This window comes from Zootoca vivipara, chromosome 1 (genome assembly GCF_963506605.1).
Source record: "Zootoca vivipara chromosome 1, rZooViv1.1, whole genome shotgun sequence".
Taxonomy (NCBI): Eukaryota; Metazoa; Chordata; class Lepidosauria; order Squamata; family Lacertidae; genus Zootoca; species Zootoca vivipara.
Window position 1 is genome coordinate 32,627,873 of NC_083276.1, and position 72,089 is coordinate 32,699,961.

Genomic DNA, 72,089 nt, shown 5'->3' on the forward strand with positions numbered 1-72,089 from the left:
ATGTGAGACAACTTCCAGTGTTCAACTCATGACTTTGGCGTGTAAGGTAAAGGTAAAGGGACCCCTGACCATTAGGTCCAGTCGTGACCGACTCTGGGGTTGCGCGCTCATCTCGCATTATTGGCCGAGGGAGCCGGCGTATAGCTTCCAGGTCATGTGGCCAGCATGACAAAGCCACTTCTGGCGAACCAGAGCAACACACGGAAACGCCGTTTACCTTCCCGCTGTAGCGGTTCCTATTTATCTACTTGCATTTTGACGTGCTTTCGAACAGCTAGGTTGGCAGGAGCTGGGACCGAGCAACGGGAGCTCACCCCGTCACAGGGATTCGAACCACTGACCTTCTGATCAGCAAGCCCTAGGCTCAGTGGTTTAACCCACAGCACCACCTGGGTCCCTGACTTTGGCGTGTAATATTTGTTAAATGACTGTATTTGATGCTTTGTCAGTCAACAGCATTTGACATGTGACTTCTAATATTTTATTGGTTAAATAATAGTCCAGTGCTTCTCCAGATTCATCCACTCTTCCACACAAAGAAAAAGTCAATATGTTGGTGTCTGTTAGAGCTCCTCTCTCAGGCTGCTTCTGGCTCTGCCCCCCTCCAATACGAGCATCCAATTAAGGTGAATGTTGGAAGAGTCAAGACAGACAAAAGAAAGTGCTTCAGACTTAGTTAAACTACAGCATTTGCTCCTGCAATATGTAGCACTGGCCACCAATGGATGGCTTTTAAAATCAGATTAGACAAATTCATGGCGGAAAAAGGCCTAGGCATGACAGTTATATTAAACTTTCAGTGACAGAGGGATTAGATCTCTGAATGCCATTTTCTAGCGGTCATGGGTGATGGCAGTGTTGCTGCACTCAAGTCCCCAGGCTTCCCATAAGCAGCTGGTTGATCACTATGAGAACAAAATGCTGGACTAGACAGGCTTTTGGTCTGATCTGGCAGGAATCCTAAGTTCTTCTATAGATAAGAGACTCAATGTTTAGGCCATATCACGTCAGTTGTGGATTTGCTGCACTGGTTACCTGTTTGCCTCTGGGCCTAATTCAAATTGCTAGGGATGACTTTAAAGTCCCAAATGGTTTGGGACTATGTTACCTTAAGGGCCAGCTGCATTCATACAAGCCTGCCAGAGTATTGTTCATATGCCCACCTGGAAGCGAGGCTGGCAGGCGAGAGAGACGGGGCCTCTACAATACAATCAGCCTCTTCCTTGTCATTTAGGCAAGACTTTAAAGCATTTCTCTTTTGGATTACTTTCAAATAAAGGAGTATGTTTGGCTTCATTTTGTTCATAGTGGCCTGCTTCAGTCTTTATGTCGGTTGGGTGAAATGGTTGGTTTGATTTAATCAATTTGTGCTTATTATTATTGTACAGCAAATTATTGTAACTGTAGAATGTTGTTCAATTAAGGAATTGGTAAACAACAATAAACACAACTATTAGCTGTGTTGTAGAAGCGTTGGAAAAAACTTCTTGCCCAGCACGCTTCAGGACAGATTTTGGGGCAGGGGTTTTGTTTAGGGGGTTTTGTGTCTTTATTTTTATATATTATGATTTGTGTGAAAATGCTTCAGTTTTCTTTTGTACTTTTTGATGTCTTTTATTTATTATTGTTTATGAGAAATTTTGTTATGTTTGTAATTATGCAAGTATTTTCATGCTGTACGCCGCCTTGAACTACGGAAAGGTGGCACACAAATAAAATGACGATGACGAAAATAGCATAAAGATGGATTATATTTAGAGAAATCGCTTTGCAAAAAAAAGTGTATATTAGCAAAACTGCATAGTAAATGTGTGCATATTAGAAGAAATCTGTGCTAAAATTCTGGTGAATTTTTATGAGGACTTTTTTAAAAAAAGCAAACTGATGTGGATATATGGAGAACTGAAGACAGGAAAAAAGTGAAAGTGAAATATTTGCCCAACCCTGATTTGACATCCCGGTGAGAAAGGTAGATAATACATTTATTAAAGCAAACATAATACAAAACATAAAGGCACTGATAACATGATCCTAAGCATGCTTACTCCTAAGTAAGTCCTGTTTAGTTCAATGAGACGTCCCCCCTAGTAAGTATGCTTAGGATTGCAACCTAACTAAACGAATCAATAGTTGTTTTGCGATGCAGTCAGCACATGAGTGTACCAGGTGGCTTGAAGTGACCGATAATCATTGTCTTTTCTCGTAGCATCTGGCTCCGTCTCCCAGGTTGACAGATTCTTTCAGCAGCAAATCAAGCATAATAATAATAAAAAAATGAATAAAATCCCCAAGGGTGAAAATGCTTCAAAAATCTTGAAAATCATACCTACTTTTGTTTGTAATGTGTGAAATTATTACAAGTATGTTCACCAGGAAGACTATTGATGGATGACTCACAATTTAGCTAAATTCAATAAGCTACACACTGTGCGTAACCCAGTGGGCGAGCCATACATTTTATATTTCAAGTATCGAGTGTTTGCCAAAAACAGTATTTTTAAAAAGTGGGGAAGGAGCTCATGAATAGGATAAGACCTACCCACAGGCAGCTCCTACTTCTCCTCTGGCCACTTACATGGGATTTCGTGGGACTGCTGGAGCATTCGAGGAGAAAAGAGTGTTTACCACAGCAACCCTGCCTTCATGAAGTACACCAGTGCTTTCCCAGGGGCTTTGTGCTGCCTTTAAATATACACGCCCAGTACTTAATGGAAACCTTTAAAAGACTTGTGCTCCAAGGCCAAAATGCACAACAAACATTTCCTCCCGACAGGGTCACTCTTTAACTGTTCTTAAAGGTAGTCTCCATGCCATCGCCATGCATTAACAGCACTTTTCTCAAGCAAAATGTTAATGATGTGAAAGGGCCACAAAACTCCAGTAGGAGAGTGTAAGCGGGGGAAGATCATCCTCCAGGATGTGGGCTCTTTTGAGGGAGGTGTGACAAAAGAGGTGACAGAATGAAAAGCAGCCCCAATATTAGAGAGTTTTTCATAACACAATTCAAAATTCTCTCCTGGCCGTATAAAGTTCCTTGGGAGGGGATAATTGAAGGAGGGGGAAGTGGCCGGCACTTGATGCCATCATCTTGAGAACATGCCCAACTCTTTAAGTTGTGGTGGCAGCATAAAAATGATACAGAGAACCAGGAGTGAGGAGTATGGAATAGCATAGCCATGGGGCACAAAGCCACAGCAGAAACCAGTTATTCCAAATAAGTTCTTATCTGCCTTGGAGTAGAAAATTATTGATGATGATGATGATGATGATGTATACCTCGCCTATCTGGCTTGGTTTCCCCAGCCACTCTGGGCGGCTCCCAACAGAATATTAAAAACACGATAAAGCATCAAACATTAAGAACTTCAATAAACAGGGCTGCCTTCAGATGTCTTCTAAAAGTCAAATAGTTGTTTATTTCCTTGACATCTGATGGGAGTACACAATAGATAAAGTTGAATAAATAAAACAGGTAATGGTCACAGCATCAAAGCCCAATTGTGTTTCTCAGATGTATGTGGGACCATGTTCCTCATTTCTTATCCCTCCAGATATTGTGATCCAGTTTCGACGAAATCAAACAAATATTAGAAATCACATTTCCAAAAAAAATACCCAGAGGCGTTCTTACTAAGTATCGTTGGAAAAGAAATACCAAATTCAAAGAAAGAAGTATTCCTATATGCAACAGCTGCGGCAAGGTTATTGTTTGTTAAAGGAGGGAAGGAAACTGAGGTCCCTACAGTAATGGAGTGGCAGGGCAAACTGCAAGAATTAGAAGAAATGGCTTACCTAACAAACAATTTGAGGGGCAAATCAAAACAAAAATTTGCAGAAAACTGGAAAAAGTATAAGTTATATGTCCAAAAGTACAGCAAAGGTGTACTGCCTATGTTAATATTCGACTGAATTTGAAGAATAGCGGAAAAAGGTAAGATATAGAATCGAACATTGGTACATTAAGAGATAAGAACGTATTAGAAAATTGCTACAGAGATTTATACTATTTTATGTATGTTCATATTTAGAACAAAGATATACATCAGGAATTGACAGGAAGTCCGTTAGGTGAATTAAAAATAAGTATAGACGATATTGAATGTGCTCTCCTTCTTTTCCTACTCTCACTGTAGAGGAAAAATTAAAAGAAAAATTGACACAGATATTTGGATTTAGTAAAAATATATTGTTTATATTGAGAATCCCATGGACTGCAAGAAGATCAAACCTATCCATTCTGAAGGAAATCAGCCCTGGGTGCTCACTGGAAGGACAGATCGTGAAGCTGAGGCTCCAATACTTTGGCCACCTCATGAGAAGAGAAGACTCCCTGGAAAAGACCCTGATGTTGGGAAAGATTGAGGGCACTAGGAGAAGGGGACGACAGAGGACGAGATGGTTGGACAGTGTTCTCGAAGCTACGAACATGAGTTTGAACAAACTGCGGGAGGCAGTGCAAGACAGGAGTGGCTGGCGTGCTATGGTCCATGGGGTCACAAAGAGTTGGACACGACTAAACGACTAAACAACAACAACAACATATTGTTTATTGCATTCAATTTATTGTTTATTACATTTAAGTTAATGTTGGTATCAAACCATTTCATTGGGGGGGTATTGAAGGTAGAAAAAAGTGAGAGGGGAAGAGGGGGGTTGGGGAATGGGGGGGACATGGGGTAGTTATAAGTTGATGTATTTCATAAGTTGACTTTGTATTTCAGCTGGAAAGTTTTCTGTATTTATACGTATTTGTTGGAACATACTGTAAAATAAATAAAATTTTAAATTTTAAAAAAAATGTGATCCACTTTCTAGAGCTTGCCTAAGGAGTGGCACTGTTGCTGCTTCCAACCCTGCTTGTCCCCTTTTCACCTCTGGGAAAGACAATTGGGCTATATATGAGCCTTGGTAGTTTTGACTCTTCGTAGTTTTGAGCCTAGCCGTAGCATTGAACAAGCCTTTGAGCTTCCCAGGAGCTCTGGCCAATGTGTGCCCATCAAATGAATCAGTTGAGCCTACCTCTTTTTTCTCCTTTTTCTTTTTTGCAGGAATATAATCCAGTTTTAAGCATACATGTCAGTATTTGGTACTACAGTACTAAAACTAAAGCCAACCTATATCTACACATTGGCCAATTAGTCTTCTGTCGTGATGGGGAGGAAATGGATTCAGTTTGCATTTAAAGGTGAATCGATCAATTCGCAGTTTGTGAAGCACAGCCATCTTTCAAAAATCTGCACTTATCTGAATTTTGCAATACAGTCCTCCAACCAATCAGTGTTTCCCAAAAAGTCATATATCAGGGGAATGAACTTGTGCATAAAAGTGAAGAAATGGGTGAAAATAACATTTAAAACACACATAAATTATATAAGGAAAAATTGCTTGCAAAAAAAACCTGCATTAAAAATAATAATCTGATTGTTAGGAGCCATTCACACCAAAATGATGGTGAATATTCCATGAGGATTTGTTGTGGAAAAATCTGGAGAGCTGAATTTAAGATTGGAAAAATGAGAACCAAAAATTGACAGATGTTCCCATCCCTAATTTTGTTTGTCTGAATTTGTCAGCCTTTAAGGTGCCACAGGACTCTTACTTGTTTTTGCTCCATTGCTTACAAGCAAAAATAATAGCTGTGGAAAAAACAGCAGCCATTCTCCCCGAGTTAATTTAAGCATGTTCCCTAGCAGCCAATTTGAGTGAAACAGCACCAATTCGACTCAAGTAGTTAGACTTGCACATCACTATTTTAATATGCAGACAACACAGTTGGGGAAAACAGTAGATGTGTTTGTGCAATAATCTTCTGAAGATTAAGGAATAGGAAGATTTATTTGGCCATTCACCTTAATCATACAACGGCTTGTCCTAATGTTAATGTTATTTCCAAAGAACTGCATTGCCTTGTTACCTGGGCATCATGTTAGAAATAGTGTTTATCATCACAGCTCAATATTTGTCAAGGGGGTGGTTGATTTAATAATATCCAGCACAAGAGTACTCCAAGGTACCCATTAGTTTGATTGAATGCTGTATTTGTGTAAGCAAGCCAAGCATTCAGCACTTTGGCAAAAGTCACTTGGAAAGAGAGAGATTCAATGCATGAATGTTTCACTAGTTAGTGAATTTCCATTGGAACTTTAATGGAGATGCTTGTAAATATACTCCCACAACCCCACAATGTGTGCCATTTCCCAAAACAGGGATGGGTGTAAAGCTGCTGTTTAACCGGGAAAGGCGGCGGGGGGGGGGGGAATCGATTAGCCAGATTATTTAACATACTAAAACAATTATGGCATAATTATAAGGAACATAATTATATACTCTTGATGCCTTTAATTGTGTCATCCTCACTAACTAACATTAAAAACTCAATCAAAACAAATTAAGCATTAAAATTTAAATCAGAAGTTAATGGAAAAAACGGTTTTTCAAAATGAAATAATTATAACTCTGAATTCCACCTGTTAACAGGAAACCTACTTAACTTGGTTTCTTTTTCCTTTGTTTTCCTGCAGTCTCATACAGGTAAAGGATCTCCCAGTGAGAATGTTAAGAAAGTTTTTAAAAAAAAAAAAAAATCAAAGCCACACACTCTTTCCTGTCCCATGCACTTTTTATACTTCTATGAACTTGCGGAGACATTTCTTTCAATCTCCTTTTCTAATCCAAAGGTATAGATATGGCAAGGAGGTCCTTCCTATGTGTCTCCGATCAGAAAAACCATGTGAAATTTGACAATTAGCACTGCTAGCTTTTCAGCCCCATCTGTGAAGGTTCTCCTCCTCTCCTATTGTTATCAGGAGCAATTCATAGAATCATAGAATCGTAGAGTTGGAAGAGACTACAAGGGCCATCCAGTCCAACCCCCTGCCAAGCAGGAAACACCATCAAAGCATTCTTGACATATGCCTGTCAAGCCTCTGCTTAAAGACCTCCAAAAAAGGAGACTCCACCACACTCCTTGGTAGCAAATTCCACTGCCGAACAGCTCTTACTGTCAGGAAGTTCTTCCTAATGTTTAGGTGGAATCTTCTTTCTTGTAGTTTGAATCCATTGCTCCGTGTCCGCTTCTCTGGAGCAGCAGAAAACAACCTTTCTCCCTCCTCTATATGACATCCTTTTATATATTTGAACATGGCTTTCATCTCACCCCTTAACCTTCTCTTCTCCAGGATAAACATACCCAGCTCCCTAAGCCGTTCCTCATAAGGCATTGTTTCCAGGCCTTTGACCATTTTGGTTTCCCTCTTCTGGACACGTCACAGCTTGTCAGTATCCTTCTTGAACTGTGGTGCCCAGAACTGGACACAGTACTCCAGGTGAGGTCTGACCAGAGAAGAATACAATGGTACTATTACTTCCCTTGATCTAGATGCTATACTCCTATTGATGCAGCCCAGAATTGCATTGGCTTTTTTAGCCTCTGCACAAAGCTGTGGTCACAGGGCCCTGTCAGAGCCCTCTTGCCTCTGCGGGAGGGGGTAGTTCCTGGCAGGCAGGCATGCCAGCTCTAGGGGGTTGAGGTGTCTTTGGTCCCCTCAATATTTGTTGGAAGGGGCCTGGGCTCCATCGCTGTTGAGGGCACCCGGAGCGGCAGGGGCGGGGTGAGTTGCCCATGGGGGCAGAGGGATGACCCGTGCACAGGGGTGGCACGGCAATCTGCCCATGGAGTCCGCCTGGCAGACAAGCCCCACACCCTCGTTTCGGGCAGTGTGGGGCCCGGAGCCACCGCATCCCTCCCAGGAGAGACCCGTGGCTCAGGCGTACTGCAGGCCAGGCCCCACAGTAATGCTGCCCCCTGCGGTGTGCCATTTTGTCACCCCTTCAGGGATGACACATGGGGCAGACCGCACCTCCCTTCCTACGCCCCTGTGTGGCATGCAGCACACACGACATCACACGTCACGCATGTGTCACACACACTGAACCCTTTGGGGCAACCTCGCACATCTGGCTCCAGGAGTTCCTGGTTTTATGTGATTTTCCCAGGAACCCAACTCCCATGTAAGATGCAAGTTACCTGTACTGTAAAGTTTGGAACCTTAAAATGATTTCTGCCCCCCCCCCAATGTTTAATTTGGTGTATTAAATAGCTTTGATTTTCATTTTGCCTACTCTCGAGTTCTTGAAAGGAAATGGGCTGGGCAGCAATGTACACGAAGAAGCTACGATAATTATTTGGGCAAGATTCTCTGCAGCTGTGCCCATGCCTTGCCCACTTTCAATGAATAAGCTGGAGGTAGCTTTGTTTCTTTGAAATTGCTGCTGCTGCTGCTGTCGCTTTGAGCCAGGCCAAAATAGCATTGTCTTTGGAAGTACAGTATCCAAATGCCTGGTTGTGAAATAAATGCATACCATTATACTTCTCTTTTTACGCTCACGGACGGAAGCGACCTGCCGCCAGTTGTGGAGGCAGGAATCTTGCCTGGCAGCTGAAGGTCAAAATTAAGTCAAAATGGGAGATGGGGGGGGGGAGAGAAAGAGGGAGGGCAGGTACAAATAAATAAATAAACAAACCCATTTCACTGTGAAAGGAGTGATTACCAGGCTGCTGATTACGAGTGGGCAAATGACGCGTAGAGTCACAAAGGTACAGTAGCTGTGGCAATTGTGGGGAATTAACTGGGGTGCTTTGGTGCACTCCTTGGAACGGGAATGACTCGCAGAATGGCTTGCAGCGATGTGAAAATTATTGCCATCCTTTTCGCAGGAGCACTTTACTTGATTTCCTTCCCTCCTCCCCTCCCCACCAAAGGAAGCTGCCGAGCCATCAGGTGAATTCACCATTTATTACCTACCTGCCAAACAGATGTGGCAAGTAGGCAGGCTGTGAAGAAACGGTCAAAAGGACAAAACTGCTCTTTTAGATGATGTGAGGAATACACCTTTCCCTCCTGGCGTTTTGATGTTAAAAAATTGTGTTTCTATTGCCAGCCCTCTTTTACAGAAACATTTTTTTAAAAAAAATAAATGGAGTGGATTTGGAAGGAATGCCGCAATATCTTCTCATTGTATGCTTTTGGAAGAAAATATTTTGATCAAAGAAACATTCCACTTTTCCCTTAGAAAAATAAAAGATTTTAAAGGCCATTTGGAATCCTACAAATAACTCATGCAAAAAGCTTTTAAAATTGTTAAAGCCAGAACCCCAGTCACTCCTTCTAACTCTTGTATTCAAGAAGAAATTCAGTCAGCTGTGGTCTCCAGAAAACAACTTCTTACATAAATTTATTCCCAGTAGATTGACATCTTCAGCAGGTTTACAGCCAATTGTTAGATTAAATGGCAAAAAAAACACAAATCTGGCAAAGTGGGCTACAGCAAACTAAAGCTTGTGGCAAAAAATATTAGCCTTTCAGAGGCCAGAGAGCTCTCCAATGTTTTTCACACAATGGACTAACACAGCAACCTTTTGGGATGCAAACTAAGAACATATGAGTCCTGCAGGATCATACCAAGCACCTCCCTAGCTCAGTGACCTATTTTGGACTGGACAAAAGAAAGTATTTCTTCCCACGGCACATAGTTAAATTATGAAATTTGCTCCCACAAGAGGCAGTTGTTGCCACCAACATAGATGGCTTTAAAATAAGATCAGACAAATTCATGCCCTCCTAGCGATGCAGCAATAAAACTGCTAGCATATCTGCAAAGCCAAACAGGGTCTGGTCTGGTTTCAAATTGGATGGAGGACCACATGTTGAGATTCCTGCATTGCAGGAGGTTGGACTAGATGACCCTTGTGTTCTGTTACAACTTTTCTTATTCTATGGAGGATAAGGCTATCAATAACTATGAGCAATAACGGCTATATAACTTCCACTATATTCGACGTCCTGCTTGCCAGCTTCCCAGGGGCATGTGGTTGGCCAGCATGAGAATAGGAAAATGGACTAGTGTGCCTCCCAAGTGCCCTGGAAAAAGGGGAAATCCCATTTTTTCACGTGAGATCTTGGTAGCCATTTTGGGTGCCGTGATCTCTCATGCTCTCACGCTGCACCCCCAAAAGCATTTTTTCCCAGGGCGAGGTCATGTGACTCACCCAGGAGCGTTTCCTGGAAGACATGCGTCCCAGTTTGAAAATGTTGGCTGTTCTGGACTAGGTGGGCCACTGGCTTGATCCAGCAGAGCTTTTTTTATGGTATTCATACAAAATCATGAAGTTAATAAATCAGATCTTGTATTCCTTGCCCAAATGAAGTGAGTCTGCAATATGGAGGCACTACCAGCAGTCCGGGGGGGGGTGCTCTTGTGCTGAAGTCCTCCTTGTGCATTTCCCACTTGCATATGGTTGGCCACTGTGAGAACAGGATGCTGGACTAGATGGGTTACTGGCCTCATCCAGTAGCTCTTTTTTCATATTAAATTTTCATATTAAATTTAACCATTTAACATCCAAATAACTTATTCATCCCTCCTAGACTCACCCCACCCCCTGGTTTCCAATTTATCCCCTTTATTACCTTACACATCCTTAGTTTTTCATTTGGTCACAAGGCCATTGATAACCCTAATTCACAATACTTCATAGATGCTATATCAATCCTGCTCGTGTTTTAAAGTCTTTACAGTGGACCTTAAAATATCCTATAAATTTAATCCAGTCTTGTGTAACTTTATTCATCTTGGTCCCAGATTTTCACAGTCATCTTTGCCATTTCGGCATCGTCTATCTTAGTTATCCATTCCTCCCTTCATTGGTACTTTCTCTTCTTCCCATTTCTGGGCAAGTAGCATCCTGGCGGCTGTAGTTGCATACATAAATAGTCTTTTAATATTTCTTGCTATGTCTTCACCTGTTATTCCTAATAAAAAGGCCTCTGGGTTTTTTTTAAACAAAGGTTATCTTCAACATTTTCTTCAACTCATTATAAATCATTTCCCAGATCCAGCAGCTCTTATGGAGGTGCACGCAAGTCTACTATTCCATGTAATGGCCCCGTGTGTTTGCAGGGGTTGAGGGAGAACGGGGCTCTGCTATTTGCAGTGGGGTCCCCTCCACGAATGGCTCTGTGCCCAGCATACTGGAGCCTGCTAGTTGTCAAACATGACTGGCTATTTTTCATGCTAAATGGGGGGGGGGAATAGTTTCTTTAATATATTTTTCAGTCTGTGAATACATTGTCTGTAAGAAACTGTTTCCGATGTCATCATTTTTACATGCATTTCAACACAATCAACGTGCAATAAAACATATTTTGCTTTGGAAAACTAACATAATAATTCAGTGGATCTGAAAAAAAAGACTTTTAAAATCTCTGAATCTGTTCTCTCAATATTGATTCCTGCCACTTAATGAATAATACATTTTATCATCCTGCATCAAGGCTTTATGGGAACCAGGTACTTCTGTAAGCAGAAAAGCAGATTCGGATCTTATATAAGCACCTTATGTAATGCTGTCAATGGTGACTAGCTACAATGGCTATATGCTGCCTTCACAGTTGGAGGCAGTATCCTTCTCAGTTCCTGGAAACCACTCAGGTCCTGTTTGCAGGCTTCCCATGGACAACCTGTTGTCTGGATGCTCCTTGTCTGATCCAGCAAGGCTTTTCCTTGTGCTCCCCAGCAGAGACCTGGATGCACTCCTCCTCCATCTCTCTCAGGGCCGTCCTAAGCATGTTGGGCGCCCGGGCGCCGTGGTGCAGAGATCTCTCCAGCGCCCCCGCCCTGTTTCTCGGTGCGGCTGGTGGGTGGGCGCAGTGTGTCTGTTGCGCTGCTCTGCCGTGCGGCACGCCCTGCACCACCCTGCCTTCCCTTACAGCTGGCCCTGATCTCTCTAAATCTTTTTGTGCTTGATGTTGTAAAGTAATTTGATTGATGTTATACAAGTCTTGCAATTCTGTGCTAATACTCAAGCCCAGATATTTTGCTTTAGAGCAGAGTCTTATTTGTTAACCAGTTAGCATCCTGAATTTTATCAAGACCTCAATATTTTTAGAGGAAGCACTTCAGTTTTGTAACACTGACTTTGCATCCAGCTACTTTTGCATATTTCTGCAGGAACTTTTCTAATTCCTCCATTCGTCAAATAAAGCTGCCATATCATCAGCACACATACTTTTAGTTCTGTTTGTCCTGGGTGTGTATGTGAAATCTTATTCTGCTATCTGATGCTTTCTGCCAAAAGCTCTAAGGACCGTCTAAACAATACTTCCGGCAAGGCCACGCTTGTCTTGCACCTCTCAGTAAATGAAAAGCTGGGAAACCTGATGTTTGGCATTTAGGCACGAGACTTGTAAGTAATATTGACCCATTCACAGAAGTTATTCCCAAAACAATAACATGGCATACAGTCCTTTAAGAAGGGCCATTTTAAACCTGTCAGACACCTTCTCAGTGTCCAAAAACACACACAGCTGACAGTTTATTTTTTCTGTTGTAATCTGTTATGTCCATCAGTGTTCCTAGATTTACCTTTTAAAAAAACTGGCTTGAACTTTGTGGATATTATTTAATGCACTTTGAATCCATATTAATAGGAATTGTTTTATTTACTCTGTTCATTAGAATTGTCATAAAGATTTTATAGTCAAAATTCAATAAGTGTATGTATGGTGCTACATCTTGGTCTTTTCCTTTAGTATATGTATTTATATTATAATTATATTTCAAATTATTTCCCCAATTCTTGAGGTAGATGGTTTAGAGTACATACTTAATTTGAGCTGCTGTTATTGGGTCTTGGATAATATTTATAAATTGCTTATTGTACTCTATGATAAAAATCATCTGATCCAGGTGGCTCTCCTATCTTTAATTATTTGATGGTCTGCTGCATTTTAGTACAATTTTGGTCCAGCCATAATTTATCTATTTAATTTAAGGTTTTAATTTCAGTTTATGCTACATTATGGGACACGGGTGGCGCTGTGAGTTAAACCACAGAGCTTAGGGCTTGCCGATCAGAAAGTCGGTGGTTCGAATCCCTGTGATGGGGTGAGCTCCCATTGCTCGGTCCCTGCTCCTGCCAACTTAGCAGTTCGAAAGCACCTCAAAGTGCAAGTAGATAAATAGGGACCGCTACAGCGGGAAGGTAAACGGTGTTTCCGTTTGCTGCTCTGGTTCACCAGAAGCGGCTTAGCCATGCTGGCCACATGACCTGGAAGCTGTACACTGGCTCCCTTGGCCAGTAAAGCGAGATGAGCACTGCAACCCCAGAGTCAGTCACAACTGGACCTAATGGTCAGCGGTCCCTTTACCTTTATGCAACATATTCTTTAACGTCCCTCCCCTCCGGATTTTGTGTTTTGTATTCTTTTAATACTCTAATAATTAAATTTACTATTTCCTTACTATCAGTTATCCTTGATCCATCTAGCCAAAGTGGATGGAACAATGTATGTAAATTTTACCTTTGTACAGTATGCTAATTTCTACATCTACTCATGCATCCTTCTCTGTTCTCTACCTGGGCAAGCAAGATACATTATCAGAATTCAAGGACACATTCCAGATGGGCAAAAAAACTCCAGGAAAATGAGAAGCAGAGCTAGCGAGGAGTGTGACAGGGAGAGAGGCGGTGTGCTTAGGGATGAGAGGTGGCCTGAAGAAAGTCACCAGGGCCAGAGAGAAAGTTCTGGAGGGACACATTTCTCCCCTGGGCCTGAGGTTCCCCACCCCTGAGCTACCAAAGGATAAGCCATGAGTGGAGAGGAGTTGTTGCCACTGTTCTCCTCCCCAGACACACATAGACCTGCCCATCCCATTTGCTTTAAGCATTGGGATGGGCACTCCTTGCCGCAGAAGCAATTGAGCTGGAGCTGAGCCCCTTTAATGATGATGATGATAAAAGGTAAAAGGTAAAGGACCCCTGACAGTTAAGTCCAGTTGCAGATGACTCTGGGGTTGCGGCGCTCATCTCGCTTTACTGGCTGAGGGAGCCGGCGTTTGTCTGCAGACAGTTTTTCCAGGTCTTGCAGCCAGCATGACTAAGCCGCTTCTGGCGAAACCAGAACAGTGCATGGAAACACCTTTTACCTTCCCGCCGGAGGAGTACCTATTTATCTACTTGCACTTTTGACGTGCTTTCAAACTGCTAGGTTGACAGGAGCTGGGACCAAGCAACAGGATCCCCGTTGCGGGGATTCGAACCACCGACCTTCTGATTGGCAAGCCCAAGAGGCTCAGTGGTTTAGACCACAGCGCCACTCGCGTCCCTACTTTATGATGATTATATTATTATTATTATGTGGTGGTGATAATAATAATAATAATAATAACAACAATAATAATAATAATAATATTTTTTACCCTGCCCTTCCCCAGCCACTGTGGGCGGCTTCCAGCAAAATATAAAAAATAATAAATGTTGATGAAGTTCTTCTATCATAAAAATAAGCAATAAATCAGAAAGCAAATAGCAGAAAATAATGAGAGGGCCATTTATATAGTTGCAGAAGATACAGAAGGTCAAAGGATGTTTCTTAAGTGCAACAGAGGCCACAAACAGGATACAACTCCAAGCTGCTCAGTCCAAGGTAACATCAGTGTTCAGTAAGCTCGTAACTTGTGCACATTCAACTTTACACACTTGGCAAAATATATAAAATAAAAGGGGGGGCAGATGTCCTGGGGGAAAAGACTTTTGCAATCTCATCTGCCATTGCGCCAAATATGTTTTGACAATGTGATTTTGGTGGAACCCCTGGAATATAACCCCCACATAAGCTGAGAGATACCTGCATTGACATCACAACCAAATAGGTCTTATTTATAGAGAAGAATGAAATATTATGCTGCATTTAGCTGCTGGCTGATCATTCACTTGTTAATGGTTAGGAGACAGTGTCTGGATAGCAGCAGAGATTCTCTGTGTTTTTTGAATGAGATACCCAACGAAGGAGAGCGAGAGCGAGAGAGCACACACAGAAACAGCAGCCTGGAAGTTGGAATGGGCAGAGAAAGAGCTGGCAATTCTGACTTCTTGTTGTTTACTTGTTTAGTTGTGTCCGACATGGGCATAATTTAGCGGGGGGGGGGACATCCTAGGACCTAGACAAATGTCTACTCCATGGTTTATGAGGGCATGCAGTGCTATGCACACTTTTCACAGCTAAACCCCTGAAAACTGAGAGATTGACAAAGGGGCCCAAACGTGAGGAGTATTCATTAAAAGATGCAAGCAGCCAGAATCTGTGCTGTTTTGTTTCAGTCTCCTTTATCCCGTTGAAAACAGGGAAGCCTCCTGTCATGCAGACTCAGAGATTCTCAAGGCCCAATAAAGGTTAGTGGCATTTTCAATCTTTCTGTTTAGGGAAGTTTTTAATGTGTGACATTTTAATGTATTTTAATCTTTGTTGGAAGCCACCCAGAGTGGCTGAGGAAACCCAGCTGGATGGGCAGGGTGCAAATAAATAAATAAATAAATAAATAATGTTTGTTTTCCTTGTTCTAATCACACATCCCAAATCTGCCACAAAACCCAGCAGGACTTAATCCATAACCTTTTACAAGTGTAATAACTAACTTGTAACATCCCATTACTTTTTTCAACCAATTTTTGTAAAAGCTTAGGAAACAGTGTGCATAACAACACAGATGGCTTACAAATATACCCCATATATTGTAGAGATAATTTTCTATGTGAGTAATCTTAAACACTAGAAAATATCCCATACATATCTGCAGATTATATCTACTGACCTAACAATATCTGCTGATTTAGTAAAACACACCTCCGCTTCATGTATCACAGTAAGCAAAACCGAAAAAGCTATGAGAATATTTGGGGTTTGAAGGAGGGGTGGCTAGCTTTACCTTCCCCATGTGAGGGATGGAAAAGTAACTGACAGAGGAGACTCAGTAAGAGCTGAGAAGGAAGGCTACCACAAGTGGGAGCTGTAATCTAATGTAATCTAATGTAATCTAATGCTGGTAAGTCAACTGTGGTGAGCTTCAATGGAATGTCGTTTTGGAATAATGATCCCACCCCCTCCCAATTTGTATACTATCATTTTATTTCTGTGTTAGGCATTATGTGCCTCCTGCTTCATTTTAAGCTGTTTGGTTAGCTTAGCTTATTTGTGTGTTGCTTTATATAATGTTGTGTGGATTTATTTTCTGTATTTATGGACAACAGGATTATTTTCCATTCCTATTTTTTAAAAAATAAAAAATGTTCTATTTACTGTTCATTTTATATGTTGTGAGAAAATTGGGCACAATTTTCTAGGAAAAGTGGCATGCAAATAAAGAGATGAAGAAGAGGAATGTGACCTTATACCAAACAGACTATTTCTCTATCTAGCCCTATATTGTCCAATTAGCAGTGGTCTTTATCACCTGCTATGTGATACTTTTTGCTTAGCTAGAGATGCCAGGAATTGTACCACGGACCTTCTGCTTTCAGAACATGTCCTCAACCTTTCCATTGCCCTGTACTCCATGTTAGATGTAAGAGTATCTAACTCTCAGCATCCCTAGAGCTCAGCCTCCTATTGTCACCAAAAGTTTGTTACTTGGGACCCTTCTGAGCCCACTGCTGCACATACGATATTAGGTGAAACTAAGAACAGCTGTTCATTAGGAAGGTCCAATTTCACACTAATGTACTTTCAGTCTGTGAATGGCTCCCATCTCTTCTCTAATGCCAACAGTCTCTTGCCTAATCATTGTCCCGAAACCTATTTGCTTTTTCTGTGTCTGTTCATGGTTTGAGAGTAGAAGCAGGTAAGCAAACTGAGTTGAGACAATATCTTGTTGCTGCCTGGAATAACATCAAGTATCTATCGTTATCATATGTGGTGATCCTCTTAGAAACTCTGTGAGATGCAGCTCATTCAAAACATAGCAAAAGACGTCTAGGGTGGCTGTCACTAGGACCACATTACAGCAGTGCTGCGAGATCCTGCAACACTGCTCAAGGTCTCCACCCCACCAGAATCTCCCATCATTTCTTTATCCATGTATATCTTCAAGTGATGCATTTAAGCCATGAACAGTAAAAATCAATACAAGTTAAACACAAAATAGGTTAAAATACAGATCACACATCCTAATTACAATATACGCAAATGCTCCACATGTCCCATTGTGTGCCATTTAACCCACTGATTGAACTTCATGATACAACGGTATGTTAGAATACTAGGGCCATAGCCCAGTATTCTTCTACTGCGACTGCCCTCCGGTTAAAGAAGACAGCACACATTCTGTAGTTGCTAAACTACTTTATTATAGAGAGATGCTTTATTATAGAGAAAGCAGAGTGAGAACAAAGAACACCACATGACAGGAGTCGGATTACATCCGGGCTCCTGCATGGGAAAGAACAGCAGTCATATATAAACAATCAGTCACATGCAGCAGTAGTTCCATGTATAGGATTTATGCTAACATGGTATATATCTAGATATTCTCACAGTAGACTCCTTACTTCATACCCATCCTGTGCTGGGATTATTATTTCTAGCTCTCTGTTTCGGGAGAGGCTGTTCTGGAGCTGTACCACCTCCTCTTTCAGAGCAAGGGGACACTGTCCGTGGCTGCTGTAGTGAATTCTCCTCCTCCCTCCCACTATTGGCCCATGAGGCCACTGGGGCAGCCACACCCATATTTAGACACTTTATTTTGGTTAAGAAAGTGAGTGAAATTAACTGAGAAGTTATAGCAAAATTTGGACTCCACCAGGTGACCTGTTTATTCAGTATTCACCCTGATGTCCTTCTGCAAGTGGAAGTTCTTCTGCAGTGCTTTTCTACTGGATATGCCAGTACTGCATATCCTTGAGTATCCCCAGAAAAAAAGGACTCCTTTGAGAGAATGAGACGAAAAAATATATTTACTTATTTGTTTCATTACATGTGTGTGTGTGTGTGTGTGTGTGTGTGTGTGTGTGTGTGTATTCTTTAAAAACAGAAAACAAAGGGGGGAACAAGAAAGGAAAAAAGAAAAGAAAAATAACAATAGCAATAACAGTAAGGTGAATTAAGAAGAGAGGATAGCTTGTTCTTAAACAAGGCCCTCCATGCCAGCTGAGACCCAGGACCAATCGGTTGGAAGCCAGATGGTCCAAGTTACTCCAAACAAACAAACTCCAATCTAACACCTAACTACATATAGGCTACCCCCCACTATTTAACCCAAATCTAACTCTAACCCCCCTCTCCCCCCACCCATCACACTTTATGTTAATGCAACACAATAGGTTTGATAGACATTATAAGGTGAGAGACACAGGACAACCCAGATGGGTTGGCAGCGAATCATCCTATAAATTAGACCAAGCATCCCCAAACTTCGGCCCTCCAGATGTTTTGGACTACAATTCCCATCTTCCCCAACCACTGGTCCTGTTAGCTAGGGATAATGGGAATTGTAGGCCAAAACAATTGGAGGGCCGAAGTTTGGGGATGCCTGAATTAGACAAACAGAATGGCTAGTTTAAAAGCAATTACACTAAATCTGAGGGGGTTGGGAAATTTATTATCATGCCCCGATACAATCACCATGAATGCACACTAAAAAAAGATATGTTGAGGAGGCCCTGGTCTAATCATCATATACCTTGTGCTGGCAGAACAATCAGAAGAGTATGACCGTTGAATTCCTCCCCAGATTTTAACCTGCCTTTCAGAGCTCCTGCCCTCACAAGGAGTTGTATTCAGGGCCGTCTCAACCATGTTGGGCGCCCGGGCGCCGTGGTGCAGAGATCGCTCCGGCGCCCCCGCTTTCTTGTCGCGGCTGGTGGGCGGGCGCAGGGCGCAGCACGGCTTCCACGCGGCTCTGGCGCCCCGCACCACCCAGCCTACCCCTAGAGCCAGCCCTCGTTGTATTCAGTGTACTGTATGTGTATTTTAATGAGCTAAATAGAGTAAAAGATTATGAGTCATGGGCTTGTGTATGAACTTGAGAGTGCTTAGTTCATTTTTTGGCTGCTATTTTGTTAATGTTGTTTATTTTGTTTCGTAGATTATAAGTGGACACAGGATTAAAGCCTAATGCTGGGGAGGAGCACGTTCAAAACAGGATATGAATTAGACCAATAGACTGCCATGTTCAGCCTTACCAGATCCTATACACACTTAACCTGGGAGTAGAATCATAGAAGCGTGGCGTGGGAAGCATAGCTGCCAAGTTTTCCCTTTTCTTGCAAGGAAGCCTATTCAGCATAAGGGAAAATCCCTTAAAAAAAGGGATAACTTGGCAGCTATGGTGGGAAGGGACCACTAGGTTCATCTAGTCCAAGCCCCTGCAATGCAGGAATCCTTTGCCCAACATGAGGCTCAAACCCATGATCCTGAGATTAAGAATCTCATGCTCTACCGATTGAGCCATTGAACTCATTGGAGCTTACTTCTGAGTAGACATGCACATAGGATTGCATGGTCAGAGACATATAATTTAAAAAGAAAATGCACATATCAGAAGTAAACCACCAGAATAATTTTCACTCCCTCTCTTGTCATTGGAAATGTAGTCCATTTCTTCTAATTTCATTTAAGTGTGCATTTTTTCATACATATACCTATATATATATATATAAATGTAAAAATCGTGAAACTGCGTTCTACACTTTTCTCCGTAACCGCTTGACCGATCGTCCTGAAATTTTGACAGGCCACTCCCTGAGCGTTGTTGGGGGCAAAAATCCCTCAAATCACACACCTGGGCAGGTGTAGACCTGGTTTTCCACCAAGTCAAACAGCGCCCTCAAGTGGCGTAGTACCGTCCTCCACCCCTTCCCTTCCTGTGAAATCTAAGCCACACCCACAAACCAAATAACATCATCAACCAAGCAACTGAAACCCCAAGGCGGCCATTATCAGACAGACTAGGCTGCTTTCCAGACTAGGCCAAGTGGAGGTAGGGGGGGCGAATAGAGGGCAGGGATAGGTAATGGGTCAGAAGAGGGTGGGGGGAGACACAGGGATGAAACCTGCCCTCTCCACAATATCTCACCTCGGCTTTGCAGACTAGGCCGCTTTCCAGACTAGGCCAAGTGGAGGTGGGGCCCCGAATAGAGGGCAGGGATACATAATGGGTCAGAACAGGGGGGGGGGAACACAGGGATGAAACCTGCCCTCTCCACAGTATCTCGCCTCGACTCAGGGGGACTCTGAGACTCAGGGGTATCTGAAGGGGGGCTATTACCCTCCATTTCACAGACTAACGCACAGCAACGCGTGCAGGGCCAGCTAGCATATATATATATATATATATATATATATATATATATATATATATGCAAATCCATTGCCCCTAATATAATGTATTTTTGTATGCTACTTTCACTGATAATGTGTTTTTCGCACACACTTTGCCTTAGCATACAGGTGTCTCTCCACTTGTGTGCAATCAGTACGCACACTCCCACTGACGCAAACACTGAAAATGGCGCCCAAAGGGGCTGGGGCAGGATTGGAATGGGGAAATCCCCACTTGCGTGGGTCCCAGTGACATGTACAACAGCCCAAAATGGAACTGCCACATAAGTGGGGATTCCCCCGTATACATTTTTCTACACAGGTGAGCTGCATTGCAAAATTCAGAGCAATGTTATTTTCAAAGGATGGCTATGCTTTGGGTCTCATACTGCTTCAGAAAGTGCAAATTAGATAGGTTCCCCTTTAAAAGCACACCGAATCAAATTTCCTCCTCACCCGCAAGCACATTTGAAATAATTGTACATATATGTCAGTGGTCAACAGTGTTTATCAGGGCTGTAGCTTTTCCCTTAGGTCATTTGCTCCACTTGGAGATTCCTTGAAGACACATGCAGACCTGACAGCCTCAGCTGCTCTCACACCAGAAATGAAGAGTGAGCAATTTCCCATCTGTGTTCTACCCCTGCGGCTTAAAAATTCAAATAGCGGAGAGGAGAAAACGAACCAAAATATGCTTCTTAGGCATTTCAAATTTGCCTTTGACATTTGGAGGTTTCCCTCCAGCTCAGACATAGGCAAACTCAGCCCTCCAGATGTTTTGGGACTACAACTCCCATCATCCCTAGCTAACAGGACCAGTGGTCAGGGATGATGGGACCTGTAGTCTCAAAACATCTGGAGGGCAAAGTTTGCCTATGCCTGCTCCAGCTATTCCCTTGTCATACACCAACCTGTTTTTAGCACTGGTGATCTGCTTTCAGCCGCTTCTGATGGATACTCCAGTAGCCAGAGTTCTTCACTAACTCCATTCCTGTAAGCTCACATGTCTTTTCCCTTTGGTATTTTCTGTTTGCATCACTTTTCCTCCAAAAGATTCACTTCCTGGTATCTCTAGTCCTAGAGAGCTATTGCTACTTTCTATTGAGAATTCATCCTCATCCTCCCCGAGTCTGGTGTCTTCCAGATGTTTTGGACTACAACTTCCATCAGCCCCAGTCAGCATGGCCAAAGGGCAGGGATGATGTGAGTTGTAGTCCAGCAAGTTCTGGAAGGAATCGGGTTGGGATAGTCTGCAGTATAGAGACAGTGCTGAACTAGATGGATTAATGGTCTGAATGTAACCCTATACCTAATGCCTCGGTCCAGTATACCTGAAGGAGCGTCTCCACCTCCATCGCTCTGCCCGGACACTGAGGTCCAGTGCTGAGGGCCTTCTGGCAGTTCCCTTGTTGCGAGAAGCCAAGTTACAGGGAACCAGGCAGAGGGCCTTCTCGGTAGCGGCAGCCGCCCTGTGGAACGCCCTCCCACCAGATGTCAAAAAGAAAACCAACTACCAGACTTTTAGAGGACATCTGAAGGCAGCCCTGTTTAGGGAAGCTTTTGATATTTAAGAAATTAGTGTATTTTAATATTTCTGTTGGAAGCTGCCCAGAGTGGCTGGGGAAACCCAGCCAGATGGACGGGGTATAAATAATAATAATAATAATAATAATAATAATAATAATAATAATAACTACACTACCTACGCAGTCCTGAGCTTGTAGCTAAAGGGAATATTGCATTGGGTTAAGGCAAGGTAGGGGCAGGTGGGTTCACTGATTTTAAAACCCAATCAAAAGTTTCACTTTACTTATGTTGTCACCCTAGCACATCATCCATTTCATTACTGCATCTAATTTGGTTGATATCACAACATTATTACATTGATCGCTGTTTCAACTTAGCCTAATTTAATTGATAGAATTCTGTGTCCTTGCTATTATAAGAGACAATTAGCTCTCATTAGTTTACATTTCACTCATTTTCTGCTGACTGATTGCACTACATACTGATACTTGCTAATATCAATATGCAATGCAATCAGTCAGAGGGAAATGTTGGTACAGTATCTCTACAAACTATCACACTTATCATTCTGATTGTCTGCAAAGTACCAATATTTGCCTACAATTTAATAGTTTCATAATGCAATATTTGGTATTAATAATCATCATCTGAAGGTCACATCCTTAATCACATTTGCACTGAGCAAAAATTAACTAATGAAGATTACAACGTATTAATAAATTGCAGATGGTACCTCTCTATTTTCCAACATAACCTTCAAATAACAGAAATGGGAGCTGCGATTTGACTTAAAGACTTTTTTGCTTCCCTCTTCCTATTTATTCAGTCTTCATTCTGGGTTCTAAGCGCTTTTTTAAAAAAAATCCTTTTGTTAAGGTCCTGCAGCAACCATATGGAGAGCTTTAGCAGAGCAAGAACGTGCAGCTGATGCTTTGTATTAGAGGTGAAGAGGTGACTTGAATTGTGCTACTGTTAATTTGCCCTTTAAGCAGCTACAGCAGGGAGTCTATAATGGCAAGAAGCCATGCAAGGAGATTTGCCTATCAGATTATTATGTCAGAAATGCTAAAGATTGAAAGCAATGGAAGGGCAAATAGCTTTTGGTAACCAATTTAACATAATCCACTGAGCATTCAAGGACACCCATTTGTAAATATGTTGTAAGTTTACTCAGATAAAAATGCATTCATACCTACATTTCTCCCCAGTATTTTTATGCTAGTGGAGACAAGATGCTTTTGGTCCTTCATTGTGTGTGTCTGTCTGTCTGTCTGTCTGTGTCTGTGTTTAATGATGCTGTTAACGCCTCTGTGCCATGCCAGAGACTATTTAAAGAACCGTAATGGCAAAATACACCCCAGTTGTATTGTTTTTAGCAATCCTTTCCACAACAACAAGCATATTCCTCTCAACCCTCACAGCTGGTTTCCTGAAAAACCATAGAAGAGAAACATTTAGTATTGGAAACATGAAATAAATAGATGTCGGCTTGAGATTGAAACACGCAGATTCAAAATAAGCACACACACACACACACACCTCGAAAGTACAAATTAGGTTTGTGGCAGGATGTTTGAATGCCACAGTTGCTAAAGTAATCTATGTCTGAAGCAGGGCTTCCCTCAACTGGGCTAAGCCTTTAGACAGAAAAACTAATTGCCGCAAACACTAATTTCCTCGTCCCTTTTGTCTCCTATAGTAGGCACCTCTGGATGCAGAAGGTACCCAATTAGCAGAATTCATGGGCCTGATTGTGTATTGTGGGGCAAGTGTGTGAATAGTATAAACAGTGCTGATTACTATTCCACTGTAATGGCTGGAATTTTTTTTTTGATTGCTTAATAAGGCCATCTATTCTACATCAGTCTCTGGCAAAGCTGCTGGGGAAATCAGTTAGGTCATTTTTTCTGGTCATACTAGCAGGAGAAGCCTTGTGATGCTAACAGATGACTAAAGACATAATTACAGGCTATTTAATCACATCTGTTTCCCCACTTAACATTGTTTGCTCAAGTTAGATGTAGTTTTTGAAATAAAAAAAAACACATCAAAAGGACAATAATGGCAAACAGACTAAAAAAAATTACTCTTGCATGGTTAGAACTCTAGGGCTCGTTATAATTACAGAAAACAGAGTTTACAGTGATTTTAAAAGGCATTAATTTATATTAGCATGTTTCTATACACATATTGAGGATGGCTGGTTGTTTGTGGAATGGGGAGAGGGGGAATGCACTCGATTTACACACATGCTTGGGAAAAGCCAAGGGATTTTTTTATAGCAACTTTACTAAAATAGGGTTTGTGCCTAAATACATTTCGTTCTGAAGCTTAGAATAAGATATCACGTTACAGTCCGTAGAGCTTGCCTGACAATTGCAAGCATTATTCCTTTAATTCACAGGCAAAATAGCAGAGGCTGGCCATATATAGGTTTGCCAGACTCAACAGAGGACAGGACTTCTGTGCCTTTAATTGCCGTGCTCTCTTTTGAGTCTGGAAACCTTAAAGAGAAACTAGCAGACCCTTTGCTTGGAAATTAAACAAAGGGTCTGCTGGTTTCTCTTTAAGGTTTCCAGACTCAAAAGAGAGCAGGGCAATTAAAGGCACAGAAGTCCTGTCCTCTATTGAGTCTGGCAACCCTAGCCATATATTCTACTGCTGAAATGACCCACCTACTGCAGCAAGGAGCTGTCCTTACTTCCTGTGCTGAAGGAACAGCACTTCCCGTCCAAACTAACTCTCTGGCACGTGAGAACTTTCAACTTGCAGCTCAGGCCCAGCAGAGCACATGTTTGTTGGACTTCGCATGATTTGCATGCAAAGGTCCCTGGTTCAATCCCCAGCATCTCCAGGTAACACTTCTCCTGCCTGAAGCCCTGGATTGCTGCTGCTGCTGCCGCCAGTCACTACAGTATTGACCAAACTGGGCTAGGTTGGTCCATGATCCGACTCGCCTTTGAAGAATGTTTGTACAAGGGTGATCCAGAACTTGTGAGCACCAGCAAAGTCTTGTACCAGTTAGTAAATTATCATGTGGCCTTTTGGACGCATTTAGCATTATATGGGACCAAATTGTCTAGGTCTTTCCTACATGCTTCACAAATGATGCCTCGCAATTAAGTATCATTCAACACCCCAGCCTGTTCCATCGCTCCCTGGGGCAAGCGGCTAACTCTAGTTCTGTGCAGATATTTTCTTTTTGTCTATACCTCCACAGAAATTAGATGAGATAGATAGATGATAGATAGATGATAGATGATAGATAGATAGATGATAGATGATAGATATAGATATAGATATAGATATAGATATAGATATAGATATACCCTGTTTCTCATATTTTAAGGCATCCCCATAAAATAAGCCATAGCAGGATTTTTAAGCATTCGAGGAATATAAGCCATACCCCGAAAATAAGACATAGTGATAGGAGCAGCAGCAATGCCGGCCGCGGCAGGAGGAGGAGGAAAAAAATAAGACATCCCTTGAAAATAAGCCATAGTGTGTTTTTTTGAGGAAAAAATAAATATAAGACGTGTCTTATAATATGAGAAACACGGTAGATATAGATATAGATATAGATATAGATATGAATCGTGTCTCTCTTAATGTGCAAAAATATCTTATTCCCATGGAATGAAATACCCATCACCTTTAATCAAATGCATAAAGGTAAAGGTAAAGGGACCGACTCTGGGGTTGCAGTGCTCATCTCGCGTTATTGGCCGAGGGAGCCGGCGTACATCTTCCAGGTCATGTGGCCAGCATGACAAAGCCGCTTCTGGTGAAGCAGAGCAACACACGGAAACGCCATTTACCTTCCCGCTGTAGCGGTACCTATTTATCTACTTGCACTTTGACGTGCTTTCAAACTGCTAGGTTGGCAGGAAATGCATACAACCTTTCAATTATGCTGAAGGATTTGTATTTCCCTTTTCATTTTTGGAATGAAACATTCAGGACATCTTATATATGTAATTTAAAAAAATCTAAACAATATAATGGTCATTATATTTAACTTTAAGGATTGGTGCCAGAATTTGCTTCTTCACCTCACCCCTTTTTCCTTTAGAGTTGTGTGATTTGAGCTGTAAGCCTGCAAGCAGGGTCTGGTGTCAAGCAATGCTGTGCGCCTTTTTGGATGAAGAGCAGGGTAAAAAAATGCTTCCAATAAATAAATAAACAATTAATTTTACAAATATACTAACAAAATAAAAAGCAAAAGAATACATGCACACACACAAATGACACAATGTAAAGGCGACAATCTATACAAGGTTTTGTCTGAAGTTAGTTTGAATGGCTTTGGAGAGTTCTACTCTCGCAAAACATTTGTTGTGAGTGAGTGCCAATAAGATTAGCAAACAGTTTTCAGGTTGTTTATTTGGGTTTGCTTGTTCTTTTTCCATATCTCAACTGATTCCCCCCCCCCAAAAAAAACCCTACATCTTGAGGGGGTTTAAATGGCCCTGCTCAGGTAAAACCTGCACAGGCATTTTGATGGAAATTAAAATGATCTCAATTAGATTCACAAAATTTCTCATGGGAGTTTCCTCTTTTTAACAGCACTGAGATGAGTGAAACCTATATGAGAAAACCCAATGCAGATTCAAGAACCATCTCTTTCACTGATCCCAATGGACTTTGGGCCAAAGTAGACATTAGACCCAGGAAGCCTGTGCGGTTTCAATGGTCTTGATTTTCGGTGAAAAGCATCTGTGGGGACCCTGTGATTGGAGGAAGGGGAACAGAGAAGGAGGCACTATCTAACTTTTCTTTCTGCCATTTGTTGGCTAAAAACACCCCAAAACTGTTTTTCCCTCTCCAAGGTCCGCATATGTTTACCTCTCCTTTTGCAGAGCCCCCATATATTTCCCTCTGTCAGTTGAAAAGCAACTTGGCGTGATTTCATAGAGAAAGGAGGGGAACCAGTGTTTAGTTTTAAAATGGCCCCGTTTCTTCCTCCAGCGCACAAAGGAGAAGGTGAAGGGAGCATGCAGGCCTCAGACTCATCATGGCTGAGTTATGAATTGGAAAACAATGGTTTCCCATTATGTCTGAACCATGCCATGAAATGGGAGCCATAATGATCCAGTGGGCAAGGTGTTGATCAGGGACCTGGAAGAGTTTTAATTCTTCATTCAGTCTCTATGATATCTGGACAAAGCTAGCAAGTAGTCTTCCATGAGCCTGACTTTGTCTTTACACTTCCTTCTCTTGAGCATGCATTCAGCAGAAGGGATGGAAAAGATGGCACAGGTTTGGGAAATCTGCAACTTGCAGAGATAAAGTTCCCCACATGCCATTTCCCTTAAGGAACTGCAGTGTGGAAAATGGCATATGGCAAACATTTTGTATTTGCAAATTGCAGAGTCTGGCTAAAGTCTGATCACTCCCAATTAAAAATAAATCCATTAACTCACTCTGACCCAGTGGCTCCCACTGCACATCTCTGACATCTCGGCAGGGGGTTGGACTGGATGGCCCTTGTGGTCTCTTCCAACTCTATGATTCTATGACATTTGTTGCACACATCCGCATGGCATGCTCAGAACATTCCACAACATAGCAGAAACAGGAAATAGCATGCATGTGCAAAATTGCATGAGACACCATTAGCGTTTGAATCACATCCATTTTTTCAGGGGTGCAACAAACTTTCTTGCGTTGGGGGCAGGGGAGCAGAAATCAAGGAAACTTCATCCTGTGGAGCCATTAGTTTTCAGTTTCAGCACCATATGCATTCCTCAATGGAGTTTTGTGAACAAACTATAATTTCCAGTGTCAGTCAAACTCCTTAAATACAATAAAAGTGTGAAAACAACATGCAAAGAGAAGGGGGGGTCACTTTATGTTTAAACATGTTATAAAACGTCTATCAGGAACACTTGCGCCTGAGGAAGTATAACATAGTTATAGTTTCTAAATCTATAACCCAGGAACAGGGTCATTGAAGACAAGAAGACTCCTCTGAAGCAAAAGGCTTAAGCAATGCACCTAAGGCAGTTTTACACAATCATTTTTGAACAGAATAACTATATAGGTGGCATCCGTCACCCACACAATCCTAAAAGCAAAGAATGAAATGCTTTCTTTTCTATGTTTTAAAAAATGGAGGGGGGGGGACCCTCCATAGATCCATAAATGGAGCCAAGGAAATATTGAATCCATTAAAGGCATTCTAGTAGAAATTCACAGCACGCCTTCTATTTAGCTGTTGCCAGCTAAATAGCTTTCAAATCATATAGCAGCCAAATTATAGACAAGAAAACTTAAAATATTGACCTTGTTGAAGTTTAGTTTATTTCCCAAGTTTATCTCAAAATGTCTGTGACAGCAAAATAGCACAAGCCTAATATTTTTATTTGGATCTCCCAGTGTGGGACATGATTTGAGATAGATGCTTCAAAAAAAATTGAGGATAATATTGCTAAAATAATTAAGGCCATCAATAAGAAGTTCTTTGAACACATTAGTAGCAGGAGACCATCTAGTGAGATAGTGAGACCCTTAGATGAAAAGCCAGTCAAAGGTGGATTCAAGGAAGATGAGGAGGTTGAGGAGAAGCTGGATGAATTCTTTGCATCTGTCTTCACAGTGAAAGATAAAGGACAGATCTCAGTGCCTGAACTATCTTTTGAAGGAAGGGATTCTGGGAAATTTTAGGCAGATAGTAGTAGTGAGAGATGAAGCAGGCCTATTAGACACAATGAAAACTGAAAAATTGCCAGGTCTGGATGGCATCCACCCGAGGGTTCTCAAAGAATTCAAAGGTGAAATTGCTAATCTAGTAGCAAAGAGATGTAACTTGTCCCTCAGATCAGTCTCTGTAACTTGACTGGAAAGTAGCCAATGTAACACCAATTTTTAAAGAAGGGATCCAGTGGATATTGTGGAAATGAAATGCCAGTTGGCTTAATGTCTGTCTCAGGAAAAATGGTGTAAAGTATTGTTAAAATTAAAATAACCAAGCATATAGAAGAACAAGTCTTACTGAAGCCGAGCCAGCATGGCTTCTGCAAGACAAGTTCTGTATCCCAAACCTGTTAGAGTTCTTTGAGAGGGTCAACAAGCTTAAAGAAGTGATCCAGTTAACATAATGTACAGTTCTGGTTGCCTTACCTCAAAAAGGATATTGTTGAGCTGGAAAAGATTCAGAAAAGGGCAACCAAAATGTAAGGGGAAGGAGCAACGCCCCTAACCAGGAAAGGTTGCAGCTTTCAGTTCAGAGAAAAGACAAGTAAGAGATGACATGATAAAATGATGCATGGCATGGAGAAAGTGGATAGAGAAAAGTTTTTCTCCCTCTCCAGGAACTGATGCACATGAAGCCAATTGTTGGAAGATTCAAGACAAAAGAAATGAAGTCCTTCTTCATGCAGCACATAGTTAAAATGTGGAACATGTTTCCACAGGAGGCAGTGATGGCCACCAACTTGGATGACTTTAAAAGAGAATTAGAAAAATTCATGACTACTAGCCATGATAGGCTATTTTCTACTTCCATTTTCAGAGGCAGTATGCCTCTGAATGCCAGTTGCTGGAAATAGCAGGTGGGCAGAATGCTCTTGTGTTCATGTCCAGCTTTCAGGGTTCCCATAGGCATCTGGTTGTCCACTGTGAGAACAGGATGCTGGGCTAGAAAACAGGAGTAGAAATAGAGGGGTCCATTAGTAAAGCAGGTTAACAAGACTCATACAATGCAGTGGAATGTGAAAACCTGACCTAGTTTATTAATTGGTGGCTTCCTTACCAAAGTAGCTCTAAGCAACTTACAATATAAAAAAGGAATACAGGTGGAAACAGGATTCAAAGCAGGAATGGGTATAGTATACGGACAAAACAAGGATCAGGAATTCGGAAAGCAGAGCACCATGAACTCTGAACTTCACGTTCCTGGCAAAGAAAGAAGGAACAAGGCAAGGCATGAAACAAGACTCAACATGCACAATCAAAGCCCATATCCACACCTTCAGCACCCTTCACGAATTACAGTTCCCAAGATTCATAACAGCCATGACTGTTAACAGCCATGACTGTTAAAACGGTGTAATGGTCCTTTAAATGTATGGTGGTGATGTGTCCAAGGTTCTAATGGATGTGATGCAAACCAGTGAACTGTGCATGTCAACATAACCAACAGGACGGTAAAGCCATTGCAGCAAGACACTCCAGGAATTTACAGTCTTTGGTTTTGCTCACTTTCTGGTTTGTTTTTAATCCCACCCTTCCGCCCTCCTCAGGAAAGAATGGGTGGATTCTGCCTCGCTTTCCCCTCACAGAGACTGCTGCTGCAGGTGAAGAAAAGGGCAGAGACTGAACTTTATCAGAACAAGCTCTGCCTTATACTACCCAGCATGAAAAAGTTGTGGGGATGAGTAGATGAGGGCAGTAAAAGGAGTGTGCAAGAGTTGCAGGGCAGGCAAGGGAGGTAAAGTTGAGGAGCGAGGTGGCAGGAAGTAGAGTAAGGTTCGGGGTGGTAGAAGAAATTGGGGGCAGGTTAAACCTGTTGAGTTGAGTTTATTTACATTTCTTATGTTTCTTAAGAACAGTTTACCTATACAGTGGTACCTCGGTTGTCAAACATAATCCATTCTGGAAGACCGTTCGACTTCTGAAACATTCAAGAACCAAGGCGCAAATGGCGGTCTGCAAAGTCAATGGAGGAAAAAAATTTGGGGGGGGGGGACACACAACGGAAGCCGTTCGACTTCCAAGGCCTGTTTGAAAACGGAAGCAATTACTTCTGGGTTTTCGGCATTCGAAAATCGAAATGTTCAGCTTCTGAGATGCTCAAAAACCGAGGTACCACTGTACCTGCATCTGGGGGCGGGAGAAGGATTGATTATTATTATTTGGCTGCACAAAAATCCAATTTTACCTGATATGTATATTTCTGCAAGGAATCGCCCCTAATTTGGTGTGGTTTTGTATGTTGTTTTCACCACTGTGCACATTTCCTGAGTGTGCACTTTCCCTGAGCACACACATTTTTGGGTGCCGCCATTGTTGCTGGACCACAAACCCAGAGTTCAGTTCAGAGGGATAGCTGCCTTTTGGTTCACACCTTGGCTTAAGGAAGTGTGAACTAGGAAGGTTTGTGTTAAAATGCAAATCAAATAAATTTATCCCGTGTCCCTAGCAGAGAAAGAGTGCTGGATGGGGGAAGGCTGGAGTTCCCATCCCCAAATATCACTGATCTTATTCATGGAATTTCACAAGTGATTGTTCTGGTTCATATAAATGAAGTTGGCATGTTTTCGCAAAAAGAATGTTTTTTAAACAAAAATATTAGTAATTAAAAACCATTTCCCCCAACAGTAGACTTTTACAGCTCTGGTTTGTCTGTTTCCCTTTATGTAGCCGCTAGTCATTCCACTGTTGTTGTTTTTTTATATGCCCTCCACTCTGCTTTCAATCTTCTTCATATTTCTATGAGTTAAAGAGAAAACAGAGCTGATTATTGAGACAGTAACATATATTTGTGTTCTTAAGCGGGCAGCAGTGGAGCCAGAAGATAATAGACACCTCATTTATTCAGGCTTTCAATAAACATATTTAATTCCCAGTGACAGCTGTCTTTGCCACATTAGCATTGCAAATCATCCCCGTTTTGTAATGGCCTTCTATTGAGCATGATTCAATTATGTGTGATCCATAGCAAAGCAGCATAAGGCCTTAGTATCTATAGCTAGATTTCTGTAAGCGGCTGCTCTTTACACTGCTTGCATTTAAGCTAGCTGTTTACAACAGTGCTTTCCTTGAACTACACTGAACTCTGCACTTTCCAGCTAAATAAAAGAAAATTAATATAATCTGTAAAGCAATTATATGTGTAGACATTGCATGCCTGACATTCTTTGCATACGCATTCAAGGAGAAAACACTTGTTAAGCCCATTGCCTGTTTCTAGACTTAAAACATTCACAATATGAAGCCAATGCAGGGCTTTCCAGACAATTAATAAAACCAGATTTTATTCTCATGCTAGAATCAGTAGCCACTAGCGTGACATCACACTCAGAAGTAATGCTTTTCTTCTCAGAGAAAAAGGGGCAATTACTGCATACCTTTGAGTACCCCACCCCACCCCCCAAAAAAACACTGCCCAGAAGTGACAGTGGTCCCTCCCTTTACTCTGTTTGTGTGTGAAAAGAGAAAGGAGGGGAGAGATTTGCTGAAGTGGGACTTTTCATGTTTATAGTTTAAAGAAAACAATTGTTGTGATCAGCTTCAGTCCCTTCCGCCGTAGAAGGAGGGGAGATTGTGGGCAACCACGAGCCTGAGCACGTGCTGGGAGAATGGCTGTCATTCTCCCAGCCCATTGGCTGGCTCCCAGACGCGGTGCTCCCTTGGCGTGTCCAATCAGGACACTCCAAGGGGCGTGGCTCGCTAATTTAAGTGAGCGTGCAGCTGGGATTCATTCTCTTTCCTGACCCCCAGCCGCTTTGTTTTTCCTGCCCACCCTCCCTTTAGGCAGGGCCCTTCTTTTTGACATTGCTATGGACCTCAGTTGGTCGCCGTTGAGGGGCCTGGTAGGAATTTTCCCACTTGGTGAATTGGCTCTGGCCTGGTGGTTTTCGCCTACCTCGTAGCAACTCGTCACAACTTTGGTTTTTGGCAGTAGGCATTGGATTATCTCTGAAAGGTTACAGGTGGGGGGGGGAGGTTGCTGCCATCACCTCCCCCAAAATGCTGAAGGGTACTCCCTTAAGGAGTCCGGGGCGTGGCCAAGTCCGAAGCCATGGTAGGTGAGGGCCAAAAGGCACGCCCCCTAGCGGTGGCCCCAGGGTGAGGCCTAGTTGATGTGCATCGCAGGACTCACGCAACGGTGGTAAACCCTTCACAGACTGCCAGCAGAGCGGGCTGGAGTCGGATATAGATGGTTAGATGCCTAAGCCAATACCTCTCTACATCCGTAATCAATAAAGTTGTGGCCTTTTAACACCCATTAACCCTATGCAATTTGTCCAGTGTCTTTATTTACTCTGGGAGGGATCGGGGTATTGCCACACAATGTCCCTAAGAGTTCACTGCAGTCGTACCTTGGAACCCAAATGTCCTGGAACTCAGACGTTTTGGCTCCCAAACTCCGCAAACACGGAAGTGAGTGTTCCAGTTTGCAAATGCTCTTTTGGAACCCGAACCTCCAAAGGGGTTTCTGCTGCTTCTGATTGGCTGCAGAAGCCGCAATTTAGTTTCCGAATGTTTTGGAAGTCAAACGGACTTCTGGAACGGATCCCTTTCGACTTCCGAGGTACGACTGTATTAAACAGGACTGGCCCAATGCCCATCCAGCAGTGGAGTGTGTCTTCATGGTGCCTGGGGCGGGCGCACCTGGGGGGGGGGCATGGTGTGTAGGGCAACATGAGGAAGACCCAACAGGACAGGCACGTGCTCTTCCAATCAGTGTGATTTGAAGGCCACATTCCTGTTGCGTCCTCTTGACGACACCCTGCCAGCCCCATGCTGCTTTGCGAGGCTGTGGGATCAGACTCGCAAAGCAGCTTGGGGCTGGCAGGGGCGGTGTGAGGAGCCAAATGCGCCCTCAAGAAAACTGTGCCTGGGGCAATGACCCCCCCTTGCCCCACCCACGCCGTGCCTCTGGGCCCACCCATGAGGTGGAGTGTGGCCAGGGCCATCTCTAGGCCTGGGCTGGGTGGTGCGATGCACCAGGGCGCCTGGCCACCAGGGGCGCCGAACGGCTGGTGTCCAGCTGAGCGCGGCGGCCAGGTGCTCCATGCAAGGCGGCAAAAGTGACGGCAGTAGCAGCGAGTTGCAGAACCAGCGAGACTCCTGCCTAGAGTGGCAGCAGGCGCCTGCTGCCACTCTAGGCAGGAGTCTCGCTGATTCTGCAAGAAGAGGAGAGGACCTTGATGAAGAGGCTCCAGCAGCTCCCCGCAGTAGTGAAGGTTGAGTGAGTTGCTTTCTCCTCAGGCAGCGGGTCATCTAGTCCAACCCCCTGCAATGCAGGAATCTTTTGCTCCGCATGGGGCTCGAACCCGCGACCCCGAGATTAAGAGCCTCATGCTCCGCTGACGAAGCTCTGTCACAGTGGGGACCTCCTGTTGCACTCCACCGAGGAGGCGGATGGGAGGGAAGGGTGGGGGGCGCCCGAGGGATCCCTTCACCACGGCGCCAGATAGGCTTAAGACAGCCCTGAGTGTGGCAGCCACTTCGAGCAGCAGAGATGTGCCTTTATGTCCAAGAGATGTGCCTTTATGTCCCCCCTCCCATCGCTTCCATTGGAGAAGTGTCACCAGTTTCCATGAAGAAGCAGCACTGCTGCAGGTGCTTTGCAGGTGCTGCCACGCAACGCAGGTAAGGGGAGGCTTGCAGGGCATCAGCAAGGTTCCTTCAACACGTTCCTTCAGATGCTGGGCTGCAACATTTTTTGCTAGCCGAAGCTCCTAGGCCAGGGGTTGTCCACCTGGTCCCCTCCGCCCACTAGTGGGCGTTTCAGGATTCTAGGTGGGCGGTAGGGGGTTCTACGGCACAAGCATGAATCCTCCTCCCATCAAGCACTGGTGGGCGGTAAGAAAATTTTACCATCAAGAAAGATGCATTAGTGGGTGGTAGGTATAAAAAGGTTGACTACCCCTATTCTAGACAGTCATCAAGGGAGTGTGGTTTGGGAACGTTTTTCCTCCACTTGAGGAAAGGCATGAAGGAAGATGAGTAGGGCAAGTCCTTTTAAAGGTCTGCGCCCCCTGCCCCTTGCCAGGCCATATGTGGCCTAGCGCCTGCAGTGATCTCGTGAGGACGGAATCTCCTCCCACCCTCCGGCCACGACAGCTGCCATGCCACCCCACAACCAGACCTTGTTGACAAGCTCACTGGCCAACAATTTTGTTGATGTCGTAATGATTAAAGCCAGGGAAGTGGAAAGTTATTGGCTGTCACAGGAGAATCCTTCTGCCTGAAGTTTACAACAAAACTGGAATAATCACAACAAAAAGGTGTACTAACTCTCTCTACTGCCCTCTGTACTTGGAGGCTGCGCGGGATCCCAAGCAGTTGCATGTGTCAGGATTCCTGACAGTAAGCATCCTGTGGAAGCCTTTCATAGAATCATAGAATTGTAGCGTTGGAAGGGACCCCGAGGGTCATCTAGTCCAACCCCCTGCAATTCAGGAATCTCAACTAGATTATATATGGCAGGTGGCTGTCTAACCTCTCCAAGGAATGAGAGTTCCACCACCTCCTGAAGGAGTCCATTCCACTGTCGAACAGCTTTTACTGTTTTATGGGGGGGGGGTTGTTCGTAAATCTGTACACTGCCAACATTTTTGTTATTCCTACATACTAGAATGTACATCTTTTAAACTAATTCATTCTCTGACATACTTTGCCCTTTGCAAAAAATAAATAAATCTATTTTACTAAACGTCATAAAATTCACATACATAAAGGGAACTATTTAAAACACTCACAAGAGAGACGTCATTCTCATGTGGAAATGACTATTTATTGCCAATTGAGGTGGGAAAATAAAGAACAGCTTTCTCTGTGTGACAGATACTAATGAAAACTTACTCTGTGTGTCATATAATTTGGCATAATTAGAGAAAATTAAATCATTTAGTGTGGTAATTGTAAAAAAAGGTCAGGACAGGAGTTCAAGAATACTCAAATCACTTCCATATCCTATTTTTATATTTAGCATCTTAGTACTGCGTATTCAGACCAGGGTTCAGTCTGGAAAATAATAGTTCAGTAGTTCTAGTGTAACCCCTGCTGCTGTCGGTAGCAGGTATGGAACAGAAATTCGGTATGCCTGTACTATTTCATAAGGTGCAACAATTTCTCTTCCCCCTTCCATGGGAAGGGCCATAGCTCAGTGGTACAGTAAATCTCAGGTTCAATCCCCAGTACAGTGGTACCTCGGGTTAAGTACTTAATTGAAGCGTTCTTAAACTGAAGCGAACTTTCCCATTGAAAGTAATGGAAAGTGGATTAATCCGTTCCAGACGATGAAAAAACGCCCCCTAAAACAGCAATTTAACACGAATTTTACTGTATAATGAGACCATTGATCCATAAAATGAAGGCAATAATCGATGTACTGTACTATAAAATAAATAAGACAGTATTGTAGATGAAAAAAATTAACATTTACTGTGGTACCTCGGGTTAAGTACTTAATTAGTTCCGGGGTACCATTCGCACCCCGAAAAGTACTTAATCCGAGCAGCTATAGCACGCGTGCGCGAAACGCCGACAGAGCGCTTCTGCACATGCGTGAAGCACACAGATTGCTTCTGCGCATGCGCGTGCGGTGGAACCCGGAAGTAAACACTTCCAGGTCCGCGGAGTACTTAAACTGAAAGTACTCAAACCGAAGCGTACTTAAACCGAGGTATGACTGTAGCTCCAAGTAGGGCTGAGAGAGACTCCTGTCTGATACCTTGGAGAGCTGCTTCACATAAGTGTAGACAGTACTGGGCTACATGGACCAATGGTCTGATTTTGCATTAGACAGCTTCCTATATCCCTATGTTCTTCAAAAGAAAAAGAAAAAAGTATACTGCTCTTCATCCAAAAATCACAGATCGGTGCACAACACAAAAATACAAAATGAGAACGCAAAATACATAATAAAATAAAAACATGCCAATAACCCCCCACCCTCCTACAAACACATGTTAAAAGCCATGGAATGGTAATCAGACAAAAGCCTGGTTGAAGAGAAACATTATTGCCTGGTACCTAAAAAATATGCAATGAAGGCACCAGGTGAGCCTCCCTGGGGAGAGCATTCCACAAGAGGGAGCCACTGCAGAAAATGCCCATTCTTGTGCTGCCACCCTCTGGACCTTTTGTGGAGAGGCCAAATAAGGGCCTCAGAGAATGACTGTAGGGTCCAAGTTGGTTCAGATGGGAAGAGGCGGTACTCTGAGGTCCTGCTGTCCTGGGCTGTTCAATGCTTTATAGGTCAAAACCAGCACTGTGAATTGGACACAGAAACTAACTGGTTACCAGTGCAGTCAGGCCAGGATCAGTGCAATATGCTCCAACTGTCTGGCCCCAGTGAGCAACCTGACTGCCAAATTCTGCACCAGCTGAAGTTTCAGAACCATCTTCAGAGGCAGCCCTAGATCTAACACATTGTGGTAATCTAACCTAGAGGTTATCTGAGCATAGACAACAGAAGTTAGGCTATCCCTGTCCAGATAGCCTACTGTGCTAGAACCATCTGGAACAGTTGAAAATCACTGAACTGCAGTGATTTGGCTTCTGCCTGGACAAGTATGCCTGTGAAGCAGAAATGGATAGTCTACACAGAAATGGATTTCAGGGGAGTAGGGACTTTTCTACAGTGGCACACATTCCTTGGCTCCTTCTACCACTAAGGAAATACTTCTTTTATCATTTTAAAGAAATTTAAACCACTGAGATATTACTTGTATGTGGTTTTGGGGTTTTTATTATATGTTTAATTAGTAACTGGTTATATTACTTTGAGTATAATTTGACAGAAAAGAAACTAAATTTAAATAATATACTGCAGCAAAGATATGCCTGGCCCGAAAGAATAAAGAAGAATCTTTTGTTTTCAAAAGAAAACAAAAACTGCAGCAAAAGAATGTATGGCTTTTAAACACTCAGTTTTCTCTGCTGCTTTCATGATGCTTTTAACTGTTTTCATTTTTCATTGTTCTTTAAAGGGCAGCATATACATTTTAATACATGAACGGAAAGTATACAAATAATAATAATGTCTTGTCCTCAGAAGTTACCATCAAAATACATGATCCTACAAAAGTAAGAAATGTTTATATTTAACGAATACCAAATCTATCAGAAATGCCAAGCAAAGTACAAACAGTCTATTATCTGATCAAGTTCAACAGCAAGCAACAAGGAAATTGAATTTTGCAGTTAGCAATGAAAACACAATTTCAAGCATTTTGAGGGATTCACCTTGACATTTCTTAATGGAATGGTGGACTCTTTATATTTTGCTTTATATTTTTTTTATTCCTTTTCTACTTTTCAAAAGATATTTTGCTGGCAAAGGAGGTGGTGTCAGGACATAATTTCTAAAGAGAGGTGCACTGCGACTATCATTGTTGGAAGAAATGGCATCACTTTATAAGCCCAGGTTCTTGATTCTGAACGTGGGGATGCTGCAGTTGCTCCGTCGTGACAGAAGCACTCTATGTATGCTTGGATGCACTGTCCTCAGGGTTATGTCCAAGGCCAGATCGCTCATGAGACGAAGTGAGGGGGTCGCCTCAGGAAGCAGATCTGGGCCTGAGGAGTCTGCCCCTGCACCATGCCCCCACCACACTCATTGTGGTGGAGGCAATGTGGGGCAGAGTGTACCTGCAATGGAGGATGAAGTGGCAGCGGGACATTTTGCCTTACAGAGGTTGGGCAACACCCATATTCTGTGCCAAGCAGTAGCAAGATTCCTGCTTCTGGGTGGCGAGGAGTGGTGGCAGACAGAGGTGATGAAGCTGTGTCATGTGGCCTGCACATCTTAAACTAGCCTGCTGCCCTCCGTTGTTTTAACTATCCTTAAAATGTGAAATGATTTTCATTCTAATGAAACACGAAGAAGAAGAAAATTACAGATTAATGTACAGTCATACCTCGGCTCCCAAACGCCTTGGGAGTCGAACGTTTTGGCTCCCAAACGATCAAAAACCAGAAGTGAGTGTTCCGGTTTTCGAACGTTCTTTTGGAAGCCGAACGTCCGACAGGGCTTGGAGGTTCCTGCAGCCAATCAGAAGCCGCACTTTGGAAATCAAATGTTTCGGAAGTCGAACAGACTTCCGGAATGGATTCTGTTCAAATTCCAAGGTATGACTGCAGTACAAAATAATGCAAATTAGAGACTGCAAGCGCCACTAATTAAACCGGTCATACTGGTGGCTTGTTTGTTTCTTTTTAAGTTTCTTTTTCTACATTCTGGAAATAATTGTTTCCAAGTATTTCTACAAAACAGGTTCTTGTATCTTAAGAAAAGTGAGTTTTTCACAGAATTATTCTACCGTTATTTTCTTCATATCATAGTGCTAAATTAAAACAAAGCAAATGTTCTGCCTTGAGCTTTTGCAATAAGCATAACCAGCTTTTTCTGAACTCGTCTGTTCTTTAGTCTTCCTTGTTTCTTTTTAAGATAGTGTGTTAATTCTGCCATCAGTGTATATTCCCACATTTTGTTTATCCAGTCTTTTAGAAAAGGTGTTATTTTTAATTTCCATATTTTTTTGCATATAGTGCTGTAGCGGTAAATATCACAAGGGATGCTATTACTTTGTGTGATTAACTGAGACAGCCATTTCTACTGTTTAGAAAATTTAAAAGAGGATCTAACAAGATTGCATACCCTAAAAATCATTTAAGGTATGCAATCTTGTTTCTTGCATTCCAATATTTCAGTGGGGGGTGGGACTGAAAAATGGCTAAGAAATAAATAAAGAATTGTCTGCCTAAGGCTAATGACAATTTTTGGGTCAAAGCTTTACTACTTTCTACTCATTTTTAACTAATTTCAGGACTTCAGATCTAACACAGCTAATAGGTGGAAGATTCTCTATCTGCTGCCTACACATTGATGGTAGAATTGTAAATAATCTCTATCTGGCCTTGGGAATATGTGCTTCAGTTACACCTTTCCTTCACCTCGAGACTCTACCTCATTTGGGTCAAGGTACATAGTAACAGAGCAGGTATAATGGAGAGCAAATAGTAGCTGCTTGACTTTTTGATTCCAAAGTCACCTTACAAAGTGGAAGGTAACAGAGAATAACTCATGAGCTTGCTTGTTGGTCCTAAAGGTTATTAAATAATTATTCTGGTGTTTTATGGATGCAAAACAAGGAACAACTGATGCTGTTTTTGTACAATAACTATTCAGAGCCTCAAAAATATTCTGATTAGAATTTCTCACTTTTTATTCATAGTTTCTCCATTAGTCCCTGGTGCCTAATTATCTTCCCATTTTACAGAAACTGAAACCAGAAGTGAGCCCATATGTGCCCTCTACCCAAAATGGTATGTGAACAGATGTCACCTACATCCTACACAATCCTACATCCTACACAATCACTAAGGGCAAGCAAAATAAGAAAATTCCTTCAGTAGCACCTTAAAGACCAACTAAGTTTATATTTTGGTATGAGCTTTCGTGTGCATGCACACTTCGTCAGATACCTAAGGGCAAGAACACTCGGGTTTAAATCCTTATTCAGCTGTGAAGCTGGACGGCCATGGGTGAGCCACTGTGATGTCATTTCAGCCTAACCTATCCCACAAGGTTGTTGTTTTGAGGGGGGGAATGGCAGAGGAGGGGAGAGCCATTTGTATTTGCTTGTTATTCCTTTTCTTCCTTTATTTTTGTGTTGGGGTTTTCTTTTGGGGATTAGTTTTTTATTTTATTTTATTTTATTTTATTTTGCTCAAGGACCACCTGACCCTTTTACATCTCTGCCCAATCACGGAGGTTTTCAGAGGAGTCACTGTTAGTGGTCCCACATGGTTAGCTCATATCCACCAGGAGTTCAGTGTTGTGTGACCAGTAATGAAGAACTCCGTTTTAATTGAGTTCACACGGGCATTTTCCAGCAGGCATTTAAACAGAATTCTGATTATATAACAGCTGCTTCTTTTCCTTCCATTGTGTAGATGGAATGAACTCCCTAGTCAGATTCCTCTCCCGCCACACTAACTCCTTAAAATTACTTACCGTTAGCAAACTTAAACCACCCGTCTTCCTTCTACTCACTATCATCGTTTGTGAATTTCTCCTACTCCATAAGTTTGATCCCAATGCTGCTGCTTCACTTTGCAATGACTAAGGCCTTCTCTTGGGGCTTTTGCAGTCTTTCAATGTAATAATTTTTGCTATTATTTATGTCAAGTTTTCTTGCAGGCCTATCCACAAAAGGTCAGTCAGAACACACTGCTTTCTGTTCCCACAGAAACCACACATTTAGCTTGGTTCTGCTCTTGCGATAAATGTAAAATTCTGGTTTCACATACTGTACAAAAACAGCTTTGTGGTATATGCCACTTTAGAGCAGATCAAAGATATTGGAAATTGCCAATGGTTTCTCACATGGTTACTAGCTTTTCTTTCCTAAGGCGATCTTTAAAGCATTTGCTACCTCCATGAGGGTGTGAGGACATGGCATAACAAACACAGTTCTTCAACATAAATACTACCGCAAATACAGATAAACAAAATCGAAAGTCTCTGTCCTAAGGAGCTTACAATCCAAAATTCCACTCTTGTTTATTGTTTAGCCCAGGTTAGCCAACATAATGCCCTTCAGATGTTGCAGAACTACCATTTGTTGTGCTGGCTGGGGCTGATGGGAGTTGTAGTCCTATGCTATCTAGTGAGTACCTCATCAGCTGCTCTCAGATTAGACTATACTTTAGGGCAGTGGTTCTCAAAGGGTGCGGTGTGCCACACTGGTGTAGCAGGAGAGGATGCCAAGTGTGGCAGAAAGATCCAAGGACAATCAAAGAAACATTTTAATATTTCAGTACAGTACAATACAGTACAGCATAGTATAGTATCAATATATATATTTTAATTTGCAGAATATGAAAGGATATTCAAGAGCATTGGCTATTCTTCTACGGTTCTCCATGACACATTGTTGTGAACAGGAATTTTAAACTCTGACAGATATGAAAGATCAGAAAAGAGAACAGCTTCTTTGTGTTGATGAGGAGATGAGAGTTTGTTTGATTCAAATTAGACCTATAGATGAGATTCCCCAGCGCAAGCAAGCTCACACCTCTCTTAGGTACTTAAGGCACTTATGTAAGAGGCTCATTAACAATTACATTTTGGGAATGATTCATGTTCTTGTGTAGCTGCGTTCTTTAATACTTTCTGGATGTTGCATATTTATATTGTAAAGCAGTTGTGTTCTATGCTATAAATCAGACATTGCTTAGATTTGTCTCTTTTTGTTTTCCAATGTCTTTCTTATCAATTAAAAAAAATCGGTGTGGTGCATAGCTGCCAAGTTCTCCCTTTTTTTAAGGGAAATTCCCTTGTGCTGAATAGGCTTCCTCGCGAGAAAAGGGAAAACTTGGCAGCTATGGTGTGGTGCGAGCAAAGTGTGGCCCAGAGAAAAAAGTTTGAGAACCACTGCTTTAGAGCCATAGTTATCTTTTTGGATGCATTTTTTATAGTTACAAGGAAGCAACCACGCATATTACACAACAGACGAGCATCTTTTAATAAACAAACATGAAGAGGAGGTGTTTGCAAGCGGGTGGGCTGGACTTGCGTACTCTATTTAACAAGTGGAAAGGGATATATAAAGAAAGGCAGCAGCCAGCTCTGCTGCGTTTGTCCAGTCAGGCTAACATGGCAGAGTTGGCTGCACCTTGGGGTCATTTTTGCTCCCTCTCCTCTTCACTGGAGACAGTCCAGCCAAGCCTTCCAAATGGAACTCCATTAAGCCACATCTCCAACCCCCATACTATTTCTGCCTTGAACGGTTTTATAAGCGCAAGCAATATAAGTCTAAAAGAGAAAAGGGCTTGGGTAGAAAAGGAAGAAGACCGTCTTGGTATTCATATATGCAGAAATGTCCTGACAAAATGTTCTAGTTCCAAACATGGAAATTTGGAAAGTTACTGCTGACATTAGTGACGCCATGGGAATTATTTTAATCTATCAGCAATTTGTGTTTGTGCATTGGGTATTCTTTGGAAAATCTAGTGCTTTTTTGTCAGAAATAACTTATCTTTGCATTCTTCCTTTCTAAAGCTTCCCAGAAGACAAAATAACCTAAAAGAAATTACTATACTAATTTATCTCCCCCACATTCCGGTAATTGTCACATTGTACCGGCCACAATTAGACTGAATGACAGTCTTTTCTCCGTTGATCATAGGAATTTCTTATATACACAAACTGCAGCACAATATCAATCTCCTTCGGCTGGTTTCAACCAACAACTGTGGCTGATTGCAAGTCATTTGAAAACACTGAGCCATGCATGAGCATGACAAAAGTCAATTTAGATGGATTTGCAGGAGCACAAAGACCTACAGATGTAACACAATTCAAAATGCTGCATTTTGGCAGCATATGTTTCAATCCATAGCCCCTGCTATTTCATTAAATGATGGAAGAAGGTCAAAAGTTTAATAAACTTCAATTTTATGTGCATATTGAATATCATTTTATATCTCATCCTAAATTAGTGAAGGTCGTAGTGACAATGATCAAGGTCAGCAGAGCAATTTATAAGGATGATCCTCGGCTCTGCAGGAACAAAATTAATCACTTGACTTTGGATCATATCTTAGGACTATTAGATGACATTGGGGATATAAATATACATTTGTGTTTTGTTTTTTTAAATTCCTACCCCATCCCTTACAGCCCCAATTGAATTCACTTTTATGACACACCATCATCACTTGTGTCATGTTATACATCTCATTTAATTTTTGAAGTAGCATTATTTATAGAGCTTCCGAAAGCACTTCACAGACAGTGTCAGCTATGGGCTAAAAGAAAAGAGAATGGTTTAAGGTCACATTTGAACAGAGCACTGGTAAAAGGGGAAGGGAGTTCTTGATGGAAGAGGCAGTTCAACTAGGACAGACATCATTAGCTGAGGAAAGTGATGGGGAGTCAAGTCGATAAGCAGGTTGAGAATTGGTTTGGATCAGATCAAAGGTCCATGCAGTCCAGCACTTTTGCTCCAAAATAGGGCACTCAGAAGCAGGTGGGAAGGTCACAAGTAAAGCATGACAGAGCCCCTCAAGTAGGGGCTGTAGAGCAGTTGTTCAGCTTTCATTTTTCAGGCAGAAAGTCTCCAGTTAAAAGGACCAGGTACCAGGTGATGGGCAAGACCTCTGCCTGAGACCCTGGCAGCTACTGGTGGTCAGAATAAATAGTAGTGGTCAAGACAGCTTTCTTTCTTGCTACTGTTTTTGCCTGGCATTAAGTAATCTATCATCCAGCCCAGACACAAGATGTGAAGCTACAGGGAACCAGGAAGAGGGCCTTTTAGTAGTGGCGCCCGCCTTGTGGAACGCCCTCCCATCAGATGTCAAACAGGTAAACAACTAATTAAAAAAATCCTTCCAGTAGCACCTTAGAGACCAACTAAGTTTGTCATAGGTATGAGCTTTCGTGTGCATGCACACTTCTGATACCTGTAACAGGTAAACAACTATTTGACTTTTAGAAGGCATCTGAAGGCAGTCCTTTTCATGGAAGTTTTTAATGATTGATGTTTTATTGTGTTTTTAATATTTTGTTGGGAGACACCCAGAGTGAGTAGGGCTACTCAGTCAGATGAGCGGCATATAAATACTGTAATGAAATTATTATTATAATCAGAGATCTACTAGCTCTGAATTGTGAGACTCCACTTTTAGTTTCCATGGCTCATGACCATTCCTGGGCCTCTCCTCTCCTCTTTTGTTTTTTGTTTGTTTATTTGTTTAAGCCAGCCAAGCTCCTGGCCATCCTCACAACTTGTGACAACAAATCCCACATTAATCACACTCAGGTCCCTGTGAGTCACATCCAGATCAGACATTTAAAGCATTCTTCCCCCGAAGAATTCTGGGAACTGTAGTTTATTATGGGTGCTGAGAATGGTCACTCTGTGAGGGGTCTCCACAGCTCCTATGATTACTTGGCTGTTCCTAGGATGACTGTTAAAGTGGTATAGGAGTGTTTTAAATGTTCAGTGTGGATGTGACCACTATTGCAATTCTGAGAGTGGTGGGTGGGGATGGGGGGAAGTGAAGTGCTTTGAACGTGCTTCAGCTTCCTGAGAATCTCTCCCTCTCATAAAAATCATTTGTGTATTTGTTTCTTCATTTCAGAATTTATAAACCTCTCTACATTCGGAGAAGATTTAGGTGGGATACAGAAATAGGGTATACAACAAACAATACATTTCATAAAACATTACTAAAACAATGTAACAAAATGGGACCAGTTTACCTACAATATCTCCTTACACCACATGTGCCCACTTAACAGCTTCAATCGTCGGAATTGGCACTGATACAACATGTGCCATGTAATACCCGTTCTGCATTGGTAAGACCTCAGTTGTTTAGTGTGGCAGCATCCGCACTTTGGAACTCCCTGCCTCCTGAGACCAAGCAAGCACCTTCACTGTACTCTTGTCGCCGCCCGCATGACCAAACCATTCCTGTTTAGACAAGCCTACCCAGGTGCCTAGAAAGTTGAGGTAATTTTAATCTATTTTATTATTTTAACTTTTGTATGTTTTAAAGTACAGTGGTACCTCGGGTTACGAACTTAATTCGTTCTGGATGTCCTGAAACCGTTCTTAACCTGAGGTAGCACCTTAGCTAATGGGGGCCTCCCACTGCTGCCGCGCCACCGCTGCGCAACTTCTGTTCTCATCCTGAGGTAAAGTTCTTTTTAATTTTTTTTAAAAATTTTTTTAACTTTATTGGAATTTAAATTAAAATACGTTCACACACAAAAACAAAAACAAAACACCAAAAAAACCATATATAAAAATAATGACGTACAAAAAAGCCAAACAATAATGTAAAAAACATAATATACAAAATCATATATAAATAATAACCATAATAAAACATAAAATAATACCGTATAGCTTCTACTACAAATAATATAATGTAAATGATAATAACTATAATAATCATAAACATAATAAATAAAGGCAATACAATCAGCAAAGAAAAATAAACACTCATTCAATTATTCAATCATGTCCGAAATCATGAGATCAGCATACGCTTCAACTATATTCCTAATTCCTTATTTACCTTGTTTATTTTAATCCTTCCCCTATATCTTCTCCTCATCCTGAGGTAAAGTTCTTAACCCAAGATACTATTTCCGGGTTAGCGGAGTCTGAAACCTGAAGTGTTTGTAACCCAAGGTACCACTGTATGGTTGTAAATATTTGTTTTATTGGGTTTTTAAAATCTTTTTGTAAACCACATTGAGGTTTGTTTGTTTGTTTGTCTACACTGAAGCGGTATATAAATTATATGAAATAAATAAATAACACAACGCACGTTCAACTGACCTACCCTGATGATATCAGGCCACGATTTGTTTTTGGACTGAGGCAGCAGGAGAGGCACCTTCTCTGGAGCATAATATCAAGGTGTGCACCCCTCAGGCCTCGCAAATGTCTCACTGGGGCAAGACGTACCGAGAAGCGTTGTTGTGATCACTAGGCTTACACTGTTTTGTTTTTGTTTTAAGAAAGAGTTAACTTCACTGGTAAGGTAAAGGTAAAGGGACCCCTGACCATTAGGTCCAGTCGTGACCGACTCTGGGGTTGCGCGCTCATCTCGTATTATTGGCCGAGGGAGCCGGCGTACAGCTTCCAGGTCATGTGGCCAGCATGGCAAAGCCGCTTCTGGCAAACCAGAGCAGCACATGGAAACGCTGTTTACCTTCCCGCTGTAGCAGTTCCTATTTATCTACTTGCATTCTGACGTGCTTTCGAACTGCTAGGTTGGCAGGAGCTGGGACCAAGCAACGGGAGCTCACCCCGTCACAGGGATTCGAACCGCCGACCTTCTGATCAGCAAGCCCTAGGCTCTGTGGTTTAACCACAGCGCCACCTGGGTCCCAACTTCACTGGTACCGGATGTTTTATGGCTGACCTAGTTCTGACGCCAGCTCCTGACATGACTGCATTCACATTCTTCTGGAGTTTGCAGTGAGTTTTCCATCCAAGTAATATGCATGGAAATGTGTAGCCTATGTATAAATTGCATATTTTAGTGGAAATAACATACAAATATCTATTCAACAACTGTGGGGGGAAATTGAAAGTAAAAAAAACTCAACAACTTGGTCGGCCCTCACTTCATCAAATCTGGCCCTCTTTGGAAAAAGTTTGGGCACCCCTGAGTAAGGCAATCACGTTTCTCCAAATCTCTCTTGTATGTGCATTTGTTTTAACTGGTTTTGTATATATAACTGTTTTATATAGGTACATTTTAAATATGCTGCAAATCACTTCAGGATGCCTTGTAGGAAGTGATTAAAGAAATTAATAATTTAACAACAACAACAGATTGTAAAAATGGCGCAACATGACTTCAATTCATTTCTGTTTTAATGTGGAGGGGGAAATAGTATTTAAATATGTAAGGCAAATGATACATTTGAGGTTATAAACACCAACAAATTATCCAATGGTTCAATGAAGGGAAGGCGAGGGAGAAGGACAGCTATCGGAACTGATACTTGCTCTGATTACACAATTATAGTTTGTTACTAGCAATGAAAAACACACTATTTTCCAAAGAATTAACAGGATATAGCAAATGCCCATAGCAGTCTATATTAAACATTATAATAGCTTGAACACAATAGTCTAGGCACTGGTAACTTCAAAATTTGATTACTGTAATGCATACTTGTGCTTGATCCGGATACCGCAGTTAGTGCAGAATCCCTCAAAAAACAAGATCCTGCCAGTATATACCATTCCTGCTCAGAGATCTACATTGGCTGCCAATTTGTTTTTGGGCCAAATTCAGTGTGTTACTATTTGTATAGTACTTGCTAAATACGTTTTTGTTTAGGCCAGTGTACCCAAACATGTAATTTTAACAGGTAATTTTATTATACAGTATGTGTGGGTTTTTTTTCATTTATCTGCTAGATTTACATTTATTTTATTAAATTTCAAGTCAACTTGCTTTTAATGTTTGATTTTATCCGTATTTTTTCATGAACATTTTATGTTTCATGTAATCCACTGAGAGATTACACGTGTTTAAGCAGCAGGGATTTTTTTCCAGCCGGAACTCATTGGAACTCAGTTCCGGCACCTTCTCAGGTAGATGCCATTGCCATGGTAAGAGAATAAAATAAATTGTATCCTAGGAAAAGTTGGTGTTAGGAGGCACTCTTGATACCGAACCATCATCTGACTTTATTATAATTTTACACACAAAGAGTAAATTTTGATGGGAGGCCTCAGAGGCAATAGCCAATTAGTTAAAAGAAACCCATTTAAAGCTATAGAGCTTAGTTGATGAAGTAAATATGTCCCTGTACAACAACATACATTAACTTTAAATTGATAAACACACACACACACACCTTTCATATGACACCCTCACGCACACACACAAAAGAGTGAAGTCTTACAAGCCATGTAATTTGAAACAGGTTTTTATGTATGCAATGAATACTATTTAATGTTCACCAAATCATTATATATATATATATATATATATATATATATATATATATATATATATATGATAGTAAAGCTCCAAGATTTTTCAGATCTGGTCTAAACAAATTCTCTGTTCTTCCTGATCATAACTGCATACTGACTGATACAGTTATTGGTGTATTTTGCTTTCTTTAGTATGCTAACTGTACAAAACTGTGCAGTGACATTTTCCATTGTGCCAACACTCACGTCTAATCATCCTCTGTCTTGTCCCAAGATTTTGTGTTTTTGCATTTAACGAAATAACTGCAAATGTCAGGTATTAGAAGGACTGAAACACCCTTTTTCTATTTGGCTGTCTTCAGACCCCCATCTTTTATTCATAGCCTTTCTCGTGGTGCTGGAAGGCAGACTGTGTTGCTATAGCAATGCCCTGCATATCCTTGTGGATAGCTTACAGTTTTACTCTCTCTTTTTTTTAACAACAAAGAGCCATTGATAACACATGTTGCCAAAGGTTACAGAAGTTGAATGCTAAAATGGAAATATTTCTCTTTTATAGAGTTGCACTGTGGATGCATCCTGCAAATTCAAAGAAACAGGTAAGGGTATGACCTCTTTGTGAAGAAAGATGAATAGTTGAGTTTCATGACATTATTCAGAATCAAATGCAACCTTGGCGTGAGTGTGTGGTAGTGTTTTTTTGTTTGATTTTTACTATTTCACTATGGCACATTTATGGTGCAATCCTATGCACGTCTACTCTGAAGTAAACCCTAGTTAGTTCAATGGGACTTTCAAGTCCCATTGAAAGTAGATGTTGGGTTGTAGCTTCAGCCTCTCAGAACGCTGACATGTTAGCACTTCTTTCTTTCTTTCTTTCTTTCTTTCCTTCCTTCCTTCCTTCCTTCCTTCCTTCCTTCTTTCTCTTTCTTTCTTTCTTTCTTTCTTTCTTTCTTTCTGGAATAGTGATAAAATAAACACACACACACACACACACCATTCTCTAGCCAACTAATCAAATATTATTTCAGAATCAATGTAAGATCTAGTAAAAAACACACACACACTCAGATATGGGAGCAGTCACTCGTGCGATCTCTAGCCACCCAGAAGTAATATGAAGCGTGTCTGAAGTGTGTCCCTTTGGGTCACTGAAACACTTTTGCCATCATAATTGATTTCTCTCCCTCCGCATTTGGAAACCTCACACCGAAGTAAACTCTGAACTGGCTAACAATCCTGTAAGCAACATTTGAAAAGGCTATGTATGACTGCGAAAGCGAAGTGGTGGGAAGAAGATGGGCAAAAACAACTTCTCAGCACAAATAGAGTCTAAATACGAGTATTTCCTGGTGGCGTGCATTTTGCTCATTGCAAATCTGAAAGGGGGTGTGCTAATTAAGGACGTGGGAGGTAAGGTTTCTCCCCACCTCCTTCACCCCAGTTCCGTTCAGGAATGCCACAACTGCTTGCCTCCTGTCTGTCTGTTTGCTATTAGCAATAGCAGTCACTTAAATAGCCTCTTCCCCCTGCCTACTTGTTGCAGCAGCAGAAGTATGGGGTGTTCACAGAAAGGGCACGGGGCACCAGGGTGCCAAGTTCGTGCTGAGTTTTTTATGAGTCCTTTCAACTCCAACTTAAAGCATACTTATTTAACCATGTATTTATGGGATGTTAATAAAGATAGCTGGTGCCTAGGATGGAGCCACCTCTAACAAATGGTTCTCAAACCTTCTGCACACACACATCCCGGGCTAAAAATTACTGAATCCCACCAGTAACAAAATAACAGTGCAAAATGTAACGAAATGAAAGAGTAGGGTGCCATTTGTTGATCCAGAGCCTCTACATGGAGAAGGGTTTTTCTTTAATATCTTCCCTCCCCATGCCTCTCAAAGTATTTCTTCTCTTTTCTCTTCCTGCTTAACTTCTACCAATGCCCATGCCTAACTGCCTACTTCTTTAATCCATCCTCCCACCTCCTTTTACATTCACTTTTCCCTCCTATAACAGATTCCTTCTTTTATGCTCTTCATCTCTATTTAATTTCTACTCTTTTTGGGTTGCTGCTGGCACTAGTGTCCAGTCATCCAAAATGCTATTGCATGACTAAGGGTGTCTAGATAAAATCTTCTATTGCACATGCCTGATATGCATGGTGTTAGAAAGTTTTATATTTGCCCCACGCCTTCATGCAAACATGAATGATATTGCCTGGTCCATCATACCATTTCTTAATACCCTTTCTGGACATCCACAGTAAATTGGTTATATCTGTTCTTACTCCTGGAGGCCTAATACTTGCTTTGCTTTTTGGAACTATGGTGTGACTCAGAATAGGAGATCTACAACTGGGATTCCCAGCCTTCTGCTTTCTCTTCAAGTGATGGTTCCCGCTTGGTCTTTGCTCCTTAGCAAATAAATGTGGCTCTTACTTTTTGCCATTCCATTGAGGCCTTATTTGTAACAGCAGCCGGCAGGTTTTGCAACAGAATCTGACCTTTGACGGGTATGCATGTAAACCATTTATAACTTACCAAACATGTGGTAGCTTTAGAAGCTGCTTAGAAGGGAATATTTTAAAGGTGTAATAGCCTATAACCACACTTAGCTTTGCTTTGCTTTGTGATTTTAATATCTGCTGGGGTTCTCTCACCAAAGAGTACTTGCTCCAAATTAGATCTAGGCATCTGGACAATTCTCCTTTTATTCTTTAAACAAAATATTACAGAAGCACCAACAGACAGGGTGATGCCAATCAGCAGCCAGTGTGGTGTAGTGGTTAAGAGAGGTAGACTCCTAATCTGGGGAACCGGGTTCGTGTCTCTGCTCCTCCACATGCAGCTGCTGGGTGACCTTGGGCTAGTCACACTTCTCTGAAGTCTCTCAGCCCCACCCACCTCACAGGGTGTCTGTTGTGGGGGAGGAGGGGAAAGGAGATTGTTAGCCGCTTTGAGACTCCTTCGGGTAGTGATAAAGCGGGATATCAAATCCAAACTACTCTTCTTCTTCTTCTTCTTCTTCTTCTTCTTCTTCTTCTTCTTCTTCTTCTTCTTCTTCTTCTTCCTGTGTGTGGTGTCTCAGGAACAGACCAGACAGAAGACTGCTCTGACTTGTCCACTCCTGGGGATATAAAAGGCTGACCTTTGCTGCCCACCTCACTTCAGTCAGTATGGACACCTGTAATGTCCATCCTTTAATGCTTGCATTAATTCTTACAGCTTTGCAGGTATGGATTTGCTGCCCAACTGCTATGAACAGCCGTTGGTCGCTGGTTTCAGGTCTGGGCACAAATTTTGCCCACAGGCAGATTGGCTTTGGTCCTGTGGGTTTTTGCCTACCTCATTGGAATCATCACAACTTATGATGGTGAAAGAGGCATTGGGCTGGATCCTTAGAAGGGAGAGGCAAGGAATGAACACCTTGCCCCATCCCATAGGGGGATCCCTTAAGGGGTTCCAGAGGGTGGTGCTTTCTGTCCAGAAGCCCAGTCAGGGACTGATGGGCCATAGTTCCCCCTACCAGCGCCCTGAATGGGATCTACCAGGAGCAGTCCATGCAATAGGCAGCCGCAACATTGACCAAACCCCATCACTTGGCTGACAACAGATCACTAAGTGGCAGGCTGTGTGATTAAGGGATCTGTGCCCAGTGTCTACAGAAAACCTATTATTAAAGTTGTGGCCTAATTTTAATCAAGCACATAGCTCTGTGTCATTCTTTGCTACTGGCAAAGTCTGAATAGAACATTATAGAAACAAACAATCTCAAGGGATGTCAAGATAGGCTGACAGACCAAAATCAGAACAGACCAAATGCAGGTTGGCAGGAAAAGAACACAAACATACCATCCATGGGGGAAACAGAGCACTGAAATGAGCAATGAAATATCAAATGATCCACATGGAATATTCATTCACCATCATGTCAGAGATGAGGAACCTCAGGCCCAGAGGCCAAATGGAGCTCAGGAGTCACCCCAGTTGTATATCCCTCAACTCTCCTGGTAAAACTGCGACATCCCATTTTTTCTTGTGAGAGGACAGTGGCCATTTTGGGCACCTTGATCTAGCTCAATTTCACACTGTTTGGGGGCTACAATCATCTGCAGCACCACAAAACAGGTGCTTTGGGGTGCGATGCCTGAAAAAAGTGTTTTTCCAGGGCCACATTCTTGCATGGGTAACATAATTTGCATGGACATGCGATGATGTCCTAGGTTTTCATTGAGACATGTTGGAGGATATGCAGTTCACACTTCCTCCCAGACCAAACCGCTTACCAGCAGTGCTTTGTCCCCCTTCTTGGCCTTTCTTTAATGGCTAAAATATATCTTTGAATTCTGGTCATGCTTCTACCGTCCTTGGATGGAGACTAGAGAGGGATATGTGAGTGTGCAAAAACTAGCCTATTGTACAAAATGTAAAATTTGTACTCATTGTTTCTCCCAGACCCACCCTGCCACCTGCAGTGGTTGTCCAGAAAGGAATAAGCCATCAGATCGAAAAGGTTTCCTGTTACTGATGTAGATGAATGTGTACCAGAGCTTCCATCACTGGGCATCTTCTGAGGCTGACAACTCAGCAAACAGCTCATTGCTGAGCCCGGAAGTTGCACAGTTCTGGCCCTGCTGCTGCTGCTCCTCTTACCGTTGCCTGTTCACCTACCATCTCTGAGTGAGGAGTGACAGAGGGGAAGGACCAGCAGCTTCTGCTCACCTCTAAGTGGCCGCATGGATTGCCATAGTTCCAGAAGGAAAGAGAAATGAATGGCCAGCAGTGAGAAGAAGGTGGATCCTCAGAACCCCTGGAACCAGTTCTGAGGCGCTTGTACTTCCTCCCAAAGAATTGTGTCTCAGGCTGCCGCATTAGTTGGCTCACCGCTCCCAACAACATCTTTTCTTTATGCCCCAATATTCAAAAGCCCTCAGCCGACTGCTCTTGAATGCATTAAGCAGGGCAAAGTGGTGGGCTGGGACAATGGCTTATGTGCATAGAGCAAATGGAGAGAGGAGGGGAGAGTGGAGCTGTTCAGAAATAAGTGAATATAATGGGTTTTTAAAATCCAGTATGTTTCCAGAATTAACGGTGAAATCGACCACTTTTTCTGAAGTAACTGTTATAATCAGAGACAGTAGGAGGTGGCATATGCCTCGCCATAGGCTGCATGCTGCTGCCCTAAGATATCAAAGTCCTAATGTTTAGCAGCAGAAGTAAAATGGCGAAACTCGCGCTTTCCCACAGCTTTCAAGACTGCCAAAGTATATATTTGTTTTGATGGTTATGCCTGAACAGCAGCAGGTTTGCGGTATGTTTATATATGTAATTTTCATTGCTCTTGGAATAAAGTATATCTGATGTTCATAATTTTGGCCCAAAGTACTTTTTTGATAGGAGTGGTATGTCTGTAGCTTTGCCTGCTGAGTGTTGGCTCTTTCGCCCAGCTCTGGCCTCATTGCGAAGCAACGTGATTCACAAATCAATTCACTCTAGGGAACAGATTCAAGAGGAGCATCAGGTTACTAACTCGGTCATCTCCAGCCTTTTGTATCATTTTTTTTTTTAAAAAGAGAACTCTATCCCAGTGTCTGTTCCAGATGCAAAGAAATGTTTTGAGGTCCCTACTGATTTCAATGCCACACATTCCTAAAGCAATATAATTCTCCCTGTAGTCATAGAACCAACACTGTACATGTTTATGTTAGGTTATGTTATGTTTTGAGAGCAAAGGTTCCAAGGGGGCTAACTGGTTTTATAAATGCAGGCTTCTGGTCTATTGAACCAGGTATAAAAGATGGCAATGAGCAAGGGGCGCGGGAGAGACATTGTAACAGACCGAATAATAACAGGAAGAATAAAACATATCCAGTTCTCCTGGTTTGCTTGGCTTTCTTAAAAGGCAAAAAAAATTCCTTCCAGTAGCACCTTAGAGACCAACTAAGTTTGTCATTGGTATGAGCTTTCGTGTGCATGCACAGTTCTTCAGATACAGAAGTGTGCATGCACACGAAAGGTCATACCAATGACAAACTTAGTTGGTCTCTAAGGTGCTACTGGAAGGAATTTGTTTGTTTGTTTGTTTGTTTGTTTGTTTCGACTACGTCAGACCAACACAGCTACCTACCTGTAATTAAAAGGCAAAGTTCATTAATTTCAGTAGGGAGAAATACATGTTTCTGCCCAAATATAGGATGGGAGACATGTGGCTTGACAACAGTGCATGTGAAAAGGGTAGAGAGTATTAGTAGACCAGAAGCTTAATACGTTTCAACAGGTTGATGCAGCAAGGGGGTGGGGAATGATAATGCAATTCTAGGCTGCATCAACAGAAGTACAGGGTCCAGATCAAGGGAAGTAATAGTACCCTATTCTCCCTTGGTCAGGCCACACTTCGAGTCCTGTGTTCAGTTCTGACCACCACAATTTAAGAAGGATTGTGTGCAGAGAAGGTCAGTCAATATGATATAGGGTCTGGAAACCAAGCCTTATGAGCAGAGGCGCACCAGGGGGTTGGCCAGGTTAGGTCAGCCCTGCCAAGAACGCCCAGGGGGGCACAAAAATAATGACTCACTTCTCGGCTTAGAGTGGCTAGAAGCCGCACACTCCCTGGGCTGCCCCTCCACTGCTCTGGGTGGCCAGGTGGGATGTGCAGGCTCCTCTGGCAAGGGCACACAAAGCAGGGTGCAGCGATACATCTCCTTGCCAAGGGTGCAAGGGAGCCTAGGTATGCCTCTGCTTGTGAGGAATGGTTTTCAGAGCTCTCTGAGAAGAGGGGGTGGTTGTTAAATCCCTCTAGGAATTGTAGCTCTGTGAAGGGAATGGGAGTCTCCCAGCAACTCTCACTAGCTTTGCCAAATTACACTTGCCAGGATCTTTGGGGGAAGCCATGACTGTTTAAAGTTGTATGGAATTACTTTCCATGTATAGGGCTGTTGGCGCCGTATACACTAATAGTGAACTCATTCTTCAAGTGCCTTTTGTTATGTAGCCCATACAGCACCATCCACACACAAGAGGGAACTGTGAGCTTAGAGTAACCTCAAGGTCTACAGCACTCCCCAAAAAATATTTAGGGGAGGGAACCCTTAAGGGGGACCAAGGCCCAAAACAGCCCAATGTGGACTGGTCACAAAAGGCTCAGAAATAGCTCAAAAATGTCCAAATTCTTTGCAAAAAAAAAACCCTCAACAACTTTGACGGAAAAAGCTCAACAACCTTTCAGTCTGGATTTTCAGTTTTTGAAATATGGCAACCCTAGCAGATTTTCTTTTGGGGTGGGAACAGAAAACCATAGGGAATACAGAATGGAATAGAGTGCCCTGCAAAAGGGGGTGGATGGCTGGAACATTGAGCAGGAGCAACCCACACTGCAACATTTCCTTCAGGACCTACTTATCAATTCCTATAAATCAAGACCGATAGAACTCAGTTCAAGAGGCTGGGAACTTCCAGAAGTATTTGGCTGGTTAGTGCTGGAAACAGGAAAAGGGCCTTTGGTCTCATTTGGCAAGGATCTTGTTCTTCTTCTTATATTCTACTTCAGCATTGTCCAACCCTGCTGATGGGAGTTGTTCCAAAACAACTTGAGGGCACCAGGTTGGGGAAGGTTGTTATCATCTATTATACAGGCAAATATAGTCAAAACCCCAGAGAAGAAAAATGTGCTTAAATGTGCTTAATAGGGCACAAGATTCTTGCATTGCCTGGACACTTTATCTTCCTTCATTTGATGTTTAAATCATTATTATATGTAATTGTGCTGAAACAAATGTACAAAGAGACAGACTGGAATAAAAAAACAGTGTGCATCCTTTTAGAATGAGAAGCTAACTAACAGATAAATGTCTGGGTAGTAAGGATAGAAATCTGTACTGAGTTTTTTGTGGATTTAAAAATCCAATTAAAGGAATGCCTGATAAGGGAGAAATTCCTAAGCATACAGGTAAATGCTGCAGGACAACTCTACAAAGCCAATCCAGTGGCAGCTCTCTCATATTTATAGGTATCCCGTTTGTCATTCAATAGTCAAATAGCTCTGACTGGTCAAAGTCTGCCTTTGTCTAATTGTGACCTCCATGTTCCTGTGAGGGACATCTTTGTCTCACTTTTCTTTGGTCACCGAGTTCATGTACATCAATAGGCTGAGACTCACAGTCCATTAACAAGCATTTTCAGCTCAGCCCCGGGCCACCCAGAAGCCCTGGTGCATGTTCTCACTGAATGGCTTCACTGGTGGCCCATTCAAATGCTCTAATGTCAGGGGGGAAAGACTTGAATGGAGGAGCCAATGTACACCATTGCTCAGGCAAAGTGACTGCAGGTTTCAACAAAGCCTCCCCTGTGGCGATGTGAAGCAGAGTTATCAATAGTGCAGAGGCAGAGGAAGAACTAATGCTCCAATCATGCCATCAACAGGTGGCCCAGATGCAGCCACTTCAGAGCAAAAACTGCAGGCCAACATTTACGGGTAATTCTATCCTCTTTCCAGTTCCAGCATACAGATGTCCTCTGCCTGCCTGCCTGCCTCCCTCCCTCTCCCACATTCTGTCAGCCTCCTTCAACTGAATCCCTAAAGACTTTTTTGTTTCTCTGGCTATTCACGCAGACAGTAGAGAAACACACTCATCTGGTTATCAGGGAAGACCATTTTACTTTTTTAAAAAAAATGAGCCTGAGTTATTTGTTTACTCCTCCACTATTTTTTGAAAGCTGATTTTGTTGCTATATATATATATATATATATATATATATATATATATATATATATCCTCCAACACAATGGTGCTTATTCTTAAACCAATTAAGACAAATAAAACTCCATTTTATTTCTGCAGCCATGATGGTGCTATGCTTTAGGTAAAATTAAAAGTGAACTTGCACACATGCATAGCATTCCTTTCCTTTTTTTTTAAAGCAGGGTTTGCAAACTGTTTTGTTATTGTTGTTACTCTAACATACCAGGAATGTAGCAGTTGCAAAGGATGGGATAGTGGTGGAAAGAGAAATGTTAATTATATGCTTCATAACGGAAGTAATACACACGGCCGCCTCAAAAGCAGGTGCCCTAAAACCATTAATACCAAGGCCTAAAATTATCGACACACACACACGACTGATTGCTACAGTGGAAGATCATGCAGGAAAACGTTGCAGTAGTCAAGGTAGAACTCAGTCAAAGCATCAACCATAGTTTTCTTAGCAGGTCTGTAGTTATACAGTTTTGCACACGGAGAAGCATCTTGGCTTGGTGATAGATTAAACACTGGGAAGTGGGTAGTGAAAGAGGCCTGCAGTGCTCATGCCTGATCAATAAGGCTGAGAATATACAAGGGGAATATATGAAGAATATGTAAGGAGAGAAAGGCTTGTGTGTGGAAAAAGAGAAGATCAGCCTTGACGATCAGGGACTGTCTGAACAGGGCTTTCTTGCGCCTGCCCTGTGGAACGGCCTCCTGTCAGATGTCAAGGAAATAAACAACTTTGCCTTTTAGAAGACATCTGAAAGGCAGCCCCATACAGGGAGGCTTTTAATGTTTGATGTTTTGCTGTGGTTTTATAATTTCCTGGAAGACGCCTAGAATGGCTGGGGCAACCCAGTCAGATGGGCGATGAATAATAATAATAATAATAATAATAATAATAATAATAATAATAATATCCCAACTTGATTCCTCAGATCATCTGTAGGAGCATCTTTGGTTGTTCCCCAAGTTGGTGAGGCTTCCTTGTTATTGTTCCAGTCTTCGGGAATGCTCTTCCACCAGAAATTCAGCAGCTTAAATATTATTTTTATTTCTGTATTTGCTGAAAACCCCTCTATGCTGCCAGGCTTATACAGGCAATTAAAGGGGGGGGGAGATCAGTTACAAGTGACCACTGATCTGTGATTTGGTTTTTATGCAGTTTTAAATGTGTGTGCGTATGTAGATATTTGTTGTACAATAAATTGGTATTTAGGAAGTTACAATGTGTAAGTAGTTTTATTATAATAATTTACAATAATGTTAGGTTTGGATGGTGATGAAACATGCAAGTGGAAATATCAGCCAGGCAGATGTGAAAGCCATGTGAGGTACATTTGAAAGCCATGGGAAAGAGTGTGCTTGGGAAGCTGTGCCCCTGAGATGCTGCTAGACTCCATCTCCTGTCAGCACAGGCAATTTTCTTCTGTTCAGAGGGAAAATCTAAGCCTGGGCTTCTGTGTAACAGACACTGACAGCCAAGTTTTTCACCTAAGTCCCCTCTGCAACTGCCACATTAAGAGGGAGTGTTAAGCCCCTTTCATATCAGCACACAGGGAATTGAAGGATCAAGGATGGTTCTTGAGGCAAATGGCAAATTCATTTCCTTCCTTAGTAGAACTTGAGCATTAGAGGGGGGAAAGATAAATGAGGTTTAGGATTTTAAAAAATGAACCTTCTAAAACACTAGCATTTCAAATAAATTAGGTGGGGCAAAGTTATAGATGCAGAGTTGAGAAACCCTAATTAAATCATGATTACCTGAATCAGCAAGGCTAGAATTAGGCAGCAAGCAAAATGTGATATGGGCCTCCTAAATGAGTGAAAGATGCTCAGATATTTTTACCAGGGTTTTTTTCCTTTGAAGGAGATAAATTTCAAAGAAAAACAAGACATTTTACAAAATATCCAACTACATGAAAGAATTCAATGAACCACATATCCAAAATACATACAACACAACTTTTGCACACACACAAAAATTGATTCGACATAGTTTGCTGTCATCAAAGCAAAATAGTTTTATCAACAGCCGATAAAACTCCATCAAATACTAACAAAAACAATTTTTTTAAAAAGTATACAAATACATAAACATATTATCAAAGCCTAAATAATACAACAGCATATCCAGTCCACATCTGAGCATGGTAAAAGTGTCAGTATTAAAAACAGCATTCACTGTGAACACAACTTACTTAACTAAGCTATCATCACAAAAATAGATGTCTTTTATTCCTGTTTTGAGGGATGCAGGTGGCGCTGTGGGTTAAACCACAGAGCCTAGGGCTTGCTGATCAGAAGGTCGGCGGTTCAAATCCCTGTGATGGGGTGAGCTCCGGTTCCTCGGTCCCAGCTCCTGCCAACCTAGCAGTTCAAAAGCACGTCAAAGTGCAAGTAGATAAATAGGTACCACTCCAAGCAGGAAGGTAAACTACGTTTCCGTGTGCTGCTCTGGTTTGCCAGAAGCATCTTTGTCATGCTGGCCACATGACCTGGAAGCTGTACGCCGGCTCCCTCGGCCAATAATGCGAGATGAGCGTGCAACCCCAGAGTCCGTCACGACTGGACCTAATGGTCAGGGTTACCTATTCCTGTTTTAGTAAGTTCAATTGTGTTGCACTGGAGTGAGGAAAACGGGCTAGCACCTGTTCCTATGTCTCTGGAACTAGCCCAAATTGGTGTAGAAGTGGGAATATCTGCCACATGCAGTTCGTGGCAGTTGTAACATACCAGCAACTTGAGGGCTACAGACTCCCTATCCATGGTGTAGCGCCATGGTTCCCAACGTGGGGCACACGCCCCACAGGGGGGCAATTTGATTTTTAAGGGGGGCAATTTAAGAATGAGTTATTAGCAGTTAATGGCCTTTTAGGCTTCCTTTACGTGAATAGGAGTTCACTTTTTGAATAATAAGAATTAACAACAACAATCTTTATTACGGTCCATAGACCCATCAATTCGTTACCAAGCGATACACAGCTGGGACACCACTCAGACATCTTACTCAAATTCGGAATAGGAAACATTAGTTCTTGTGACCACCGATAAAAACTTTGCCACTGCTAGTGTTCTGGCATTTGACCGGTCTTCCAATAGGAACCTGATATAGAAATCCTCTGATTTTCCTGGGAGCAAGGCTAGCAGGGGTGAAATCACTTCAGCCCTAGCTTGCTCAAACTTCCCACAGTGCAGCACAATGTGTTTTATAGAATCTACATCATGGGTGCACGAGCACAGTCTTTCCTGGTAGGGTACTCCTCTCATCCTGCCCTCCAGCACTGCAGAGGGGAAAACATTCAGTCTTGCTTTTGTGAACAGCCTTCGGTAGTTTGGCACTGTCAAGTTTTGAATATAGGCTGCTGGCTTAAAGACATGCCCATATTGTACTCCTACTGCCAATGGACTGCAGATCGCAAGTGATTGATGTCGTAGATCACTGTGTGAATTATCCCAAAGTCTTTGCTTTAAGGTCTTTAGGGCACCTTCATATCCCAGGCAATAGAGTTGGGTGGGTGACAGACCTAAAGCAGTGGCTTTTCTCGCCATGGTTTTCTGCCATTGGCTGATGTATTCCTCATTGTTCAGGTATTTATACAGTCCCTCCCCAAGTTCAAATACTACAATCTTGAGCCAATGTTTTAGTGCAGCCCACCATGCCTTTGTTGAAATTGGGCATTCACCCGTTTCTAGCAGGAGTATGGAATTTCGCACACAATTGGGCACCTGAAGCAAGGATCGAATAAATTGTGCTTGGAAGCCATCTAGCTTAGGCAGGTCCCCATTCTGCCAGACATTTGCTGCGTACAGGATTTGGGGGACAGTTTTTGCATTGAATACTTTTAGAGCTGCCGGTACATACTTGCCGCCCTTTGTATGGAAGAATCGGAGTATGGCTAGTTTTGTAATCTCCGCCTTTTGAAGGGAGGTTTGCCAGTGGTACTTCCATGATCTTGTATGGTGGAATGTTAGTCCTAAATAGCTGAAATGTTTAATCTGTTCAAGTTCATGGCCATCCAGCGACCAGTTTAACCGGGAAAAGCTTCTTTCAAATACTAAGATTTTTGATTTTTCATAATTTATTGTTAAGCCATTTCCAAGACAATATTCAGAAAATTTCATCAACAGGTGTTTCAAACCCGGTCTGGTGCGTGAAATTATGGCCGCGTCATCAGCATAAAGCAGCAAGGGGGTCCTTCTTATACCTATTTTTGGAAGGTGACCATCTGCGTCCATTAGGCACTCTTCTAGATCATTTAGGAATAAGCAAAACAATGTTGGGGCCAGGACACAACCCTGTCGAACCCCCCTACTCATTTCGATATTATTTGATAGCTGTCCCTGCTGACCACATCGGACCTGCAGTTTGGTTCCGTTATATAGGGCTTTCATAAGAAAGAGGAGACGCTATAATAAGAATTATATGATGTCACAGGGGGCATCCGGGATTTAGAAATGTTTAGGTGGGGCATGGCCAAAAAAAAGTTGGGAACCACTGGTGTAGAGGAAGAATAGCAAGGAGCCAAGAACAGATCCCTGGGGAATTTCAACAGATAGAAGGGGTTTTGTTCTCAACCAAGAAAGTGATAGAGAAGGAGGAGGAGGAGGAGGAGAGGCAGAATTTAAAATCTGCATATTGTCTTTATCAGGTGTAAGAATTTTTCCATGCCGAAGGAAATATATAAAGCACAGAATTTCTTCATTTTTACTTTCCATTTCAAAAAGATGGAATCTTTAGAAAGCTAGTCATTATTCCTAAGGCCCATTGAAATTGCATTTGTGACTTCAAAATGAATTTCTTTAAAATAAAATAAAAAAGTAGTACAGTGGATTGACAGAAAAGCAGCTGCACAGCAACAAATGAGAGTGAAAATTAATAAGAGACCAAGGCAAAAGAAAGACTATTGGTTTTGCACAACCACAGCAAATTGGCTGGATTTAGAAGAACATACTTTGATCTTTCCTACACTAATTACTGCTCCATGTTTGAAGGTTTCGTGCATTCATTGCCCTTCATAGAAAAATGAAACTACTCTAAAGCACGGCTGCAATACAAATGAAAAGGTGACATCCAACAAATAAAGTGTGGCAGAGGTCACCCAGCACAATAACTGTATAATGCAACTTTAAAATACCCTTTATATACAAACAATGACATATTTGCTGCACTTCTGAATAAAGAATTGACATTAAATGGAGTGAGAGTGTTCGAAGGTAATGAAAAAGTAATTGCACAGAAGACTGCTGAAGGAAAACTATGAATCGGGTGTTTTGGAGACAACACACGTAAGTCAAATTCGTTAAACGTTACTGACGCTGGAACATTCTTTTTATTATGGCTGCAGCTGCAGCATGTACAGCTTTGACTTAGAAAACGGAGGTGGGAGAATACCATATATCTCATCCAAGCACCCAGACCAGACTTGGACCTGCTTAGCTTCAGCAACATTCCTGCTTGGTTTAGAAAGCACAGGCTCTGCCCATAGAAGGTCCTTCTATGTAACGTTTACAAATATCTTCTCACTGATTCCATGCAGTAACTCAGAACTGACTCCAGGCAGGGAAATCTTGTAAGCTGAACACATGAAGCTGTCTTGTCCCAAGTGAAACCACTGATCCATCGACTTAGTACATGGGAAGGGTTGTAGCTCATTGGTGTGAGAAACTCTGGAAATCTGGGAACGTCTCCTGCCTGAAACCTTGGAGAGCTGCTGCCAGTCAGTATGTTTAGTTGTTTAGTCATGTCCGACTCTTCGTGACCCCATGAACCAGAGCACGCCAGGCACTCCTGTCTTCCACTGCCTCCCGCAGTTTGGTCAAACTCATGTTCGTAGCTTCGAGAACACTGCCCAACCATCTCGTCCTCTGTCGTCCCCTTCTCCTAGTGCCCTCAATCTTTCCCAACATCAGGGACTTTTCCAGAGAGTCTTCTCTTCTCATGAGGTGGCCAAAGTATTGGAGCCTCAGCTTCAGGATCTGTCCTTCCAGTGAGCACTCAGGGCTGATTTCCTTCAGAATGGACAGGTTTGATATTCTTGCAGTCCATGGGACTCTCAAGAGTCTCCTCCAGCACCATAATTCAAAAGCATCAATTCTTCGGCGATCAGCCTTCTTTATGGTCCAGCTGTCACTTCCATACATCACTACTGGTAAAATCATAGCTTTATCTGTACGGACCTTTGTCGGCAAGGTGATGTCTCTGCTTTTTAAGATGCTGTCTAGGTTTGTCATTGCTTTTCTCCCAAGAAGCAGGCATCTTTTAATTTTGTGACTGCTGTCACCATCTGCAGTGATCATGGAACCCAAGAAAGTAAAATCACTGACTGCCTCCATTTCTTCCCCTTCTATTTGCCAGGAGGTGATGGGACCAGTGGCCATGATCTTAGTTTTTTTATGTTGAGCTTCAGACCATATTTTGCGCTCTCCTCTTTCACCCTCATTAAAAGGTTCTTTAATTCTGCCTCACTTTCTGCCATCAAGGTTGTGTCATCTGCATATCTGAGGTTGTTGATATTTCTTCCGGCAGTGTATCTGAAGAAGTGTGCATGCACACGAAAGCTCATACCGAAATAAAAACTTAGTTGGTCTTTAAGGTGCTACTGAAGGAATTTTTTTATTAATCTTAATTCCTGTTTGGGATTCATCCAGTCCAGCCTTTCACATGATGAATTCTGCATATAAATTAAACAAGCAGGGAGACAATATACAGCCTTGTCATACTGTTTTCCCAATTTTGAACCAATCAGTTTTTCCATATCCAGTCAGTATAGACAGTGCTAAGTTGGATGGGCCAATGGTCCGGCACAGTATGTTCTCCTATGTTTCTCTGCCCTTCTCTAGGGATATCCAATTTGGTACCCTGCTGGGCCAGAGTTCTTCTACTAAAGGCCCTTAACAATGAGGGTCCAGGATATCTTAAGGATCTCCTGATCCATTATCTCCTAGCCCAATCACTGAGATCTTTGGGGGAGTCTCTATTGTTGCCCCCTCTCCATGGCTCAGATGCATGGCCTGCTAACCACTATGAGCTATGCATTCAGTGCAGTGGTGTCAAATCTGTGGAACTCCAACCCACTTGTGATTAGACAGGCACCCTTCTTGCTGAACTTCAGGTTTATGAGAAAGACTTTCTTATCCCAGTAGGCATTTCAAGGTAGCCTTTGGTGTTATGATTATTGCTTTATTGTCCCTATTTTCTGTGGATTGTTTTTATGTGCACTGCTCAGAAATGCAAATAATTAAGCAGTATATAAAAGTCTTAAATAAATTAAATCCATCACATCCCCGACCATTCGCCATTCTGGCTGCAGCGGATGGCAGTTGAATTCCACAATAATATGGAGACTGCCATGTTGGCCACCCCTGGTCACAACAACCATAACTGAAACCATTTCCACATAAATCATTATGTGATCTAAAAATAAAGATACAAAGGTTTTTGATACCAATAGCAGCAACAAACCTCCAGCCCAAGCCCAGCCCATGAGTCTCAAGTGAAGTTTAACATAAGAAGATAAGAGCCTGCTGGATCTCGCACTGTGAGAGTTATACTGGCAACTGTGAGAGTTATACTGGCCCAAAGGTGGAAAACACCAGAAATCCCAACTGTAGAGGAGTGGAGGGAGAAAATGACAGAATACTCAGAGTTGGCAAGGCTGACAGGAAGAATATGAGACCAAAAAAGAACAAAGGTATCAAAAAGTGTGGAATAAATATGTAGAATATTTGAAAGAATTTTGTAAAACCTGAAAACACCAGTAGGTTTTTATTACAAAATACAACAAGATTTTATTTAGCCATTGTCACAAAGGTATATGTAAAATTGTTGTAAGATTAGGACAGGCGAGAAAGAACAAAGTACCGAAACTTGAAAGATGAGAAAATAAAACCAAGAGAGAGGAAAGTGGAAGCCGAGTTCGAAAGAACAAGTATAAAGAAGGAACTTTGTAAGTAAGAGAAGAGAGGTAAATAAGGTATGACACAGCGCAATATTTGTAAAATATTTTTGCTTTATTTGAGAAATGTACATATTATTTTGCTATATGATACAACTATTGTTTGTGTATTTCAGTTTTTGTTAAATAAATGAAAGCAATGAAAAAAATTTTTTAAAAAAAGAGCCTGCTGGATCAGGCCAATGACCCATCCAGTCCAGCAGATGCCAATGGGGAACCCGCAAGCAGGATCCCAGCAAAAGCCCTCTCCTTTCCTGCAATTTTCAGCAACTGGTTTTCATAAGCATTACAGTACTTCTGGCCATGGAGGCAGAGCATAACCATCACGGCGAGGAGTCTTTACCAACTCTCTCCTCCATGAATTTGTCTAATAGATTTTCTTTTTCTTTGTCTTAGTTTGTTTGGACTTTTATACCCCACCTGCCTATGCTGAAATTAAACTTACATTTACAATGTAAATGTCCTAAAAAAATGTTTCCTTTACTGGCCACGGAGCAGAGACTCCATTGAGGTCATGTAGGTGACTATAAGCGTTCACTGACGTATCTCTGATTTTTAGAAGGTTCACAAAATTCACCTGGGATTGTCAGCATTTATCTGCAAAAGACATCACTCACCAAATTTTGGAAATTCACCATACAAAGGGAGTAAGACATAGTTTGGTGTGTTTAGTCCCAGAGAATAAAAGATACATACAGGTAAAACGATGTTTCTTACCAAACCAATGTCTGTAAGAATACTCAAGATGTCAAATAGCACAATTATTACCTCCTAAAGGGCCAATTTTAATCAGCATGGACAAATTTTAATTGATAGGGTTGAATGTTAAGGGCACACTTGTGTATTTTTCGAGGCTAATTGGATTGTAGTGTGTTACTGTAATGGGAAAAAGATAATGTTAAAGATGGCCTTTATATCTAACACTGAGTGGTATTTTGTTCATAAAACTGTACATTATCCCACTTCATTCAATATATTTTAAAAGGTATCCATAGTAAGGGTTTGATGATATGCAAATTTCATTAAATGTAATTGTCACAGAGCAAAGCATCTCCTCTCCCTCTGACAAATCTGTGGTCTGCCATGGGCACTTTTCCCTACCATTCGGCAAGGTGAGGAAGGCTCTTACTATCTGTGGCCTACAGAGTGAGCTAGCACACTGGGGATAGGGCTGTTTTTTCTGCCTGAATACACTCCTGTCTGTCAAGGAGGGACAGAGAAATCTCCTCAAGTTAGCACCTTTTCTAGATGACTAAGCATTTAGTACTGTTTCTTTCATACAAGCTGGACTGGCAAACACTTCATGAACATTTCTGATTGGATGCTGACCCCTTTACCCCTCCAACCTCCCCAATTCTAAGAAGCAAACTTTAAAACAGAGAGTTGGGATGTGCCTTTTGCCTCAATCTGAAGGTGTCTGTCTGTCACTGAACATGAAATCTGCTCATTAAGTGAGATGCAGTCCATTAAGTGCTGGAAACCAACCTAGTGTAGGATCACTTAATGCTATCTTGTGTTTGCAGTGCAACCTACTACAGTGATGGGCAACCTTTTGAGCTTGGTGTGTCAAAATTCACCAAAAAACCGAGCATAACTCAGGTGGTGTGTCACTTCGAGAGAAAAAACAATAATTTCGCGATATTTATAGTTTAAATAACAAAAATGTATAATTGCAATATATACAGTAACTGTATTTAATAAACCAAAAACTAATTATTTAACCAAACCAAACCAAAAAACCCTTATTTATCACAAAGTGCCCAGAGTTGTTGAGCTTTTTGGGGGGAGCTGCTAACCAAAGTTTTGGAGGTTTTTTGGGGGGGGTGCAAAAGTTGTTTTGCTTTTGGGGGGATGCCCCAAAACTGCTGCATTTTGGGGGGGAGGAAGAGAACAGAAATAAATGACGAATAATACCTTCGCTGGAACTAACACGCAGCACCGACATAGTCTGCCAAAGTGCCAAAAAAAAACAAAAAACCCAGCACAGAACAGGTTAAAAAACAAACGCTGTTACACCCAATCATAGTCTGCCAAAGCGCCAGAAAAAACACCACAGAAAGGGTTAAAAACCAATCTCTGGCTACCAGCAACAGCAGAGATAAGCTATAGAAGGAGTGGGAGAACAAATGGGGGGAACCATCAACAACAACGCGAATGGGCCGATGGGGCGCGTGCCAGCAGTGAGGGCTCTGTGTGTCACATCTGACACGCGTGTCATAGGTTCACCATCACTGTCATAGGTTCACCATCACTGACACAGTGGGGCAGCGTGGGAGGGCCACAGGGGCGGTTGCCCCGGGTGCAAAATTGTTAGGGGGTGCAAAATCTCAACACCCGGTGCTGCCTCAATACAGCTGTGCGCTTCTGTTGCTGGACTCCAGCAGCTTCTCCATGCGAACCAGGAAGCAACTTCTACAGACCACGGAATGACTGTTCTTTTCTTAACTCTGTGGTTGTGATCTTCTGGATGACACGAACACCATCAGGCAGTTGAATGTGCATGCATATTCCATCTGCCTCCTGCATTGTTTTTGCTGTGCTAGCAGCACCCAAGTGATATCTCTGTGGCACAAGCCTATGCAGTGTATATGAAAGTCCTCGGCTTTCCAGACAATAAGATCCCCCCCCCCCCAGCCTTGCTGATATGGTCCAAAGGAAAGCAGAACAATACATCTGGAACCAGCTTGGCTGCAGGAGTTGCCAATAGGAAACTTACAAGATGCCATCCAACTGCCATAGGGACCCCACTCTGGATTTGTGTAGGGTTTACTCCTCAGTCTTTTCGTCTCCCAAAGATAAACTGCAAGGAAGCGAGTCTCAACAGGATACAAAGCAACTTTCTGTGCATATAACAGAATCACATATACTTCCACTTACAAAAGGGGAAAATATTGTTGCATGCCACCTGAATCTCCGAGCGGTGCGAGATTCCAGGTGTTCCAGGCGCTTACCCAATGTTTGCGTTTCCTTCAGGAAGAGGCACAGCAGAGACTGTGGTGTCTGTGAGTTATTTACACATATATGGGGTCACGAAGAGTCGGCCACGACTAAACGACTAAACAACAACAGCCTGAGTCTGAAATGGAGGGGTTCACAGCATTAACACCCCAAAAGGATATTGTTTCTCCCATAGCTGTAGCCTTTGATTCAAGCCAGAAATCAAACAGAATTCAAAAGTTGCTCTCAAACGTTGCTCTGGCTCTCTCTCCAGCTTTCTGCTTCACTTCTAGGTCACATCACTGCAACTCAACTCTAACTCTGGCTTTGACCTCTTAACTAACTGGGAGTTGGGGGGGCATCTCACACCCACCCCCCTTAATCCATTGTTCTTTTAATGGCCCATCATATAGGTGACCGCCTCATAAGGAAGCTAGCCTGACTAATATTTTAACACTTGCTGGATCATAACACTGACTATGCCTGTTGTGAACTGCTCTTGTGAACAGCCAGCATATTAGTGACGCAATTGCCTTTCAGTGTTGTATGCATTTAATTGCCTTCTGACCTCAGTGTCTGCACCCCCTGCCCCTCACCAATGCTCATGTCATTACATAATGTGTTTCTTACTTTTTAGGGTGCCACAAGACATTCTTGCTTGTCAAACAACGACAACAAATTTAAGAATTCATAGGAACATTTAACATTAACATCAACGTACAAGCTCAATCAAATGTTCAGGGTTTACAGCATTAACCTCCCTAGAAGGTCCTGTTTCCAGAAGCGTAGCAAGGTCAGGTTCATAATTTTTTGTCACACACACACACCCCAACGCTGCTTTGCTGGGGTGCTGGCAAAGCAGCACCCTCTTGGGAGCCACGGCTCGCCGTAAGCTGCTCCTGCTTTACAGCAAACCGGGGAGGGAGGGAGGGAGGGGGAGCCATGCCTCCCGTCCGCCCCTCCCTGGCTCGCTGTAAAGCAACAAAGCAGAAGCTGCTTATGGCGAGCTGGGGAGGGAGGGAGGTTGGGAGGGGCGGGATCCTCTGCTTGCGGCTGCAGCCATGAACGGAGGATCCTCTACTCAGTGGTTCCCAACAGCTATGCCAGAGGGGTCCGCAAGATGCTATTAGAATAAAAAATATATTAAATATAATTCGTATGATAACAGATTTTTTGTTTTGGCCGCTTCCTGCATGAGCAGAGTCTAGCGCAAAACTAGAATTAGATAGAGGCAGTAGTTCTGCTGTATGCCGTTAGGTGGCGCTTTACAAACACTACTGTTTTGCAAAGAGGCAGCGCGCGCATTCTACTAACGCTCACCTCCCCAAGATGCTTTGTGCGTGTCGGCTTCATTTGTGCGCTACTGCGCAGGTACCCTGTCTTCTCCATTCCCCTCCCTCCTCCCTGGCGCGCACTGCCTCTTTGCAAAACTCTTGATTTGGCTCTCACTTTTTAATTTTAGGATTAGGAATTAATGGGGGTCCTAGTCACAATAGCGGCTCGATGAGGGGTCCTCAAGAAAATTTTGTTGGGAACCCCTGCTCTACATGTGGCTGAGGCGGCGCAATGGCTGCTCACACTGCCCTGGCGGGGCGCCGCCTTGTCACACACACCCCGGAGATGTGCCACCGGGAGAGTACCGCCCCCACCGCCCCGCCCCCCATTGCGATACCACTGCCTGTTTCTCCCATAGCCACAGTCTTGTTTTCAAACAGAAATCAGGCCTGGCCTGGTTCTCTCTCTGCATTTCCAGCCTGCAGCCTTTGCATCCAACTTCTAGCTCATATCACTCAATTCTCCTCTCTGGCCTTTTGTCTTTCTAACTACCCTGTTTCTCCAAAAATAAGACGTAGCCATAAAATAACAGACAATTGAGGGAGGGAGGCCCACCCATTTGTCCTCTGGCATGGACCCACTCCCTTTGTTATCTTAATGATTCATACTTAGTAGGCCATAACCAGGCTGAATCCATGCTGGATCCAGGTATTAGAAGAGTCTTGTGTACAGCCTACTTCCTCCCCGCCCCAACTCAAAACAACATGTATACACACTACTAACCAAACATTTATACAGGACCTTTTTTAGCCCTAGGTACACAGGTCAAGAAATTGATATCTGTTGAGGTAAAATATGATGTGTGAAGCAGCATTAAGAATTCAAGGACACTGGGCATGTTCTGTGTGATTCTGATCCATTATCATTCAATATTTAACATAATAATAGAATGCAGGTTAAATCTGAATAGGAGATAATGTCTTTATCTGGGTTCAGGCATTTCTCCCTCCTGTGACACCTAATATTTAAAGTGCATTTCTCAATGTTGAATAATAAGAGGGAACCTCACTGCTTCTGCTCTGCACAGCTGACCTTTTTCTTTCAATAGAAAGCTACTCTTTTATATTAAGAAAAGATTTGGAACATGCTCCATTCCTATACTTTTTCCAATATGCAAAGGTGTGCTACATTTCTGAATAAAGAGACTAATGAGGGCCACAACCTTAAACACACATGATTTGCTACAAATGCATCACTATATTGTAGAGACTATATTGCAGAGGCAGCCCCCCTTTACACACGCTCAATGTGTGTGTGACCGTGTATACGTGAATCGTGTCGATCCCAGAAGTGACCTGGAAACATCATAAAGATGTCACTGAAATGTCAGAATGGGAGCAGAACCAATCCCCTGCTTCTGGGCTTTCTTCCTCTTGTGGGGTTCCCCGCTGGTGCCTCCCCACCACTCCTCTGTGTCCAGCCAGTCCATGACAAAGGTGCATTTGTTCATAAGAGGTGGGGGAGCTTCAGAATCTGATTCCCCTCCCCCATGATTGTATCATTCAGATTTTGGTAAAGGAGACTGCGGAAAGAACAGTTAAAGAAGGGCTATGCCATAGGCCTGCGTATTCCCAACTTCATGGAAATCTACACAGAGGCAGCTTCTCAAACCCAGACTTTCACCTTGCAATGCCCACTCAATCGCATGGACATTGAGGAGGTGGGGTCAGTGGTGTGCCACATGCTGGAGGCAGGGCCAGTGGCACAGCGCTGTTCTTCTCCAGTCATAGCATGGAACCCAATTCATGCCATTAGGAAGATAGGAAGATGTCTTCTATCAAGTCAGAGTCAGACGGTCAGACCATTGGTCTATGAAGCTCAGCACTGTCTACACCAGGGTTTCCCAAATTTGCGTGTCCAGCTGCTTTTGGACTACAATTCCCATCATCTCTGACCACTGGTCTTGCTAGCTAGGGATGATGGGAGTTGTAGCTCAAAAACAGCTGGAGACCCAAGGTTGGGAAACACTGGTCTATACTGACTGACAACAACCACTAAGATTTCCAGGTGGGGTTCTCTCTGAGCGCTACCTGGAGATGCCAGGAACTGGACCTTATACCTTCTGCATGCACAGGCTGTTCCTAAGCAACGACAACTTTCAACATTTAATTATAACTGTTTGGCTCAATACTGATTTACTAGCTGCCTCGATAGTTCAGGCAGAATGGTGGTAAAAACCCAGCAGATGGATAAATGCAATTAAATGGTGCTAGCACCCATACTTTCCATTATAAAATTTTAAAACTGCATTTTAACACCAGATGTTACAATTCTAAAAGTTTCCTTGTTGTTCAGATATACACATGGAATGAACATACACAGAGAGAGTGCCTTGTTCCAAGCAAGCACATAGCCTGGCCGCATATACTGTACTTAATTAAGACAATGATGCTTTAGTGGGTAAATCTCTTGAAAAATGGGAACTGATACGGTAAGTATAGCAGTTACAGTGTATCTAATTCATTAATATATTGGTGTGAATTACACAGTGGCAACACAACATAATTGCCAGAAGAACCAAGCTCTTACTAAAACATACCATATGTATTTAACCTTGGCATTATGAACCATTCAAATGCTGAATACAAAGCAACAGACTTATGTTTGAATTTTCATTGTCAGAGTATCTTAAACCTCTTCATTTCACAACTGACAGTGAAAGCATCAAGCGGTGGTTCAAAGCCCTTTTACCATTGACTGATTCATAACGCTCAGTAGCAGAAATCCTACATTTGTGATTTAAATTTCCTACATGGTGTATAATTGGCAATGCCACTTGATCCTTCTGGCACTGCCTTGCATTTTGTTCATCAGGCAATTCATTTCAATTTCATTTAGATATAGACTTTGGAAAAGGAAGAGATTTTTTTAAAAAAATAATAATAATAATGAAAAATAATGAAATAGCAAAAAGACTAGCTTTTGTATTACAAATAGTAACAAGCATTTTTTTTCAAAAAGAGAGAGAGAGAAATGGAGGTTCACAATAAATGTGAACAATCCATTTGTCTCAAGAGAGAATTTGCTACACTTTATGTAGAAGAGTTGTGAAAGATCAAAACTAAGCAGCTTCGGGGTGGATTTAATTAGAGCATCCTTGGCCAACATGGTGCCCTCCAGATGTTTTGAACTAAAACTCCCATCAGGCCAGGCCAAAGGAGCTGACTTAGGGAAGTGAAAAAGACAAAGGGCATATATGCCATCTGGAAAAAGAGAATGAGGAACATTGGTTTACTAGTCTCCATTTTACTAGGTGTTTTGAGGCATTTTCCTC

General features: G+C 42.3%; 1 long non-coding RNA gene across 1 annotated transcript; it reads left to right on the forward strand.

Annotated features, from left to right (window-relative positions):
- The first annotated feature begins 15,035 nt into the window (after positions 1-15,035).
- LOC132592565 (uncharacterized) lies at positions 15,036-53,130 on the forward strand. The gene is made up of 3 exons (XR_009558074.1): positions 15,036-15,232; positions 48,408-48,447; positions 52,300-53,130. It is a non-coding gene; the product is annotated as an uncharacterized LOC132592565 (long non-coding RNA).
- The last annotated feature ends 18,959 nt before the right edge of the window (positions 53,131-72,089 follow it).